Below are 72,089 nucleotides of genomic sequence, written 5' to 3'. Positions count from 1 at the left end.
TATCTATAGAGATATTTTAGCACTACTACTCCTGCCACTTCCCAAGACCAGGAGCACATACGGGTCTTATTGTTTGCTGAAAGCCTGAAAAAGGTTGAGCCTTTTCTGAATCAGCAGTATGGTTTGACAATCCATACTCCTTGGAATTTAGCAGACAGATAAATTATATACATTTGTATTGATTTGCACTTTGCTTAGCCTTTATTCCAGCTTGACCATAAGTTGCACAATTCTCTAGCCTTCCTGTTTCCAGTTCAACCATTAGAGGTCAATTGCTGGTATTCAATAACTCTTGGGAAACCCGACATACTGTGAATTGCAACAGACAAAATACAAAGGACCACTAAACTAAACCAGTACAGAGTGAAAGACGCAACTATCTCAGTTGGAGCCGCATGTGGATCACTACATTTCACCAGTGGTGGGTGCTGCACAGCTTTGGACCCCAGAAATGGATAATGCCAGTTACTATTGACCACAAGAACACAGAAATACTTCATCTGCTATCTGGTTTGCTATAAATCTAACAGGATGGTGCATCATACAGGCACCCGACAAATCTCTGATGTTAATAGAGCAGGCTGTTGAGACATGGATCTCCTCCATGTTTCAACCTACTTTACCTCATCACCTTCTAGAGAACAATGGAGGAATACGATTTGTACCCAATCTATTCCACTAGCCATGGTCTAAAATGTCTGACCAAAAACACAGCAATTGTGTTGAACCAGCATGAAGTTTTGAGGACCCCCTATTTCTGCCATTGCCACCACTGTAGATGTAGGTGCCTCAACCTTTGCTTCAACAAATGACACTACACAAGATCAACAATGTTTCTTGTTTTCTGCAATTGCTGTAGCATTTTCTGTGATGAGACCAGAAACACATTCTACGAATACATATCAGCAGGCAAATCATGATTCCATTCAAATTGCCACATCCAACCTACTATTAAGTCGGAGAACCCTTATTAGGCGACCCTAGTTCCAGACTTAAATTTAGCTGATCTCTAAGCACTATCTCTTCTAGACATGGATTACAGTGATGAGTTGAGTCCATTATAGGATCGAGCAGGAAGCTTGTATCTGAAGTTGGTTACTTATGCTATGAAAAACTCTACCCGCACATAGAAGGTACTTCCCTGGTCCAATTGACAAAGTTCTATGTCATGAGAGCTACAAATTTGCCAGTAGAGGACCCCTCTGGTGACCTGTTTTTATCATTTATATGACTAATCAATTACAGCGAAAATAATCATTCTAGCACACAAGCTATATTGATTCACCTTAAACGTGAACAAAGTCATGTGCTTTAATGTGAGGAAGATTCATCATTTTGAGTAAGATTGCTTGTTTGGGGGCATCTGTCAACATCCAATATGGCACCCATTTGAAAATATCTCATCTCTTCAAAGTAATCAACAAAAAATGTGGCAACACAAGCCGGGGACTGGTATGGACTGCAGTGTTCAATGGAGGCAACTTCCAACACAGCCTCATGGGCAAACTCCACATTGGTGAAATGCACATCAGAGCAGGGTGTTGCACAGAAAGTCACTAAAAGAGACAATACTGCAACTGTAAAGGAAATAAAACACAGATTATAGTCAGGAACACCACGTCACAGAATGCTATGCTCTAGATTAAAGGCCCACGCTAAAGACATAAGACCTAGGTAAAAGACCAGAAGGACTTGCCATAAAAATGGGTTCAGTACAATTCATACTGAGATTGTAGAATTCTTTATAAACAAAGGGTTGTCAAACAAGCATCTGCAATGCAGTAGGTCTCGGATTTAAGTGAGTTTGAGCTATTGGCATTGTAAATGACAATGCCTTTTATTTAGGTTTTGGTTTTTAAAACATAAATAAAAGGCAAAGGCATTGTCCTTTACAATGCCAATAGCTTAAAGTCTTGCAAATGCGAGAACTATTGCAATCCAAGTGCTTGTTTAAAAGTGTGTGTGTTGGGGGGCGAGGGGGGGGGAGATTGCAAACAGAAGGAACACAGATGGGGAGGGTGTTGGGAAGGAAAACTGAGGATGCGGGTGTGGGGAAGCAAAAATGATGGCGCGGTGGGGGAAGTGGCACGGAGGGCATAGAGAAGCAAACAATAGAGCAATGTGGCGGGCAGGGGAAGAATAGCAAATGAGCGAGAGCAATTTTAAGCTGGGGGTGAGAACACTCCCTTTACAAGTCATCTGATCCGAGAATCAAAGCGCAGTGAGCTGCCACTTTGAAACTGGAGAACTGCTCAGTAAAGCGCTCCAATACCTGCAGCCAAAGAGTTTTTTTCTTTTTTGGATCCATTTCACAGAGGAAGAAATGGAGAAAAGAGAGAAAGAGCCCTTTGAAGTCATGGTTTTTAGCAAGTGAGCGGAGGAGCAAACCTAAAGCATAGTCATGTTTAACATAGATGTTCGTTCAAAAAATAAACGTGCCAATTCTAGCGTAATTATTATCATGCACCGTTGAACTCCGTAAAGGCATTGCTGAGTCCCCACCCCCCTCCCCCCAAGAGCTCTCTGTTTGCTACGAGTTAAACAAGCTGGTGGTCACAACTGCGCACGAGACCCTCCGGCCGTAAGAAAAACTCATTAAAGAAAATAGTGCTCACAGACTAAAGAAGAAGTACTGTGTAACAACCAAAGTAAAAGGGCAAGTCCTCATGAGAGGTTACAAACGAAGACAAGGCGGTACTAAGGAGGGACTACCAAGCCTAATAAATCAGAAACCAGGATTTACGAAGGACAATGACACAAGCCAATGACAAATATGGGCAGAGAGTGGGCAGGGCTTTAAGTACATACTCCAATACAGCATGGCGCTGCCAAGGCGCGACCTAAAAAGGGAAGTCAAAAATGAATTCTTAATCTGAACGTGTCACCAACCATGATGTATTAAGAAAATGAAGGTGCACACCTGATTTATCAGAATTGCATATTATCCTATAATTATAAATTAATGGTGCTATGTTGCTGCACTCGCTGTCTAACCAAGTGCCTTTGATTCTACGATGGACAACTAGCAAGAAAACTTGCTGGCCCCGTGCACTGTTCACTGGGTTTACAACCGAACCCTACTTATTATTTCAATGTTAACAGCATAAATCTACTCTATTGTAGATTAAATGCAACCAATATTTATTTTATGTACATTGTATTCATCCGTTTTACAACCACAATGTAGCCAATGAATTTGATTAATTCAAAAGTATTTTACATAGGTCTTTGCATGTTTATGCATAATGCGAGTCAAAACAATTATACAACAAAACATAAGTGATCCATATGCTTGTCGAGAAGGCCCGATGCATTTCGGGACTGTATTGTCCCTTCCTCAGGGGGAAACCTATGAAAAAAACATTCTAAGGTTACATAATGTGGTATTTATAATGAGTATATACAGAACACATGAGATAGATTGCATTACCCAATTGTAAATGTCACACTCGTATGTGCAGTTTACGCCTCCACATAAGTGGAATACCATAAGGCTAAACGCATACCACGGGGTTTACGTTTGGCAATCAAACCTATGTTATTTCGGTTCCATCTCAATTCAGTTTTTATGGCTTAATGGTATGCCATCTTAAACAAGTGTTCCTTGGACCTGATTTTACTTATCATAGAGGAATTCTCTAAAACCATAAGAGAACTGGAAGAAGAGATTTTCAATTTGAAAAGTGAACTAGAACTGCGTAATGAAGACAATGCTTGGAAATTACAACTGGAGGTCCTTAAACAAAACTGAGAGAAATATGAGAAAGAGCGGCAAGAAGGCAAATTGCATAAATACAAAAGGGACACCATAGACTATAAACTTAATGAGGTCTACACGTGGGCCAATATTTACGCCAGGAGAAGATTTGATCACAAAAAAACCACAGCATCATCGGATGAAAGTTCGGTCTCAGACCAAGAAACCACAACAAACAGAGTACCAGCCAAGGTGATCATTTCTCAGTCACAAACAGTGGGACCATCGACTGAACTGGGTCAAACCACACAGACAACTCCTCAATCTTCTTTTTTGTCTTAGGCCCCGGACCAGGGCCATCCACCGTCAACAACAGAGCAGTATTATCACCAGAAAAACTAGGAGAGGACAGAGAAAAAAAGCAGGAAGTCACTGCGTATTGGCAAGACTGTAATTTAGTAATCAATATTTCATCTAAACAACTCACTTCACAACAAAAAAACATCTTCGGACGTGGGATGTCATTTGTCCCCACTGGCACAACAACACCTCTACAGGTTGAAGCTGACTTATATAGATTCATGAGGTTACTAAGATTACGAGATTTTTTCACCAATGTAGTTCCCCAAGAACAAAATCAAGTGAAAACATCTACCAGTTTGCTTAAACCCAGGAGTACGTTTATTCCACCTGCCTCACACAAAGTCCTGGATACCTTTGAAATTCTTGTTCAAAAAGACCTCAAGCAATTGAATTGTCAGTCTAGGAGTAGAGATAACCTCACAAGACAGGATAACATAATGATCAAAACCCTAGCTAATAACTTGGAAATTACAATGCAGCCGGCGGATAAGGGAGGAGCAATCGTAATTATGGATACATCTTACTACATCACAAAGGTGAATGCACATGTGAATGATGATAATACATACATGCAACTTACGAATGATCCAACGGCACACCTTCAAAAAATCTTGGCTGATATATTAGACCATGCCATTGAACAGGATTGGATCACTGATCAAATTCGTGCTTATCTTACTATTACCAATCCTCGGAGACCGAAACTATATATGATCCTCAAGATCCACAAAGGTGCCATGGATCCACCGTTTCGGCCAATAGTATCAGGGTGTGGATCTATTTTTGACCCCATAGGGAAATTCCTGGATCATTACCTTCAACAATTCGTACAGGGTTGGAGCTCATACCTAAAGGATACTACACATTTCCTTCAAAAACTGGAGTCAATTGAAGGAGTAAATGTTGAAACAATAGTACTGTGCACCATTGATGTTACAGCACTTTATACATCTTTACTGCATGCTGCTGGCCTTGAGGCAGTAGAATGGGCATTATTACGCATGGAAAAAATTGACATGGATAAAAATGTTATCCTGCAACTACTGAAATTCTGTCTTAATCACAGCTATTTTGAATGTCGGGGACAATTTTATGCACAACTTACGGGGACCTCCATGGGATTTTTGCGGGCCCCATCGTATGTAAATACATTTATGGCCCTATTTGAATATGAGAACATTATGGGTAATCAAGAATGGTGCCAACATATCAAGATGTATTGCAGGTACATTGATGACATCTTTATTTTATGTTACAACAAACAAATGATGGACGGAATGCTGACAATGCAAACATTCTCCCCCAGTCAAGAGATCTGGGTTAAATCCATCGTTCTTTTGCCCATTACACCACCCCAGTTTAGACATGGCCATATGCAAATCAGTCTTGACCCTGTGCCTCATGGGAACAGTCCAGCCCGAACTGCCAAGCCATGTCTTCCCTGGACCGGAATCAAGCATCCTAGGACCGGTTTCTGGCTATCAGCCGTCATCAGCCAGGATAGCTTGACTCCAGTGGCGTAGTGAGCACGGGTCCCACGTCTGGGAATACCCATCCCACTTAGGGCGAAAAGCGTTACAACAAACAAATGATGGACGGAATGCTGACAATGCATACATTCTCCCCCAGTCAAGAGATCTGGGTTAAATCCATCGTTCTTTTGCCCATTACACCACCCCAGTTTAGACATGGCCATATGCAAATCAGTCTTGACCCTGTGCCTCATGGGAACAGTCCAGCCCGAACTGCCAAGCCATGTCTTCCCTGGACCGGAATCAAGCATCCTAGGACCGGTTTCTGGCTATCAGCCATCATCAGCCAGGATAGCTTGACTCCAGTGGCGTAGTGAGCACGGGTCCCACGTCTGGGAATACCCATCCCACTTAGGGCGAAAAGCGTTACAACAAACAAATGATGGACGGAATGCTGACAATGCATACATTCTCCCCCAGTCAAGAGATCTGGGTTAAATCCATCGTTCTTTTGCCCATTACACCACCCCAGTTTAGACATGGCCATATGCAAATCAGTCTTGACCCTGTCCCTCATGGGAACAGTCCAGCCCGAACTGCCAAGCCATGTCTTCACTGGACCGGAATCAAGCATCCTAGGACCGGTTTCTGGCTATCAGCCGTCATCAGCCAGGATAGCTTGACTCCAGTGGCGTAGTGAGCACGGGTCCCACGTCTGGGAATACCCATCCCACTTAGGGCGAAAAGCGTTACAACAAACAAATGATGGACGGAATGCTGACAATGCATACATTCTCCCCCAGTCAAGAGATCTGGGTTAAATCCATCGTTCTTTTGCCCATTACACCACCCCAGTTTAGACATGGCCATATGCAAATCAGTCTTGACCCTGTGCCTCATGGGAACAGTCCAGCCCGAACTGCCAAGCCATGTCTTCCCTGGACCGGAATCAAGCATCCTAGGACCGGTTTCTGGCTATCAGCCGTCATCAGCCAGGATAGCTTGACTCCAGTGGCGTAGTGAGCACGGGTCCCACGTCTGGGAATACCCATCCCACTTAGGGCGAAAAGCGTTACAACAAACAAATGATGGACGGAATGCTGACAATGCATACATTCTCCCCCAGTCAAGAGATCTGGGTTAAATCCATCGTTCTTTTGCCCATTACACCACCCCAGTTTAGACATGGCCATATGCAAATCAGTCTTGACCCTGTGCCTCATGGGAACAGTCCAGCCCGAACTGCCAAGCCATGTCTTCCCTGGACCGGAATCAAGCATCCTAGGACCGGTTTCTGGCTATCAGCCGTCATCAGCCAGGATAGCTTGACTCCAGTGGCGTAGTGAGCACGGGTCCCACGTCTGGGAATACCCATCCCACTTAGGGCGAAAAGCGTTACAACAAACAAATGATGGACGGAATGCTGACAATGCATACATTCTCCCCCAGTGGGATGGGTATTCCCAGACGTGGGACCCGTGCTCACTACGCCACTGGAGTCAAGCTATCCTGGCTGATGACGGCTGATAGCCAGAAACTGGTCCTAGGATGCTTGATTCCGGTCCAGGGAAGACATGGCTTGGCAGTTCAGTCTGGACTGTTCCCATGAGGCACAGGGTCAAGACTGATTTGCATATGGCCATGTCTAAACTGGGGTGGTGTAGTGGGCAAAAGAACGATGGATTTAACCCAGATCTCTTGACTGGGGGAGAATGTCTGCATTGTCAGCATTCCGTCCATCATTTGTTTGTTGTAAATCTTTATTTTATGGTCGGACACTAAAGTAAGACTTATATCTATGATTGAGAAGCTAAATACCATAGACCCGAGAATTCAGTTTACATATCACATAGAGAACCAAAGCATTCATTTTTCGGATGTGTTAATCAGCAAATCTGTAGAGAGGAACAAATTTGAAACAGAAGTTTATCAAAAACCGACCGATCGGAACAATGCACTTGCATACACTAGTTTTCACCCCAAGAGTCTCATAAAAAACTTACCATATTCTCAATTTATTCGCTTAAGGAGAATATGTTCAGATCCCAACACAAGAGCACAGAAGGAACTTGAATGCAAACAACGATACACAGCACGAGGATATCCTGAAACTATTCTATAAGATTGTTTGAGTCACGCACAGAGGAAAGAACGGAAAGATCTGTTACTACCACAGAAAAGAGAAAAAAAGAGGACAGATTGATATATGTGTCTACATTTTCTACAATCTCACACACAGTGAAAAAAAATCAAACTCAAGATGGGAATTGTTGGAAAATGAGACAGAATTCAATGGTATTTTTTTTTAAAAACCCTCTTTTTGCAAACACAAGGGGCAAAAATCTTCGCGCTTTATTATCAACCCCTGAACAGAATAAGGACACTATCGTCTTCAGAGGCACGTCTAAATGTAACAATTGCATACACTGCAATAATGTAATAATTGGCAATGTGCTAACCCATCCATCCACAGGCAAGAAAATAAAACTTCAACACACTAGTGATTGCAATACCAAAAATGTGATACATAGCATTAAATGCCTGTGTGGCAAAGCCTATATTGGTAAGATGGAGCGCAAATTAAAAATTAGGATAACGGAACATAAAAGCAAAATCAGAACCTGTAGTACAACGTCAACCCTAGCAACACATTGGGAAGAGGCAAGACACACTATTCCACAGCTGAGGTTTCAAATTATTGAGACAATGTCTGTACGTTCGGGGGAGATATCACTAGGAAACTTCTGCAAAGAGAAATTCACTGGATTAAATGTCTAAACACCATGATTCCATTTGGATTAAATGATCGTCTAGACATGAGTTGTTTCTTGTAAATAAGATATGTTTTGCAGTTACCCACATGAACGTATCATTGAGGTGGCAGGTGGTTATCAACACCATATACACTTTATTTTTATGGATGGTTGAGTCACATATTTGGTGGTGGTGCACTTTGTGAAGACACTGGATCTGTAGTGTTAAATAGGAAATCATAGTCTTCTCCATAGATCTTTCAACAACAATTTTTTAATAGATCGTTTCCACAAGAGGGTTCAGTATGTTCTTTTAAGTAATTATCTATTTTGGTTTATCACATTCCATCAGTCCAACCTCCATCAGACGTTCTCTAGATCCATTATATTCTTTATTTCTTCTCTGCGTCGCCAGTCTTTATATATTAACATGTGATGTAGGTTTTGGATATGGCATTATTGCGTTATTTCTATTTAATCAGCCGGAAAAAATATGGATTGCTCTTATTATCAACTATCTAGAACCCTTCAGGGAGGGTTGTGTTCTTTTCCAGACATATATCAATGAGTAGCTTCTCACTGTAAGCAAATACTTTTCATCTTTTCAGTAAGCTTATTTTCATGTCCATTCACTCAGTATGTCACACCACTGTAGTCTATTTGTTCGTTCATGACATCTTGTCCATTTTCTTTTTTTACTATTAGTAAGCCGCACATCATCGGTCTTTCATCAGTTATTTACTGATCATACAGTATTCCTGATAGATGGTATTAAGTTTTTTTTAGGTTGTTATTTATCATTCAAGACACTGTGGAACTACACATTGTCCGTCGTTGACTATTATTGTTTCAGCGTTTCCTACCGTTACGAATGTCATTTCACCGGGTTAGTCTTGTTTCTATGCAAAGTTCTCCTTTATGTACAAGCCGTCGACTATGCGAGCTTGAAAACATTTTCTTTTGATGGCCGAACAATAGACGGTTTCTAAACTTGGTAAGGCACGACGCTGTTAGCTCACATAGTTTCTTCCCAGACGAAAATATTAGATTTGGTCTAATCGTTTTACAACTATGTTTTTTATGCAGGAAACCTTGTATTCTTACATTAACATGCGGCGATCGAACTAAGGCTATTAGAGGTGAGACAGTGACTTCTTAGTGGATTAAGTTGAGCACTTGCATATTTTGGATTTTTTTCAGTTCATAACTGGTTGTTTGCTATTTTCAGCACATCTTACATCGAAACGAGAACACATTTTAGTGTATTGCTACAATCATAGGGATGTGAGTCATTGTAAAACAGGAGTTAGTTTTACATTACATCAGTTGTTGGCACCAATATTAATTTGGCTTGGGTTTTGGAATTTATCTTTCTTCAGGCATCTTGTTACTCTCAGTTGGATTTGAGGTATTGGAGTTTGTGACTCATTATTTAAATATTGGCTTTGTTTATGGGAGCACCACGGGTGAAGTCACATGGACACATATTCAAGCCAGGCGATAAAATTATCGCCGCTTTAGCGGCAGGAAACTGCCGCTAAAACGGTGATAATGGGTTTGATAATATGCTCTATGGAATTCCAATTGAAGCTCAGGTTAGATGTCCTTCACATCTAACATGGGCTTCAATTGGAATTCCATAGAGCATATTATCAAGCCCATTATCGCCGTTTTAGTGGCAGTTTTCTGCCGCTAAAGCGGCGAGAATTTTATCGCCTGGCTTGATAATATGCCCCTTGGAGTGTTATGTTTTATCATCACTTATATATTTCATATAACACATTGTACCACCTACAATGATACACCCCTGAACTGCACAAACGAGTGTGAAATTTGCATTGGGTAATGCTATCTATCTCATGTGTTCTGTATATACTCATTATAAATACCATATTATGTAACCTTAGGATGTTTTTTTCATAGGTCTGCCCTTGAGGAAGGGACAATACAGTCCCGAAATGAATCGGGCCTTCTCGACAATTATATGGATCACTTATGTTTTGTTGTATAATTGTTTTGACTCGCATTATGCATAAACATGCAAAGACCTATGTAAAATACTTTTGAATTAATCAATTTCATTGGCTACATTGTGGTTGTAAAACGGATGAATACAATGTACATAAAATAAATATTGGTTGTATTTAATCCACAATAGAGTAGACTTATGCTGTTAACATTGAAATAATAAGTAGGGTTCGGTTGTAAACCCAGTCAACAGTGCACGGGGCCAGCAAGTTTTCTTGCTAGTTGTCCATTGACCAACCATGATGTTCAAAAAATATGTTTTAACCTCTGCACTGTTTTGAGTTTTTCCCATTAGTGCTAGGCCCTTTTTTCACTTTTGGGAATGTTTGCATTTATGGCTGCATAAACTTTTTTTTATATACAAATGATATTCATGGCAAATTTGTATCTTCTCCACCTCCCACTCACTCCCTACAAGATGGTGACTGTAAACGTACCCAGGGTTTTTGATATACTTTGGAATTCCTGAGAAATTAGCAAAAAAATAGAGCAAATGATTGTGGTTTTGAAAAATAGAAAAACAAACATGTGCAGCTTGTTTTTGTTTTGAAAACTGCAAACAACAAAAGTTTTGCTATTCTAAGATTTCCTTCTTCACAGCTTCAAAAATTGTCTATTTCGCCTATGCTCAAGCACTTCTCTACGTGCTGATCAATATTTCCGATTTTTTGGCTTTCTACCCATGTGCAATTTTAGGGGTACAGGTGTGAAAAACACATGGGTGAACCGAGAAGCTATACATTCATGAAAACTCAATTAAAAACCGAATACAGGAAGGCAGCATTTGGGCAGATTGTTCAAGAGTTTATTAAATACACAGTTGAAATAGAAAATAATAATTGCAAATGGGAAAATAACATCTTGGCAATGAAGTTTTCATCTGTAATATTTTGCCCTGAATGGTATTCTATGAAACAATTGGACCATCACATATGCAAGGCTGTTTAGTCGCAAAGAATTTGCTGTTTGTAATTTTTCCTCAAAATGCACAATACTCTGAGACAATCACTAAACCATCTCTTCTGAGTTTTTCTTCGTGTGACAACCACGTATGAAATGATCATGAAAAAACGAAAAACACTCAGCACCGATACACTTCTCACTCTAATAATGTTACTCCATCTTTTTGTGGTGCGCTTACCTCTAAGGAGAGGGAAGGCCCAAAATCCAAATAGGCAATGGGCATAAAAATTTGCTTTGAAAAGTGTTGATTTGGAGATGTGGAAAGTGCCATATGTAGGCTTGTAGTTAGCCAGTACCCAGGTTTTCCAACCATTCAGGCCTCAGGCAAATAAACCAGCCGTGGCTAGAAACCTGGGGTAGTTTAGGGTGGTGAGGTTTGTATGGACCCCACCACATTTTCCTACCTAGATCACTGCGCAAAATTTGGGTAAAACAGAATTTAAACAGTTCTGTGACTAGCAGCTTAATATGACAGGAACTGGTGAAAGTAACACCACTCAGCATTCCACTACTTCTCCCCATAAACTGTTTACCCCTCGTGTAGATGGACATATCGCCTTGCGAAGTCATGTGCTGTGCATGAATCTTGCTCCAATCTGTTAACAAAAATACTTTGCATATACCAAGCAACGGGTAAAAAAAAAAACTGCTATTTCTATAACAGAAAATTGTAGAACTGGTGGCCAAGAACAGTGTTGTTTGCTACTATGCTACGTTTCCACACATCCTCCAATACAAATGGTACTGGACGTGTGGGTGGGCTTAGTGCATGAGGAAAAGCATCAAATTGATACCCTGTAAATTAAATGATCATCATGCTTAGAATAAGTCAAACCCAATTGGAGGGGGAGAGCAGCAGCAATTCTGTTCCCCGACTGAGTGTGGGCATAAGAGGGAAAGCCTTCCAATGCATGCCCTGAGGGTTTTCCTGCAGTCGGTGCATGGTTGTGATCGCAGTTCAATAGCACCTGATAAGTTCCGCTATGGAGGTGGAGGGTCACATCAATAGCATCGGAGTGTTTATCCGAAACATGCAACAGTACCAGCAGCCCATTCCTATGACTAATTCCAGTAACCCCATAGGAAAGCAAAGTAAGCAGAGAGCAGAGCAAGAAGGAAGAGTGCAGAGGACATAAAGTGGTTAAAATCAATCCTGCTCCAAAATCTCTTCATGGGCTCCTGGCAAATGCAAGGATTAAATTCAAGGTCTGGTGACTCCACCACAATGTGCAATGGGACAAATGTCCCACTTAGCTGTAGAAGCGTACACATCACTACATCCCCTCCAGAGATCTTCGATCTCTATCATCCCACTGGATCAACCTTAAATCCGTCAAACGAGTGAAACACTGGGACAGATCTCTGGGTGTACACAGATTCTGGAATGACCTGGACTTAAACCTATAAATGGAACCAACCCACATGAATTGAACGTTTTAGGTTCACCTTCAATTGAGATTGCCTAGGAACAAGGACCTGGTTACTCGCGCTGCTCGATTGGATGCCAAATACCCATTCCAATAATCAAGCTGCACCTACTACATGCAAGTGCGCTGAAGTGACCATAAGGTAACACATAGCGCTATATAACATTCCACAAGTAATAAATATATAAATAACACCAGCGGCACAAAGCATTCAGGAGCAATGAGTTGTATGGGGTTGGCATTTAGAGTATTCTGTGGCTTGTTTCTTGTTATACTTTCCACTTGCTTATGGGTGGCTGGGAGTTGTGAATGCTAGTGGGGGAGGGGGGGTGAGGGGGCCTTATGAAGAAGACAGACATGATTCCAAACCTGTCCTCTGGCAGATACCCCTACAATGAGCAAAGTGTCACAAAAACCCATAATAACGGTTGTGTGAGAATTATGCCTGAGGATTAGAGTCTCTTCCTTGTCCAAGAAAACATGAGGGAGCTTCATATATTAGATGAGTAATTCCTAAATGTGACTGAATCTATGGTTTGTCAAAAAATCTGGATGCTTTAAGGCATCAGTGCACAATGAACACAAACACACATTCTCCGTCAGGAGTAGTCGCACCTCTTTCTTGCAGTTTGTGCATTGTATCGAGAAAAGGCTGTTGAAGACAAAGATTTTTACCAACATTTGGTGTTACCACAGTTGTACAGTGTGGTATTCATGATCAGAATGTTATAAAAATTTTTACGAAGCCTTATAATGTGGCCCGCTGCTAAATTTAGTTCTACAACTAAACTAGGAGTGTGCATGACATACAGCCTGAAATACTAGCCACGCCATCCGCGGTTTATTCTAGCTATCTGGTTGCATTGAGATTAAAGAAAAACTCACCTACGTTTAATATTGACCCAAGGCTGCCTGATGGAGTCTCCATTACGGCACGTTGAATCCTCTAGTTAACAGGAGATGGCAGAAGAAAATAAACTGGACACCAGATGTAGCAACAAACCACTAAGTGTAGATCTTAAAACAAGCTGACCATTGAGTAAAGGACATACCTACTTCAAATCAAGAGATTTTTCAAAATAACAGCCAAGACCCAGACCGATAAATGAGTTGAGGAATGAAAGAGGTAATGGTGGGACAGCTGCCGCATTTTTGGCAGATATCCCATTATCTCCCACCTCTAAAACATCCCCTATATCTTTTAATGACTCCTCTTCAAGCCAGATTGCAGTTCAAGACTATTATATGTTGTCTCTCACTCTACATCGTTTTCTTTTCATGCAATTGAGTTATTACAATTGTTACCTTCCCCCACCTCATTTCTCCGATATCTTTGTTTTTTATATAAATAAATAAAAAAGACCAGAAGCTGAACACTATAAGGCAGGTATCATGAAACATTTATTTTTCATTCTCCCATGTGCTCTGCAGCACTGATTCTTACAAAAACACAACAAACCAACAGCACAAATGTTGAGTATGGTATTGATGGAAAATTATAAAAACAGATGATCGGGGAATATTTTTTGTACCAAAAATACACGTATTTCTCTAAAAATATAGTGTGGGTGTTTAGGTTTAGCTTGCATAGGGGCATATCAACAACAACCGGCGATAATTATTGCCAAGCGCACTTAGCGCTAGGATAATTATCACCGGCTAATGTGGATTTTTATTGCTGAGATAGCGTGCTATTAGAAACGCTGATCTCAAAAGCGATAAAAATCCTAGCGCTAACTGCCTAACGTGAGATTATCGCTGGAAACCCGGCGATAATCTCACAAAGTTTGGTGATAGCTTGCTGATAGGGCCTCACAAACTTAGCCATGATATCCTATGGAAGGTGGATATCATGGCTAAGTCAGTCCTGAAGCAGGCGTAAGGAAAGTAGCGATAACAGGGGTTCTCGCTACTTTTCTTGCCGCTATGCTTCATAGCGTGGGGCTTGATGCTTAGCGACATTTCTCCTGTCATGTCAGGTCAGGAACGCCCTCTTTACATCTCATTAGAGATGCAAAGCTGGGCGTTAGGAATCCCGACGCTAAAGCAAGGTTTCACGCGTTAGCGTGGCCTTGCTAATCAAGCGAAAACGTCCGCAAAAGCGGCAATCATTTTCTATTGCCTCGTTGTTGATATGCCCCTTAGTGTTTAAAAAGTAAACAGTGGCACGTTATGCCGAGACGCAGTTTTTAGCTTTCATTCCAGTGCGAGGTTCCTTTTTTCTCCAACGTGCTCCAGGTTTTAAAAGTTGCAGACCAGACTTCAAAACATCCGACGTATTTTCTTCAGCATGTTGATGTCAAGGTACTTGTCAAGAAAGCCATTAGTAATCCCAGCTGAGGCCATGATATTTAGACAGAACAACGCTGCCAAACTCATGTAGAAGCCGGAAATCCTAAAAAAAAGGGAAATGGAAGCAATGTATCAGCCGCGTCAAAGATAACACATGCAACCGGGACTTCACAACAACTGGTCACTGTGGCATGCTTCTCGTTTTGTATGATTACCTAAATATCCCTCTACCAATCATACATTTCACCACTTGCATCTTAGATACTCAAATACTTAATAACTTCAACAAACTCTGGCCACCAGAGTTACCCACAGCCCCCCTTCACAGGATTAACTCTACCTTAGATCTAGGTAAGTCTAAATATTTTAGGATTTGATTCACCTTTGCCAACTTTTCATGACCCAGCAATGAGTGGTCTTATTAAGTGGTCCTCTGCGGATTTTACTTTCATAGCTGAACTACGGATGTGCAAGCCATACAGCCTGAAATGGCATACCTCTCCAAAATTCCTTCCTTTCTCTCCGACTATGGCTTTGCCTACTTGTAATCTAATAAAGTGGAAACCATAAACCTATTCCTTGCATTCCATTCCATGCTTCCTCCGCCCAAAACGTCACCATCCCTCCCCTTAGACAACCCAGAACCACTCTAACGACCAAACCATCAACACCCACATACCATTGATGATTCGCAGGTGGTCCCATAAATCCAAGACATGAAACCTTGGGTTAGAATGAATTTTCAAACTTAAAAGACAAATTGCTCGATTCACAAAGAATACTTTTAAATCTACACCCATATACATACTCATATGCACCTGTAGATTTACATGTTTTGGGACTTCACAAATACCCACTTCACAAATTCCCACTAATATGTGTGGAAAACTACGGCAGTCGCAGGTTTTCAGGCATACTAATGGGAATGTCATGTGATACTTTCTTTAGATGTTATTTCCCTAATGCAAAGTTGTATGCACAAAAGACATCCATATTCGTAAAAGGCAGTCCGCTGTGGAAAGGCACTTTTTTTTTTTAGCTGGACGGTTTCCTTGGATGGTGGCTGAGTGTGATTGTTCACAAACACTGACATTGAATTGTGTTGTGTGCAGAATTTGACTAGAGGTTAATTTTCCGACCAAGCTGTAATGGACTTGCATTTCCAATGTATACCAAAATTGATGGCTCTTAATCTAGGAATACAGTCCACTTAAGATGTTTGTTTTTCATAAACAAATGCTTTAAATGTTGTTTTGCCACCATTAATAGTGTGAAAAAGTGTCTAGGTCTTTCATTAAAAAAATATGTCGGGTTAGCGCCGCTTCTGTATACGTCTGGCCTTACGTTTTGAACTTTGGTTGCTTTGGCGATGACATCCACACCTTATAAATGTCCTTGTTACATATAATTTGTTGATTGCACTGTATTTCAGCTATATACCACGGGCAGGTGGCCAGATATCAAAAGTTGTTTTTAAACCACTGGGAAACTCAACCATCTTAAAGCATGTATTTATCTCACACCAGTGGTATATTTTAAATCGAGGGAAGGGGACATGTACTGCACACAATATTGCATCCACTTTGACAATGGTTAGTGTTTCCAACTAGATATAAATATACACTCTGCTACGTAGCTCATGTCTGCACATGTTTCAATAAACTTTAATTTGCATTAAGTCAGAGTAAGTTTCTGTTATGAACTAATATTCAATACAGGACTCCTACGGGTGTTCTTAATACCCAATAACCAGCTTCGGGTTCTAGGATTCTAACTCGGTCCCATTGCGCATATAATGGCATTCGGCACATGTATGACCAGTGCTAGATTGCCGACAGCCCCTAACCATTATTGAGCACTGAGATTTTTTTATTGTAATAGTGGTTCCCACAACCCATGGTTGATGTGTTCTCATTATACCAAGAATACTTTCTTCTCTCAGGGTTTTTTTTAGACAGCTCACAATCCTCAGCAGTGTTGCTCTCGCAAGGAGTCTATTGCCATTTGGAAACATTCTGACATTCCATAATTGAGGTCTAGATTTGTCCTTGTTCTTTGAGACAGGTTACTGACCATAAGCCTGAATCTCAGGAGTTGGCTGGAAGAACACACTTAATAACTCTAACCCAACCACTCTCCTTCAGAGTTGTCTACCCACAATATCTGATCCCTCTGTGCCTTACGCCTCTTCTTCCCCCAATTCTGTGTCCCCATCTATACCTAGTCACCGCACCGTTCTCTCCAACCACACGGTGGATGTGTATATATAACCCACACCCTTAATTAGGACAACCCTGTTATTCCTCACGTGGGATAAGGTATGTCCGACTTGAGTTCTGCTCCTCCTATCTCACTCCTTCCGTCAAATCTCACGTCAGCTTTGTCACCCACTGCATGCTCCAACATCAGGGGGGCTGGGCACTACACCAGCACAAACAACCAAGATGACATTGCTATTCTACCCCTAAACTCAGGTTCTACCGACTACCCCTAGACACGGGTTCTACCAGCTCGAGGGCTTTGGATTTAGCTGCTGTCTCCAGTCCCTCAACCCGTAACCCACACACACCTTATTCCTCCTATTGTGCTTCCCCTATTGCCTCTGTTAAATCCACCTTACTCGCTTCTAATCCCAGTCCAGCATCTGCTCAGCTCCCCCTTGCACCTAATCTTAAACTCCGTCATGCTAACCCTCGTGCCTTGGGGGACGGCGAGACAATTCTCAAGCAGGTCTCTATCTCTCCTTGTAACTATGGTAAGGGACTTAATCTACCCTCTAATACCCCTCTCACATTTGGGTTAGACCCATCGGCTCATTCTGGATCAACGGAAGAGGGCATTACCCTGCCCTGCCTTGAGAAGATTGCTGACCTCAAGCAGGATCTCCTTGCTGTCAAAGATCATGCAGACTCTACTATAGTTCTCCATGAAGATGGAGAAGCTCTGGAATACACCCCCCTCCCAGTAGACCGATAAATACAATCAATAGAAAATGTTCTACGCTGTTAACGATCAATCCTCTTTCCACTCCCTTCTTAGCTCCAGCTGGCGTTCTAGGCCTCTACCTAGCTATCATTCTAGAACCTGTAGACTCCAGCCTCGGCTATCGGATGAGGACATTCTCGCACAGTGGCTCGAGGAATTTCTCCTCCTCTTACTCTACTCTCAACATCTCTACCATCTCCTCGGACCCTGACAGGGAACCGAGTGTCAACCACAGATCGGTTAACATGGAAAACCTACTTCAAATAACTACCTCTCATCATGAAGTGATCACTACCAACCATCACATCAAATCGATGCTTCTCAACTGTAGATCGGCTGTAAAACATGCAGCTGATATTTCAGAACTCATCATTTCGCAAGACTTGCACTTACTGATTCTCATTGAAACCTGGCTCAATGTTGCCTCCTCCCCGGTTCTCGACATTTTAATCCCCCCTGATTACGCCATTATCAGACGCAATCAACTTATTAAAACAGGGGGGGGGGGGCATTGCATGCATTCATCGCTCCAACCTCACCGTAAACCAATCGCAATGCGCTGTGGTGTCGTCCTGTGAGCAACTGGTCTCCGAAATTTGGAATAAGGGCAAGAAGACCTGTGTGCTTCACTCGATTTATCATCCACCGGGTAATAATCTGATCTTCATGGAGCAAATCATGGAGGTTATTAGCTCGAACTCAGACCAACTCTGCCATATTTTCCTTGGAGACTTTAACCTACACTGGAATTACACAGATGATCCTTTAGTCTGCTCCTTTAAGGATTTCCTCTCGGATCTTAACTACTCACAGGTCTGTAAGGGTCCTACCCACAACAAAGGAGCCACTCTCAACCTTATCATTGCCAAAGACAATAGCATACAACTGGGCGACATCCTACCCTGTGACTTGTCGGATCATCATCAAATTTCCTTCTACATCTTAGAACATTCTTGTGTAGACAGGGCCAACCTCTTAAAGCTAAACAACTGACTCGCAATATGAGAGGCCTCAACATCAATATTTTAACATCAATCATCAATAGATTTCAGCCCGCTCCCAACATGACCACCCTGACGATCTCTCTGATCACTACATTAACACTATGGCTAACATTCTTGATACTATTGCACGAAGCAACTCAAAAGGATTGCAGTCAAACAATGCAAACCTTGGTTTAATGGTGCCCTAAATGATGAGCGATGCAATCTTAGACTCTCGGAGAGGCTTTGGAGAAATACGCCCTCCACCACTAGTCTCACTAAGCTAAGGAAGGTGAGACGTACCTATAACAAATATATCCGCATTGCTAAAACAGACCACTTCAGGGCTCAGCTTGATGGCACTAAAAATAGACCCAAGAAGTTCTTTGAAATCATCAAGCAACAAGCTAAACACTCTCCCAATCCGATCTCGACTCACATCTCCTTGCTCCCTAGTGGGGAGGATTTCACATTTCACTGGAATGACTACCTTCCACCCCTATTTTGAGGCCTCTGAACCTCACCGCATCATCAGCTGAGTTGGCTGAACCCTCAGCAATATCCTCGCCCATTGGTTGTTCTCTCAAAAATGAGGCATCTTGGAATACTTTTCTCCTTCCAGATGTCTCGGAGCTTCTACACAACATGGCGTCCCTTAAACCCTCTAACCATTTCTGGAATCCTCTACCTGCTAAGTATTTCAAAGATCTCAATTGAACCATTCTCCCTCTGTGGTCCAGGGTCATTCATGAATCTCTCATACAGGGAAGGATCCCTGATTGCCTAAAGGCGAGGCAAGTTACTCCCAGTCCCAAGAAGTCCAACTCGGATTTATCTGATCCTAACAGTTTCCGACCTATCACCAGCATCATGACTCTAGCTAAATGCACGAAAAATGCATCCACCCGTAGCTATGCAACCACATGGAGAAATATCAACTCCTTGACCCTTACCAGTCGGGTTTCAGAATAGGGCACAGTGCTGAAATGGCACTAACTCACATTGTGGATGATGCTTTGAGATCCATTGATCATAATGTCCCTTGACTCCTGATCCTTTTTGTCCTGTCCTCCGCATTTGATACCATCAAACATGAAAACCGGATTGCTCTTCTTCAACATAGGATGGGTCTTACTGGCACGCACCTAAATTGGCTTGCCTTCTTTCCTCCATAACCGCACACAAAGAATTAAAGTTAACCACTCCCTTGCAACCAGTACCTCAGTTACGATCGGAGTTCCGCCAGGATCCACACTCTCACCCACTCTTTTAAACTATTTTATGGAAACACTTACCATCATTCTGAACCATGCTAACATTCAGTACCACATGTATGAGGATGAAACGCAACTGTACTTGAATATCTCCTCTCAAGAGGACATAAAATCTCTAAATGCTGCACTTGCACAAACCCAACAATGGTTAGCCCAGAACCATCTTCTGTTAAACACTCTCAAAACTGAATTCCTATTGATTGCCCCATCCCCACCCAACCACTCTGCTCCTACCCTGGACTGGCTTAAATAACTCACTGCTCTTAAGTGCACCCCTCATGTGGTAAACTCTGCTAAATCTTTAGGCATCACCATGGACAAACACCTACATATGCAAGCGCACATCAGTGCAACTATTAGGGGAGCCAACTTTTAACTCAACACCCTTAAAAAAATCAAGCCTTTCCTCCCCCCCGAAGGCATCAGGCCAGCTGTACAATCCCTGGTTATCTCAAGACTGGAATATGGATTGGTGAACCTTGCTGGACTTCCCAAAGTTAGCTTGGCCCCGTTTAGAGCTACTTTAAACGCATCAGCCAGGCTCATGTCGGGCTCCAGAAAGCATGACCACATCTCCCCCGACCTTTTGCAACTAAATTGGCTATCTATCGAAGCTAGGATACGTTTCAAGATAGCCTGCTTGACGCATAAAGCCATACATTACAACACCCCGGTCTACTTGGCAAATAAGCGTGAACTTTCAGGCTCAGGCTGGAACTTAAGAAGTACATCCTCCCTACTTTTGAAACCTCCCACATTCAAAAAGAAAAGATCTTACAATCGTACTTTCACCGGTCTTGCTCCAAGAATCTGGAACGCCCTGCCTCCCGAAATCAGATCCAATCCTTCCACTGCATCCTTCAAGAAACTTGTTAAACGACTATTCTTGAATAAATGCTTTGTCTATACATTTGATTGTTATTGTTCTCCGTTGCTGCGATTTATTGTCTGCTTGTCTATTAAATTGTTAACGTGCTCTAGGGCACTTCTGATAAAGTTCTGGTTGAGTCAACTCCCCAACCCCTGACCGGGTTGGTTTCCCCCTTTTGAATGTATGACTTCGCTACACCCTCTGTAACATTGTGTTCTGGTTACTCATGCTTTCGCCACTTCTATACAGCGCTCTGATACCAGTTAGGGTCTTGTTCGCGCTTTTTAAATAAATGCATAAAATACGTTTACACTCATAGTAGGCCTATCAATGAAACTTGTGTAAATTTCCAAATATCACAGAATTTGAAAAGAATTCCAAGACACCTCCTAGGAATTTGCTCCTATTGCAGATTATCTGCAGTAATTATACAATTCCTTGCTATGGAAATGTGATTACATACGTATGTATACATTTACACAGTGTTCATTCATGCAGAATGAAATGCTAAATCGCACCTGCACTTTTGAACTTGTTTTTATAGGAGGAAAATATTTTGTTTTTCAGGGAAAATCCCCTACCCCTTCTGCCTTTCTCTACTTTCCCACTGCATAAATGCATTTCCTCTGGTCTCCGACGTGAATACATTTAAGAGCATATTAGGAGTATGAAATTACCTGCAAGTTTTTGTGCAAACCAACACATTTGGGGGTGTTCAGCTGCAGTGCTTTGGAAGATGTCACCAGAGACCCCTACCTGCATTTGTAACAAGATTTATTCACATCTACTATTAGACTATACGAGTCTAGTACTACCTGTGCGTAAATCCCCTTTACAAGTTTAAAATCCCATGTTGTGAATACCAAACTTGCCTTATCCTTGTAAATCAAGTCAGTTAGGCGTCTACGTTGAACCTAGGTGCATAAATGACGTTGTGACATGGGGTGCATAGTGTAATTCACACTGACAGAACGTAAATAAAAGCAATGCAGGAATGGAGTGCAAAACAGTCATACCATGGTTGTTCTAACTTTATTTATGCTGGGGCAGGGCCAGCCCCATAGAATCATTAAAAAACTACCTCCAGGGACACATGCAGTGGCGCCCGAGCACGTAGCGGCCCAGATTTCCTAAAGGTTTGCGACTGCTTAACACAAAGCATCAACAAATGACACAAATAGCAGAGATGGATCAATTATTACTCATAAAAGCTATTTTGCGCTGAAAGTTGATCCCTGTGCTGGACCCGAGCCATCTCCCTGTCAATGTATGCATAAGGGGCAGGAACGCACCAACTGTAACATGGTACGATGCATTCCTTTCCATGCATTGGCGCACTCTTGGCTGCCTAGCACCAACAGAGGCACCCTTGCAACCCTTTCCATGCATTCCTTTCATCAGCAGGGCTGTCAATTACATTCCTCATGTATACCGGCCAACTTCACTGTTTGTACAAAACTCCACAGAAAGAGTCTGCTTTGCTTGTTGATAAAATAGCTGAAAGTAAGGTTAAATGCCCCAAACCGCAAGCTGTCAGCTGATAGAGCTACTGATGGGGCTTTTAGGGCGTTTGAATTCCTTCAGGTTGCACTTGTACAAGTTCAGTTGTAGTATTCGGTCTCTTGTATATTTTCTGGTAATCTTCCTTTTTAATCTCCTCTCATGTTCCTGCAGAAGCCTTTTCTTTATGCTTTGCTCTTTCCGCTCATTGCCATTGTGATAAATGACGATGCAGGATAGCCAGTAGTAAAGGTGAAACAGGATACAGTTTATTCTCAAGATAAGAGTCTCAAGTTACAAGTAAAGATGGTAATAAGGAAGCAGGACGGCCCCACCGGATGCAGCATCCTTGCTGTTCAGCCCACGCATTCCAACTGTCCCGCTCTCAAAACATGAACACATAAGCATTCTATTACCCCACAGTCACAATGGCTGAGCAGCACAGGACATATAACTAAGAAGAGAATGCATGGCAAAGACATGAAGATACCACACACACATTAACACAGCCACATGAACCCAGTATTCTTTGAATGCTTACCGGGCGGTGACTTTGGGTGGAGAAGCAGAAAGGCCTCAGTCGTTCTTGTGGACTTTGCAGAAGGAAGGGACTGATGAAAGATGCCACCCCTTCCTCTCATTGGCTGACCTGGTCATGGGTAAACCAATGAGAAGAGGACCTTCCCTAACTCTTCACAGAGTGGGATGGGGTGATTGAGATTTGCTGACCCCACCTTATTTTGCAATGCGGTGTCACTGATAAACAGTCCGCTCTGGCCACTTCAGGGTTTAAAATTGAAATGCCCAGGTCTGAGTCTATCAGTGAGGCTCCCTCTCATCATAAGGGCGAGGGTTCCACAAGAATTTGCTTGGCTGATGAGGTAATTCCCTCAAGGCTGTAAAATCTAAAGCCTGGCAAACTTTTGGCTCAGGCTGCCAGGCACCTGCGCATTAGTGCATTTGAAGCGCATGGCTGTCTGACCAAGACATGATGAGTTTCTGTTATTCTGACATATGCTCAGCCTGGTAGATACTCATCATTCTTGGAAAAGGGAACAGGGGGCCTCTCAGCCCTCAATGACGAGCCGTGCCTTCCATAATGAGTTGAATGGCACACAGTATTCTGCCAATGGCTTGTATTGGGTAAAACCACAGCGCGGCATGCTCCAGGATGTTGATTTACTAAGTCATTCTTGTGTTGATAATGTGTCCGAAAACAATGTGATCTTCTAAAATTGTCACCCTTCTCATATTACAAGGAAGCCCTACAGCGAGTGCTTATAACCTGGAAGCTGTCAAAACACTCTTTAGATAGAGCGCTTCAAACAGTGTTCCTTCAGGGAGATGCATATGATTTTGTTACATTAGGAGTTGAAAGCAGTAAATTTATGATGAACTTTAAGAGACACCCAGAACAGAGACAAAATTACCATGGCCAAGCCTTACATTTCGGCTCAAGACATTAAATGCAAACAAAAAGTTCCTCCTCAGCTCACCATTTGTTCAGTTGCCAAAATGGTCTAATTTAGAGCTCTGTGCCTCCGGCTATCACTTTTGGCACCCTGCACTTCTCTGTCGTTGCTATGCATTTCTGAGCAGTAGTCTAAAGATGGTGAGAACCGGAGTGGCTGTTCAGCACCTTTGACATGATGTTGGCGAACGCTTGCAGCATCGCCTAGAGCATCAGCTGTTTAGAATGGCTGTAAACCAACTTAAACACCTCACTTTGGACTTTTTAGCCTTACTGTCATGAGGTCATAGTTTGCACAAGCAAAAAGTAATAAGATCAAATGGTGTTTTTAAAGTTATTTTGTGAAGTGTTCTTATGACGTAGAATTGTAGCTGTAGCTTTTGGACAGCTGCTAGGCGATCAGACGGGAGTATTTCGCCCAGCTGTGATCCAGTAATGTGACTCGGAGGAAGCATTTTGTGTGGAAGGAATAAAACATTTTTCAGCTTGCGAATATTACCCTGTCTTGTATAATACTTAAGAGGATTTCCCAATACTGCTGCAAGTCGATTAACTGCATCGGTCTGAAATACAATTTTAAGCACTTCATTCTCTTTAACATTTGCATATCTTAACTCCGTATTTATCGGATGAAAAGTTTGTCCACCCAAAAGTTTTCATTTATTGATCTTAAGGAGAACAAGGGAGGTCGGCCGGGTTGGCGCGCAGTGCACGCGCGCGCATGGCGGCGTGCTTTCACTTTAAACTGCGTTTAAGGTGAAAGCACACCGTGAAAGCACGCGTGTTTAACAAGATGGCGGCGGACTGTCCACTGTCCTTACATGCACGCGCATGCAGTTAGGTATGGACAAATGGCAAGAGCAGCCATCTTTGTCCATCCCTGCGCGTGCATGTAAGGCTATGGTTTTACCAACCTTATAAGAAGGAAACATTGAATTCAAAATCCAAGAATTCGAATTTCTGTCTTGCAGGTTAAATGCTGCTATTACCACAGTTGGTCTTGTGACCTGTACTCCGGGATCTCTGGAACAAACCTGTTAATCCACTGAGACGTCCCTCACGGTGCAAACTTGTAAGCTACTGGACCCTACAACAGGAACATTCATCCTCTAAACTAGTCTCATCATTCAAACGTGTGACTAGAAATTACACACCATTCCATGGAGCAAATGCCTCAACCACCTGGGCTTTCTTAATTGTATTATACTCGGAGGCTTGCAGAATACAGCTAGAAGTCTACAGCAGGTGTCCTACCTCCCGTAGCTCGTCTAATAGGATTGTTTCTGACAGCTAAGTGAATCCGAGGAGCAGAACCATCTCATTTTCCAGGGTGTCAAGCAGTCTTTGTAAAAAAGGATGCTTAGCTATTCGCCATCTACTCGCGGATAGAAAGAGTGTCTTAGACTCTGCTCCTTATGACATCAACATACATGCCTCCAACCTCTTTGGCCCCACCCCCTCACCTGTGGGTTCCCAGAGTAATTATTTTCCATTTCTACCTCTGAGCAGAAATAAAGAAAATCACTACCACATTGGCATTTCTTCGAGGTCAGTCAATAATTGGGATTTTTTTCCCACCATTTTTCTCGGATATGGAATAGCCACCAGTGACATTTGCGGGAGACTAGGCCTCCCCGATCATATGGACCTTTTTCTGTTTGACGCTTTATGCCATATTCCTGAAAGAAGACAATGGATTTCATAATGAAGATTTTTGGAAGTGAGCTTACCTGCCCTTTGCAGACGCTGCATATCCATAGAAGTATCTGTGACGGGCGAAGATGTAGAACAAGCCAAGAAGAGAGGCCACCTCTGAAACACACAAACAGTGTGGTCTAGGGTAAATCTGTCTATAGTATGTGTGAGTGAACACAGTTACACAGCACACTGAACTTAAAAGATCACGGATTACAAAACATTTGCTGGAGCTATTTGTCTTTGGTGGCAGATTAAGGCAGTGCTTGCTCCAAACATTCTTTGTTTCTGGACTTGGTGATGTGTGACAAGAATGGTTATGCACATTTGACGTGTGGCTTCTGTTATGGTCGTGATGTGTTGTGATTTTATTTTACAACTGCTTAAGTGTTGCATTATTGCACTATGATGGTGTTGTATTGTACTGTATTGGGGTTGTTGAGTTGCGTTCTCACTTTGATTTTTTGGTGTTGTGTCCTGGTATGTTTTAATTGTGGTATTTTGTTTGTGGTTCCGTTCTTTTCTTAACTTTAGATATTTTAATGCATGCTGCTACATTTTAAAGTTCCTGTGATAAGCAACCATTTATCACTGTCGAAGGTAGTACAATAGTGCTGCACAGCTGTTCAATGAATCAAGACACCAGTCAACCCAAAATGGTCGCTTCATGTGATATGGCTCCAGATCTTGGCATTGTTCACGAGTGTCTAGCAGATTCTGACAGGGTTTCAAGGGATTTTGTAAACATTGGACTTTGTATAATGATAGGAGGACCCAAATGCGAGACTGGAACAACCTGGTCTCAAGTATCTTTTACCCTTAAAGGACAGTCTAAAGTGCAGGTTAACAAAATGAAACACACAAAATGTGATGGGAGGCTGCTAAGTCTAACCACTGGCAATAGCTTGGTGTAGCACTCCAACCCATTGTTCTTTTGCACACCATGCCACCTTAGTTTTGACCCAGCCATATGCAAATCAATCCTGACCCTGCTCCAATGGGAACAGTCCAGCTTGAACAGCTAGGCCAGGTCCTACCTAAACTGGAATACAAACATTCTGGGACCTAGTTATGGGCTCATTGGCAGGGTACAGATTGGTTCCAGTGGCACAGTGAGCACGGGACCCATATCTGGTCCAAACTGAGGTGGCATTGTGAGCAAAGGAACAATGGTTTGGAGTGTTACCTTGAGGAATTGCCAGTGGTTAGATTTATTGCAAGCAGCCTCCCGTCACCTTTTGTGTGTTTCCAGACCACAAAAAACAAAAAAAAACCAAAAAAACAGTTGGGGTAACAAACTCACTACGCCACTGGAGTCAAGCTATCCTGGCTGAAGAGAGGTGAAACCCCGAAACCGGTCCTAGGATACTTGATTCCGGTCCAGGGAAGACTTGGCTTGGCAGTTCAGGCTGGACTGTTCCCATGGGGCACAGGGTCAAGACCGATTTGCATAAGACCATGTCTGAACTGGGGTGGCGTGGTGAGCAAAATAATGATGGATTAAACCCAGATCTGTGACTGGGGTGAATGTTTTGCCAATGTGCAACATTCCGTCCATCATCTTATGTGTTTTGCTGTCTGGACCACAAAATCCCATTGCGTTCCTGACCTTTTAACCAAGCATTGGCCAAGCCGATAAGACAGGCTTTGATGTGATGAACAGCATTTGTGCATGCAACACAAGTGAACAGCTTTCATGAATGCCTAATAATTTAGAACATTAAAGACAGACTGATTTACTATGCCAGTGTTTGTTCATTCCCGTTTTCTCCTTTGGTCACTACTTTTTTTCCTTTCTCTCTTGGCTGTCTCTTTCTCACTTTCTCTGTGTCAACGTCTGATGATAAAAATGTGTTTTGGTCCTCAAAAATGAGGGCCAGTGCCTATCGCCTGCAACCACCGGCACAAATTTAAGCTCTAGCTGGAATAAAGTCTCAGCCCAAATGACACCTGATGAATTGAAATCCCAAACATTGACTCTGTTAACTTCCTCAGCCACAGTTTTATTTGCTCCCCTTTCTTCATTTGTTTTTAATTTTATTACATCACACTTTATTTCAGTCTGGGTACTATCACAAAAGTCCAAACATTTTAAACTTGTCTTCTCCCTATCAAGCAGTTGCATCCCTATCAATTGACCTTGTCTGCCTATGCATAATAGTTTGCCTATGCATTATAGTTTGCCTTTACATATCGGACTGTAATTCTGCGTCACCGTGATTGGTCCAACATGTCTACGCCGCAGTGGTGAGTGCTATATTTCCGTTGTGACATGAAACAGCATGTAGTGTTACTAAATTCAGTTTTAAAAAGTAGAGTTTTTCACATCATTGAGCAGTCGTTGTATATCTTAAAAATAGTAGTTTGCTCAAAAGCATGTCAGGCCAAGAGATCAGAACAGTCCTCTTAATTTCCACTTTTCCCTATCAATATTTCGTTATTTTTTACATTTGATTGCCTCGTGATAAAAATGTTCTCATTAGCTATTTTTCTGCAGAGTAGTGTCCTTTGCTGCAACCGTGTTTATATAGAAAGAGTCTCCCACATTTTCAGTGACTGTCCTGATATTGATTGGAGTGTGTGCAAGGAAGGGTCATGAGCTTAGGGCTCTTTTACCCAAGGACAAGGTAGAGTGATGCAGCCATTTGCAATATGTCACTAACATGATTGATAGGGTTTACTATTTTGCACTACTTTTATCAAGAGGAGTCCTCTGAACTTCCTCACTGTGATAACAGCTTGCTCATAGAGCTGTATTCTCTTCAAGCAGACCTAAAAAGAAGAGCTTTGGGCAGAGGTCAGATTCGGCGAGAACTACTGAGATTAGCGTTGCCATACTTTTTTTCCATAATGTAAAGCTGTTGCAATAATTTGCACAAAAAAAAAAAGTGGTACCGAAAGATACTGCGTGTGCAGCATGGGGTCTTGGGGAACAGCCGACCATGGGGCACTCTGCCCCCCGGGAGAGACTGGGGATTGGAGCAGTCCAGCGACTGTGGTGGTTTGGCCTACGAATAGCCCCAAGCTATAAAATCCGGCATTTTGTATACCAGCCACCATTTTATATTGGTAACACAGTGGCTGGTATAAGGTCCCGGTAGTTGTTATACAGCCAGGAAAACGGGTGCCAGCACAGAAGATAATGCAATTCCAGAGACATTTCAGCTTCACCGCAGACGTTATCAAAGAAAGGATGGGGCCGGTGGGAGTTGTTATCATAGGGCAGAAGCCCAGGGGTACTCTCATTGTGCTGAGCAATACGGCTTGTTTGCAAGCCCCTTTGTTCTAACTGTTCTAGAGTATTGTAAAAGTTTGACTATTAGTAATTTTTAAGTGTTTACATGGAAATATTGAAGTGCAGATACTCACTTTTTAGAGGGCCTGTTCGCTCATGTCATTACTCCCTCCATTAACTGTATTGAAACAGTGCTGAGAAGTGCTGGAACTCTCCCCTTCAAATTAAAAAAGTGCAGGTACTCCGTACCGAACAGTACCGGACCATTTAAAAACACTGGTATTTTTCATGCTTACAGTTGCACTTGGCAAGCCATCTCCTCCACTTATCTAATCACCTTCTATTTCCTTCAAGAATGTTGTCTCACCTTTTCAAAAAATTTGCCTACTTCACATGCAAAATTAGGCTGCCATGAGGACCCAGGTCATGTGTGACTCTTTAATTCTGGTCTAGATGTTTTTATAGATCATTTTGGACTCTGGAACTTGTAGTTATTGTTTCTTACATTATAAAGATCTGTAGGTAAATACTTGTGCTCAGAGCTCACTCCACCCACCTTAACCCCTCCAAACCCCCAAAGCTTTGCGTCCAACATCAAACTGCACATTTTTGGCACTTAATCGGCTGGCTTTAAAAGCTTTTATGTGTTCTACAAAATGTAGCTTGTTTCTTTACCTTGACTTAAGAACAATCCAGCAGTCCAAAGGGCAACAAGGAACACGGGGTAAAATTCAACACAGTTTTGTCTGCAGAGAAGCACAGTTGGTAAATTAAAATCAAAAGTAAGTCATATATTATACAAAAACCCCATAAACAAGTACAATACAATTAATTAAAATACAAATCCCATTTCCATCCATTCTCTTTCAAACTTTAAAACAGATTTATTGAAAATGGACACTGTAATGATATTTCCCAGTTGTATTGATTCATTAACATCAATGAGGCAGCAGAAGTGACATCATGTGGCAGGATTACATCACAGGAATTGATCTTTTATCAACTTTGGTCCTACACCACCTTATGAAGCAAACACAACCCTTGAATTGCATTGGGCATTCAAGTGTTTTACTGTTCTGATTAAAAAGTTGGACACTCCGTACAGTTCATTGGATAGGACCAGCTTGAATGTTGACAGACAAGAAGCACCTGAGTTCCCAATCGATCATTACTTTGCACCTAAACACTTGCAACTACAGTAAATAAGAACTGGAGATTGTTAGAATATGGTGTTATGGCAGGTAGGCCAATGACAGACTGGTCGGCCTAGTGATCCCCATTGGTCACTAGTATCTACTCAGCGTATTAATATACTTAATCATGAAATGTAAGCCAAAACGCATTTAAATGGTCTACAGCAGGTGGGAGAATTGGCAGACTTGATGGGCCTGTTGTGCTGGTCTGCAACTGTTGAGGTTGCAGATTTCACTCTACATTTAGAGAATTTCTTAGCACATTCCTTGCACAGTCAAAAGTAAAATTAGTAACAAATGTCCTAGAAAAGATGTGATCTAGATTTCCTCTAACACACGCAACAAATTCGGGAGTTATTTTCAATGCCATGTGGCTTGGCAAAGGGAGGCCAAGAGTCCCCAGGGTCTCAAACCTTTCCTCTAGTGAAAGTTACCAGTGATCTATGAAAATTATCCTGAACTACAGCCTAATGTGAGAAATTGGGTTGTTGGTTGACCGGGATGTGAGCCCTTCTCAAGCAAAAGCAACAGCCACAATTCTTGCCAGGATGAATCACAGAAAGTCACTAAATTAACATGTGCTTAACCCTCTGGTAGCTTGGCACAAAAGCAGTCAGGCTTAACTTATAGGCAATGTGTAAAGTACTTATGTAACACTTAAACAGTAATAAAGTGAAAATAAAACAAGAAAAATCCCACACCTATTTAGAAAAATAGAGTACATTGTAATAAATTATTTAACACCAAAACGACAATAATCCAATTAGTAGAACCAGAGTCATGAATAATTTTAAGAGTTTTAAGAGGAAAATAGCGCCTAAAGGATCGAAGCACCTACCGCAGACATCTAGTAGCGCGAAACTGGGGCAGAGTGGAAAGTTATACCCAACCGTGATGCAGCGCGGTTCATATACATGAAGTGGACTAGGCCCAGTCCCTGCAAAAAGAAAAATGCCTGAGAAGGTAAAGTTCAGACAAGCAAGTTAGCCAAAGGTGTCGAAGAAGAAGACATCATCCCTGGGGAGCTGCTGGATGAGGTCGTAGTGGAGATTATTGTTTGGACTTAGTCTCTTTTTTGGAAGCTGAAGATCTCCAGCAGGATGAAGCTTCAGGCTGTAGCCAATGAGGACTCCACGAGGCTGCACAACCCTTCAGTGAGGAGCCGCTGAACAGGATTTGCTGCTGCTAAGAAGAACATAGCGGGAGCTACCGCAAAGTCATGCGGACCAGCGATACACCATGGATGGTTCGGCGAACAGTAGGTCCTGGTCTCCTCTCAGTTCTCTGAGCACTTTTTGGCAGAACTTTTCCTATGTCCAAGTTTTGGATTTGGGCCATCTTGGCACCTTAGGCCCCACTTCCAAGACTCCTGGACTTGAGGGGCACTACTTGGAGGGTGACAATCTGGTTGGAGCCTTTTCTGTCCCTGAGGCTTTGATCAGAAGGCTAGGCAACTAGCCCTTGGAGTAACTCTGGAAGTCTTAGGTTCAAGCAGGAAAGCAGTCCTCCAGCAGCAGGGATGTCCTCATGGTGCAGCAGGGCAGTCCTCTGAAGTATACAGTAGGCCACAGGCAGCAGGGAAGTCCTCAGGGTCGTTCCGCAGTTTCATCAGTAAACTGAAGAGTCGGTCTGAGGGTCCCATTTTTATACCTGATGCGAGCTTTGAAGTGAAAGAAACTTCCGGAATTTTCCTCCCACAGAAGTGTCTGAAATTTCCTGCCTCCCTGCCCTGGTCCTTGTCTGTCTGCAGGCACAATGAGCTAGTGTGAAACTCCTTGTGTGAGAGCTCAGGTAGCTACTTTGAAGTACAAAAAGGGTTGTGCACAGCTCCGCCACCTACATCCTGCCTTGGATGGCCCATCTTGCCAACACCCAGTCCCTCTATTGTGTGGCTGTCTGGGAGGAATACACATAGGGCAACAGCCAACTACACTTAGTTACGTGACCCAGGAAAACAGTCTGTAGACACTTAGTGGAGATGATGTGGCCTAATGGCTATGGTGGCCGAATTTGAAGCTGGGGAACCAGGTTTGAGTCTAGCGGTAGACTCAAGTATCCTATGATTCTGGGCAAATCACTTAATCTCCCTGTGCTTAAAACAAAAAATTAATGTGTCCGTCTGTAATGCAACTGGTGCTCATGTAAAAGGCACTCCGATTCCTTCAGGTCAAGTTTGAGCTATATAAGACTGTCCAAAAAAATTGATAAAAGGTTGGACAAGAAAATGTCAACTTTCTAAAAGGGCACTTTCAGAATCGTGATTTTAAATTTGACTTTACCATTAAAGAGGATTTTAAATTGCAATTCACTAGACACCAAAGATGACATTTCTACCTGCTCCCAAGCAAAAGTTATCACTCATTAAATGTAATAAGGTGCCTCAAGGTTATCCTGTGAGAGAGGTAGGCTTCACAGTAATGAAGAACGAATTTAGGAATTTTTCAATACCAAGACATGTAAAACTTAAAGGGACATGTCCAACTTTTAAATGCACCCTGCCCTATGGGCTAACTTTCATGTAATAAAAAGTGAGTTTCAATCCTGGCAATGGGTTTATTTTTTGGGGGCTAGTTAAGTGAGTTGCACAGTAAGTACTGCAGGCCCACTGGAAGCATTTAATTTACAAGCCTGGGTATATGGTATACCATTTTACTGGGGACATTAAAGTAAATACTCCAATCAGGTGTAAGCCAATTTTACCATGCTTTAGAGAGGGAACACAAGCACCTTTTGCACTGGTAAAGTGCACAGAGTCCTCAGGCCAACAAACATAAATTAATCAAAACAGTAGGGGGAGTAGGCAAAACTTTTTTTGAGGGTGGGGAAAGACCACCCTAAGGGTGACAGGTCTAACACCTAAGATGTAGATTACAAAGGGTATCTACAGGCCATATAATGTAAACACTGCACCTGGATTACCCCAGTACTGCTGAAGTGAACACACAGAACTAATAGCACAAGAGGTATGATGGGAAAGACCAGTTTTGTCCCTTTACTCTTGTTTATGAATCACTTCTCTTACTGAGGCTTGCCTTCACTATGTCATGCAATACATGGGATGACATTTCCCCTCATTTTGTGAATGAACTAGAACCAGAAAGACTTCCACTATGTAGCTAATTGCCCTGGTTGATGTCCGCAAATAAGCAAATCATCAAGTTACACATACAATGCCCTCTTGACTGGGACTAATAGCAACGATACGTTTTGCAAGGTGCCGGCAAGCTTCATAGTGGGAAACATCGTTTACACCGCATGCAACGCAACGCATGCCATTACAATGCGGCTATTACAATGACTTGTTACAACGCATGCCATTACAACGCAAGTCAGAACAACGACTTGCTCTAGGGGTCAGAAGGTGTTGGATTTAAAATCCAACACCTTCCTAACTGTTGCACAGACTGAGTTGGAATAGTAAATTATACTATTCCATCATCCAGCGCCCACCCCCCCCAACATGAGCAAGTCGTTGTTCCGACTTGCGTTGTAACGCATGCGTTGTTACAAAGCGGTCGTTGTAATGACCACGTTGTAATGGCATGAGTTAAAGCATGCGATGTAACGTGGCATGTTCTTCATAGCTCTCTGAAGCCATCCCTGTGTCAAGGGGTATACCTGTTAGGCAACCATGAAATGCAAATTAACGCAATAAGAGGTTGCTTTAAGAAACTATGCACTCAAAAAGAAAACAAAATGAAAGAGTGAAACAAAGAACAGGAGGGAGGGAATGAAATGAGAAAAAGCAGAGAACGAAAAATAAAGGAAGATACAGGGAAGGAGAAACGTACGAGAATGGCAGGGAGGGAGAAAAGGGGAGAATGAGAAAGAATGGAGAGAGCAGAATTGAAGAAAAGAGAAAAAGACAGAAGGCAAAGGACAGAAGTAATGAAGAAAAGACAGGAAACACAGATAATGAAAGGAGCAAATGAAGAGGAATAAATAGAGACAAAATTGAGAAGGAAATGAGCAAAGGCTAGAAGGGGAACATAAAAGAGAAGGAAAAGAAAATAGAAAGTGAGAGAGAGGCAAGGAGAACAGGGAGATTAGAAGAATAGGAGACGGAGACAAGAAAAGGGAGAACATTTAGAAAAGTAATGAAAAAAGAGAAGAGGAGCAGTAATGGAGAAGAGAAAAAGAAATGAGAAAGAAAAAGTGAGACGAAAGAGGAAAAGGAGAATAGAGAAAATGAAGGAAAGAAAAAGGAGAAGAGGAGAGAAAAAGGTAAAAAGAAAGAAGAGAAGAGGTGAAAGAATGAAAGGAGAAAAAGTAAAAAGAAGGTAGGAAGGAGAGGAGGGTAGGAGATAGGGGAAAATGAGGGGAAAATGAGTGATGGGAATGAAATCAAGGACAGAAAAAAGGAAAACATGAAGAGGAGAAAAGGAAAGGAAAAAAAGAGTGGCTAGGAGAAAATCAAGGAGGAAAGAATGACAAGAGAAAAACAAGAGAAGGTTAGGAGAGAAGGAAAGGAGAAAACTTGGAGACGACTACGAAAAGGAGAACATTAGAAGAGATTTAAAAGAGTAAACACTGAAAAGGACAGTAGGAGAGAAGAAAAGGAGAAAACAAAGAGGAGACAACAAGAGGACAACAACTGAGAGGCAAACTACCGAAAGAAATGAGAAAAGGAGAGAATGAGATAAGGAAATAAAAATGAAAAAGGAGAGTAGGACCAGAAAATGTGGAAGAAGAGAATGTGAAACACAGAGGAGACTCACGTGTCCCCACAGGTCCCTAAAGCTGCTACCAATGCTACTATCAAGCAGCAGCTTGGGGGAGTGAAAGAGCTCAGTTATGCCGAACCAACTGAGTTATGCCTTGGATGCCAATAGACCCATCTCTGTGAGTGCAGATGAAAAGTGATGTACTTCAAGGTATTAATCATCACTGCACCCAACCAATCTTCGCAAAGTCTGGTGAAAAAGGTGTATCCTCCTCGCGTCTATATTATGGTTACACAGTGTGGGTGACCCTCACCTAACGGAGCCTAATTCACTTTTGGAGAGCAACATGAACAAAGATGGCCTGACAGTACTCTTCGGAATATGAGGAAACTATGAAACACCTCAGATTGACTCAGACACGACTACAAAGAGGCAGGATGCCACTGTTGACTCCACTATGTGCACAAACTCATCCTTACAGTAGGTAAATAATGACCTCTTTGTGTCAAACTTCTGCTTTTTCTGCAAGTGTTTTTGTAATGTGGACAGCTCTTCTGATCCAGGTCCTATATGAAGGAGATGATAATATTCCATCCACTGAGAGTAGAATGTTCCAAATTAAAAAGAAATACATTGAAAAACATAGTTGGAAAGCGCAGCAAAAGGCCTGCACAAGCAACAACTGGCCATGAGCCACTGCATGGTCTACAATCGAGCTCTCAACTTTCAAATGTTCTAATAAAAATAAAATCTGTGGTGTGCTGCAACATTGCTTTTGGCTTGTACCTTGTAGTGCGTAATAGAAGACAGGAGACCTCAGACTTGTTGAAAGGTACATTTATTGCAGAGAAAGCTCAGAGTCCGAGCTGCTGGTGGCACACAGGTTAAAGTCTAACTCACAGTTTCCCACCGGTTTCAAAACCGCACTCCAGAGGGAACATTAGAATACAATGCGAACCTTCCACATGGCAAGCATGCAGATACTATAAGACTGTAACCTTTTATAAACTTAACCAGAATAACACAAAACATAATAAAACGTAGCAAATTTAAGAAATATGAAACACTAAAATCTTAAGGTGCTACAAATATGCAGACAAATTTATCATGAAAATAAAAACTGACTGATTAAGAAACTAAGGTGCAAAATGTTCACATAGAAAAAAAAAAAAAATCCACTGAAACAATAACTATCCTAATCACTGAACCCACGAGGTAATCTCCTCATCCTTCCACTGCGTCTCAACAATATCTCTGGATGAGGTTCACCAGACATGGGTGCTTTCACATTGGTCTTTATTGCTCCATCTTGACGTTCAATAAACACAGGTGCTTCCACACTGGACTTCACAGCGCCATCTTCACACCAAGGTCTAGCCATAAACCCCTCCGCAGTAATTTACTTGCACTCAGCTTTCCCCACACGTTCAATATTCGATTACAGTCCTCCCCAAAATAGGACACCATTACCTTTCACCTCCATGACCTTAGCAGGTGGGACAAACTTGGAACCCCCTTTCCTAACATGAACAGGTTTGCTCACTCCAACAACATCACTCATTTTAAATATCTTAGCTTTCACTCCTTTCCTATCATCATATTATTTTTTCTGTTTCTCCTGCACATTCTTCACTTGTAACCTGAAACTCTCACTTGTCCAACCAGGCTTCTTCTCTTTAACTCACTTGTTCATCCATGCTGGACAAAAACAAGTGGTAGCTCTCCTTCCACGTAATAACTCATACAGTGAAACACTGGTGGTAGAAAGTGGGGTAAAACTTAAAACATTAATTTGATCACATTTCCTACAACATATCCATTGGCTATAGCCCATTTGATACACTCTCCCAACACCCTGTTCATCCTTTCCACCAAACCACTGGTGTGAGGATGATAGAGAGCACCTTTTATATGTTTAATCCCACTGGCTTGCAAGAACAACTCCACCTCTCTGGATACAAATTGGACACCATTGTCTGACAGCAATGTAGCTGGAAACACTTCTTTGAGAAATACATCTTTAAGAAATCCACCACGATCTTTTATTTGACCTCATTCACGAACTTAATCTCTGGTCATTCACTATAGTAATCAGTCAGGAGCAAGGCGAAATGAGAATTTTCCGTAAAGGAAATAAATGGGCCCACAATGTCTATACCTACTTTTTCCCCGCAGAGAAGTGAGTAACTCAATAGTACACAATGGTGTAACCCTGACAAACTTTAGCAAAATGGCCTGGCTTATTACATAGTCTACATTTGGTATTTTTATCTGGACATTCCTTTCCTTCTTTAGGATGCATCTGATTGCCACATCAAAAATAAATATTCTGATGTGAAAAAACCGGTTTAGGTTTGTCCACGCTGAATCTCTCCACCCTTAGATTGTCACCTGAACTGAACTTTACTACCAAGACCACATCAGAACTTTTACTGTCCAATTCTTTAGCAGACAACTGAGAAGTCTATATACTCCTTTGTATTAATCATTACCTCTAACAATGGATTCCTCATAGACAACAACTTTTGACAGATTTGTCAACGTAATGACTAATAAATTGATCCCTAACCAAGTGATCTGAAAGAGTTTCCAATTGACAATCAGCTACTAATCTTCTGAACGCTGTTATGTATGAGCCCAAATCTTCACTCAGACTTTGAACGCTTGAAAAGCATATGCCCAAGTACTACTAAACTCGGCTGTACATCAAATCTGGCTTTAAGTCTTTTCACAGTTTATTGATATTTATCCGGTTTCTCACCTTCCTCCACCAATAGTTCAGGCAAGTGTTTCAGAATGGCCCTGCCTTCAAATCCCAACGAGTGAAGTAACAAAAACTTTTTCCTTTCAGCATGGCAACAAAGTGCTCCAATTGCCCCCAAGTACATCTCGGAGGCATCAAACCATTGTTTCCATTGAAAAGGAGGATCATCAGGAGTTTGTAAGAACTGAGGAGGAGGAGGAGGAGTCAAAGACTGCATAGTAATATGTCAAATTACACAACTAATAGGTGATCACAGTATAGCGAATCAAAACTTCTCAACCTATAAGAGAACTGAAGAACCTGCATTTACACTTTAACCATAAAAACTTCACCAATCTTCAAAATAACTCAGTTATAGCTAAACCAACCCCTCTATACATGGGTCTTCTTAGTTAGAGGTGTGCACGTCACCGGTGATGAATACGTGGAAATGTCGCAATAGAATAGTACCCTGTGGTACCTCACTGTCATTTCCAAGATCATACACTCCGTCAGAGCCCACTTTAAGTGCAGACTACAACAGCGAACTCTACCTGTCTAATCACTTCAGCTTGTAGCACATGCACTCAAGGCTCCTTTACCTCCACATGGTACTGCAGTTACTGATGCTCTCCTTACAGACGTCATTGTCACACTGCACCTGTGAGGAATGCCCGTAAACCACGCCTCTGTCTATTCGCAACAGGAGAAGGCCACTCAGAAGAAGGAGGCTGGTGACACAACTCCTGCCTTCGTGCCACCACTCTGAGAGCGAAATAGTGCTGGAAAAGTACAAATCTTCCTTGGGACGACAGCATGGAAACCTGTGTCCCTCCATGACTTTTCAATTGGTAGTCCTCCATGGCATCGTCACTGTTACTGCAGAAAGATAATTTCCATGCTCCACATGTCTAGGATTCACCCGCGTGCACGTGTGGGTATGTGTCAGCAGCTCACTTGTTGCCACACTCATGTGGTGACGTACCTGGAGACAGGATACCTCAGGTTTGTAGAAAGGTAAGTTTATTGCGGAGAAAAAAGCCAAGCTGCTGGTGGCACACAGGTAAAACACCAACTCCCACCAGTTTCAAAACCACGTTCCGAAGGGAACATTAGAACACAATGTAAACATTTAACATGACAAGGAGCATGAAGATACTACACAACTACTGACATTGTGTTTTCGACTATACCATCCAGAATACACAGAAACAGCCCTTGAAATGCAAAAAAATGGAAGTGCAGGTACTCAACCAGAGTGCCTGCTTGTTGTTTCTGAGAAGTGCCAGTACTCGCCCTCTCAAAATAAAAAAGTTCCGGTACTCCGTACCGGGCAGTACCGGCCCATTTAAAGCACTGCACAGAACATATACAAAACAGTTTTTTTTAAATCGTGAAAAGAAAACAGCTTCTCCAACCATAAAAAAAAAAAAAAAAACTTACTGTGCACGGAACATTCGCTCAAATTCAGGTGGGCCATTGACAGCAGGCGGCATTATCTTATGCTTCATTCTGGAGTTACCCACCATCTTAGCAAAGTAACCTGCAATGTGAAGAAGATTAATTTACTCATAAAGTGAGTTTTTTCATCCGGATGCTTTTAATGTAGCATAAAAGCCTGAAGCCCAGGGCCATACTGGTTCTTAAATGTCCTGAACCTTTGTTATAGATCTTAGCTGCGGATGAGAAGGATACCTTATACAGACCTGCCAACTCACATGATGCCACTGTGTGTCACATGGTGCCAGGCAAGGCGAGCTGAAACCACTGCATATAGTGAATTTCTAGCTTCCTTTTGCAGCTGTAAACAGCTGATGTCCATTAAGAGGTGTGAAAACACCGCAGAACATGGGCGGCAGCCTCAGCGAATGTTTTTTTTGGGGGGGATGGAGAGGTGGGGTTGGGCCTGGTGGAGAGCAGAGTGTCTCTTATGAAGCTTCTAGCAGTAGGCCCCATCCCTCCAAGGCTCCGTCCTCTCCTCACATGGTGACATTTATTTACAGGTTGGCAGGTCTGCTTATACCAACTTTCTTGTGTAACAATACACTCCCAAAAAAAAAAAAAAGTGATGCAGCGTATGCATGATTCCAAAATGTATTTTTATATTTTCTACTTACTTAATCTACGCTCATATTACTCCTCTGACCATACTCGGCCCGTTACAATTAGTCAATCAATTCAAATTTATTCACCACAGAGGCAATAATCCTCTGATGAATCTTTCTCCACCGCTATGAGGGGTGGAAATCAGGATGACTAAAACTTGCTGTTAGGTGTCCAATGAGGACCATTAATTGACAGCCAACAAATAGGTTAGATATCAAATTTAGATACGCTACTTTCAAGACCATACTGTAAATATAAAGAAAAGCACAGGAAGTCCCAACCTCCTAAAGAAGTTAAGACGAGTAAGGATTATACAAAACAAAATTTTTTTAGTCGCTATACAGCATAAAAGAAGCAACACCTGATGTTCTGTCAGAACTTGCCGATTCTTCCTTAACTGCATTTAAACCATTAATCACAATCAAGCAACAAATCAACAAGACTCAATAGAATAGCCTTAGTCAACTCTGAATAAATTGGTTATTGTATCAGAGATGCAAAATTCATCATCATCAGCAATTGCTTAAGAAACTCCGTTAGCCATGTAGCAGTTTTAATACTAGTGCCAAGCATTTAAGCAGGCATTCAAATCAGCATAGCCACAGAATTACAGAGTCCAGCCACCAAATGGGCAGATGGATAGTTTGTAGACCAACAGCTCAAATTCTAAGGGGATAGAAAGGTTCAATTAGATTCTATTAAGGACGGGTCTCTTAGCATAGTCAGAATTTAAGGAAATAAGTAAAGTTCGGCAAAGAGGCTCCGTCCGTATCCCACCGACTGTAGCATACACCAGGCAGTCCACAGTTGGTAAACAGTTCAAAAATCGAATAGCATCCAAGTCTGCATTGCAATGTAGTGCGCTTCAAAAAGCATCTCAAAGTAGAAAAAGTCTGTGAGCTGTGTGCGTTGAGTGTGTGTAACAAGTTACATTACATTTTGCAACAAACAATGCATTGCATTAAAATCAGAGGAAAGGTCAACACCAGAGAAAATGCACCTCAAAAAGAAGGCCTTTAAGTTAGCATTGCACAGTTAAATGAAATAACCATTTTAACTCCACCTCAATTATAATTAAATGTAATTGTTTGACATAAAAATACATAAACTTCACAATAACTAATGTTAGAAATATCCTACTACCACAAATGTTTGCATTATTCATATAAATGCATGTTTTTCAAAAAACATTTCTAATATCGTTTGAAGGTTTTCATAAACTATCATATCTCTAATATTCTTTAAAATATCAAATTTATACTTCATTGTTTACACATTTTTCCACTGTCTTTTCCAACGGGTGCATATTAGCAAAACAGCATCAAAACACTAGGCCACTTTATTTAGCATAAACTCCATTAATAAGCATAAGTATCAATAGTGAAACTTAGTTTATGTATCAATATTATCCTACGTATGTTTTTTTCATCTCACATTTTAAAGCACACTTTTACTGTGCTTCTACTCCACTGGTCTCTGTTTCCTGTATAACTGTATCTGTCATGTGCAATGTATACTTTCAACTTTTTGTGTTCTCTATGTATAAATGTGTTGTGTATTATGATTTTCAAAATCTCACTGGATCACAAGTGAAGGAGGTATCATATAGAAGGGGCCCATGTCTGTGCGAACACCTCAACCTGATCCTGCATACCGTAGATAACGCGTTCATGGGACGATGTCTGGATCATCGCCAGATGTTTTATATTATCGCTGACACAACATACCATATCCCGCTTTAGCTTTAAATTATTTGTTCTAGATTTGTGGTAGGAGTTCCTTTTTAAGTTTCAGGTCTAGGATCCTGCTTCTACCTGTATGTACAGCGCTCTGATTCTCCCCGGTCATGTTCGCGCTTTATAAAACGCTTCAAATAATAATTGAAATACTGCGACCAGTGCTAACGGTACTATTTGTATATTAGTAGTATACAAAACAGTGGTATAATGATTGCTTTCTAGAGCATAGCCGCCCTAGTAGTGCTGCTAGTAGCAGTACTTGTAGCAACAAGCAACTATTAGAAACATTACTACGAACTGGAATACTACTATTAACTATACCAGCCAACGTTGCAGCAATATCACCAGTAAAAGTTTTAGATCCAATACCTGTGGTATTCACAATATCACCAGCACTAAAAGTAGCAGTTCTGATGTAGTGGTACTACTAACATTACACGTAATAAAACAAGTAGTGATAAAATTAGCATTAGTAGCGCTTGCGTTATTTAGTAGCAGTATTAATTGTCATGGCACTAGTAATACATGTAGATCTGGTCTGGGGTATTAACAATAGAGGTTGAACACAGAAGTGCTAATGAAGTAGTATTAATATCATTAGTAATAACCAGATTAATAATAAAATTAGTAGAGGGTACTTTATAACAAGAAATATTCGCAGTATTCTTTATTGTGGTAGTGTCGTACTAATACGAGCAGGGCTAATTGCGGCACTATTACAGGTAAAGGTGAGCGGAGAGTATTACCATTTTATTTTTAGTAGTACTGTCAATGGTAGGAGTACTTGCGTGAGTATTCGTGCGAGTAGTAGGGGTGGGCAGAATTTGCGAAAGCGACTTTCGCAAATTATCGCGAAAATGTTAAAAATCTCCGCAAACAAGTGGAAATATCGCGAAGATGCGGAAGTTTTTTCCCGCCCGTTCGCGATATTTTTTGCATGGTTGCGGGTCGCTAACTTACCCCTGCGGTTGCTCGCGGGCGCGGCCATCTTGTTTTCAGTTGTCTCGCGGTGCATGATCGCGAGAAGAAAGACGTGATCGCGCGACGCATGACGTCACTGCGGACGCGAACTGTCGCGAGACAGCGCAAATGGCTAAAACAATACAACATCTCATGGAGAACGCGACCGGATCGGGAAAACTTGTCGGCGAACGCGGGGATTCAGGTAAGGCGATCGCGCGCGAGAATGTATTATTTTACAGCGCGAGCAAGAACCAAATTATCGCAAAGCTGCGGAATGCGGAAATTTTGACATTTCCGCGCTCTCCGCGGAACGCGGAAATGCCAAATTATCGCAAATTCCGCGAACGGAACGGAAATTTTGCCCAGGCCTAGCGAGTAGGCCGCAGTCATGCACTTGTCAGCCGCGGCCCATGCAGGTAAGAGCGGTGAGGCCGGGGTGGGGGGATTCGACAGACGACCACGAGGGGAAATTAAATAAATAATTTTCCCTCGTGGTCGTCTGTTGAATGCCCCCCCCCCCCTCCCTCCCTCCCTCTTAGCTTCATTCCTACTTCACTCAGCGGGGGGGGCAGGCACGCGCACAAGGACACCGCACATCTTAAAGCTGTACTCTGGCGTGGCCTTCTGATTCCAGAGTCGACAGTTTTAGAAGACGTCTCTGCTAATATTTATAAAAGGAAACGTTACATTGCAAGTGTCGGAATACAAGGGGCTGTTGGGTGAAAATGGAGCACTGGTTCGTAGCGTGCGGCATGACTCGGCAAAACTGTAAGCCGTTTCCATTTCTGCAACAATGCTGTGCCCAAGGGAGGAAACATCCTTACACTCCTCATGGGTGGGGCCGGATCACCTGCTCTTTCCCACGAGTAGAGGCACGGCTTTGTGTGCAGTGGTTTCTTCTGTCAGAAAATGTCACAGCAAACCGCTGCAACCTAATGTGGGATTGCTTCTACCAACACAACACAAGAGTTGGATACTTCCTGCAGGTTTCACAATGCCAGAAATACGGAAATTACATTGCAAATTAGCAACAGCACTGTCATTTTTTTTTTTACTGGCGTACAGTTCACTAAGGCAGTAGCCTAAGGTAAAATGATAGGACCCCGGGGCTTAAAGTGGGCCGGGTCTCCCCGGTGCTCAGCACTGGCCGTTCTTAAAAGCAGGTGCTGAAACGGGTCCCCGTCGAGCTCTCCAGTTTTACCTTCAGGGTGTAAAATAATATATTTACATGCTTAACTCTGCGATAGTATCATTCCTCACTTCTTTTGATGTACCTTAAATAAGACTAATTTTATCAGTATTATATGGTGCAAACTTGAGCACCAGTTACATAACACAAGCCCACATTCATGTTCTGAATCACAGGATGTTAAGCTGAGAGGAGGCTCGAATCTGCTTTCTTAGCTCGAAGGTCGGTAGCTCTAGCCTTATGCCACAACTTCGCCAACAAGAACGAAGCATTTTCAATATTCTATACAACGAAGTATTAGTTGTTGCTTATTTATCTAATGCAATTTACAACCATTGAAAATATTCCTGGCTTGCTGTAGCTGTAGTGTTACTTGTGTTATATAGCTGGATAAATGGACAGAATCATCGAAATACCAATGGCTCGGCACATTATGCTAAGTACAGATTTTTAGCTTAAGTGTTTTAGGCCACCCCCTTAACTACATCTGCTACGCCACTATGAGAGACCCCTCCAGTTTTTTTCATCCCACTTAAAGCCCTGTGAGTCCACCTCCACCAGAATGTGAAGAGGGGCCCCTGAGCGGGCCATATCTCCCAGATCATTGGCTTGGGCAGAATGGAGTCCCTCCCAAGGGTGCCTCCTCCCACACGCCCCGCAGGGGATGCTGGAGTCAACCTTAGGCGCTTTTATTCCAGAATTCAACGATACTCCTTACATCCTGCTTTGAAGAAGGACGGCCATATTTGAGCCAAAACACCGCATATTCGAAATTCTTGCCTCCTTGTTGTCGCGTTGAAATAGCAGACGGACACCATATGCCTACTTCAATTTCTTTATTCTCGTTATCTCCCCCGTCTTTCTCTCTTGTATCCCTCGATTCCCTTTTCTCCTTACTCCTCCTCCTGACCCTTGTACCTCGCATGGCGACACTACACTTGTCACAAGCAGTCGATTGAGCGACGTTCACAAAAGTATTATTTGGGCCCCGGTGAGAGGTCCCAAATTTGAATGGACATGTGAAAACCTCCCAAATTTGAATGGACATGTGAAAACCTTGCTGGTGGTGCTGGACTAGGGAGGCATATCTACTTGTGAACGGTGTGCAATCTGATGCTAGTAGGATCGGAGAATGCGGTAAGAAGAAGGTGGAGAAGTGTGGTTCAATGATTGGAGCGGCAGACCCTGATGCAGAGGTCTAGCCCGGGACCAGGGTTCAATTCCCCGCCTCGGCGGGTCTTGGGCTCAAAAATTCCATGGACCTGATAATTCTCGCCTCAGTGCCATTCCAATCATGGAGTCCCACTCTGCAACTCTGGGCAATAGCTTGCTTAATCTCCACAACGGCCCCACAACGCTAAGGATGCCTGGCCTCCACCTTGGGGGTGCCCAGGAGTGGACGCCTCACAGGGAAAGCCAGGATGGGTTCCACAGCGGTATTCATACAAGCGCCTTGAGACCCTTGCGGGTGAGTAGTGCGCTATACAAGTATCATTTTAAATGTCACTGTAAAATGATGTTTCCTGATTTAATAAATGCTTACATACGACCCCCTCTAAATACACATAGCCTTGTTCTCCTGCCCCTTATGCTCACACACTGCCCCTCGACTTGTCCCCGGTACTCACTCACTGCCCTCTCTGCCCCTGGCGCATGTTCTCATTCACAGCTCCCTCTGCAGCCGACTGCCTGCCTTCCAACACTGCCCCTTCTACTCACACACAGCTAGGCTTGGGCTAAAGTTCCATTCCGCTCGTGGAAATTGCGATAATTTGACATTTTCGCGTTTCGCGGAGAGCGCGAAAATGTCAAAATTTCCGCAATTTACCGGAATTTTTTTGCTTGCTCGCGCTGTAAAATAATACATTCTCGCGTGCGCGCGATCGCCTTACCTGAATCCCCGCGTTCACCAACAAGTTTTCCCGATCCGGTCGCGTTCTCCACGAGATGTTGGATTGTTGGTAGCCATTTGCGCTGTCTCGCGACAGTTCGCGCCCGCAGTAATGTCATTCATCGCGCGATCACGTCTATCTTCTCGCGATCATGCACCGCGAGACAAGTGAAAACAAGATGGCCGCGCCCGTGAGCAACCGCATGGGTAAGTTGGCGAGCCGCGATCACGCAGAAAATACTGCGAACGGGCGGGAAAACAACTTCCGCATCTTCGCGATATTTCCACGTGTTTGTGGAGATTTTTAAGATTTTCGCGATAATTTGCGAAAGTGAATGTCGCAAATTCCGCCCACCCCTACACACAGCCCCCTCTGTTGCCAGCGCCTTCGGGTCATGCTATACCATCTCTGCTCCCTGCCCTCTTTGCATACTCACTGCCCACTCTGCTCCTTTACCCTTCCAACAAATGTTACCCTTTCTTCTCTGCTCCCAGCCCCTTCTCTTCAAACATTGTACTTCCTGCTAATTGCCCCGCCTGCATACACACTGTCCTCTCTGCAAGTGTGGGCACTGCCCTCTCTGCACCCTGCCACCTGAGTGTGTCCACTGTCCTCTCTGCACCCTGCCACCTCTGTGTGTCCACTGCCCTCTCTGCACCCTGCCACCTCTGTGTGTCCACTGCCCTCTCTGCACCCTGCCACCTGTGTGTGTGCATTGCCCTCTCAGATCTGTGTCCCTTCTGCTAGCACAGTGCCCTTTGCAGGAAACTTTACCCACGTGGGGACGCACTGCTTTCCTGGAAATAATGCATGCGCGGAACGAGTGTGCGATGCCATGCAGCGTCGGCTCCCCTGCAATGGCGGAGGAGCATCGCCCTACTGAGAATGAAATAAAAAACGATAATAAAACAATGTTATTGCCATTTTATTGTTAACTGGCAGCCGATGCTTCCGAGGGTGGGGCACGGCCAGGCAATCCTCACAACACTAGCCAGGGGCTGGAAGGAGTGGAGGGCACTTGTAAGTGCACGTCAGTTTGGCCAGCAGTCTAAGGTCGGACAAACAGGCATGCACACTTAGAATTTCTCCACCCAGCTGCATTGTACAGCTGGGTGGAGAAATGATACAGGTTCCCAGTTCCCTCGTGAGCGCCTACCTAGGCCGGTCAGACCAATCCAGGCACTGCTCTCACAGCATTGGAGTAGCATCTGCTTTCGGTGGGGAGTCCGGGAGCCTGTGCTGGCCTCGGACTGAGACGAGGAGCACCGAGGCGTCCGACAGACGGAGCGGGAGAAGCAGGTGAGTGCCTTTTAAAAAAAATATTATTTGCCCCCGTGCTGCCCCACTATTTTATTTTGACAGCATCCGTTGCTGGGTGGGTGGTGAGATGAAGTATTTCAAGTGCAATTGGTATGCATAGTATACTTGAGTACTGATCTCTTGACCACCTCCTGGATTATACCTCGACTGCTCGCTGTTGAAACTTTTGAGAGACAAGTTTAGGAAAAGATCAACTCTAGTATCCAAATGTAATGAAATAGTCTGGCTTTGAAACACAATGGTAACCATCAGCATCAACAGCGCAAACTTCCCAGTAACCACCATCGGTCACAGGACCGGGCCAGTGGGTATGGTTTGGTCATGGAGCTAGCACCCCTGGCATCTAATCTCAGCTCTACCACTTCACCCATGTATGATGGCAATAAACTTTATATTTGAAAGTGACATTTCTCTGTGACGGTCAGCCCCTTGGCCTGGACATCAGAATCACTGCCACCACAGCTGTGCCTAGTTTGAAAGGTGAAACCAGAGACAGTGTTTTTGATCCCAGCTTCCAATTTAGCCAAATTGTGTGCCCTTGGGAAATCCCTTTTTGAAATTATTCTTCAGCTCCTTTGTGGCAAGGGTGGAAGTGTATAGAGTCAATGTAAAAGCTGCTTGTAGTGTGTGGTTAAAAAACATGGACTGGATACTTATCTGTGGGATTGGAGAAGTATAGTACAAACTACGAAATAAGAAGCATCATGTGTCGTAACCAATGATTCAAACAGATTACTAGCAAGAAAAGACATATGCAGTTGAATTATGTGTTTCTCCCCTGTTATGGTTCAATTCATGTATGTGTTAGTTTTAAAACCAACCTGCATGGTTTTTAGAAACAAATATTTTTAAGTGCTTGCTGCTGATGTTTTTAATTGTTTTAGTTAACATTGTTAAATCTACCATCCAATATAAAGATGAGTTACGGTATGTAACCTTATGGTCTTGCAGAATTATATGTATTTTTATATGAGACATTAAAGCTCTTTGTAATCGAATACTTCTGGGGTACCACATTATATTTGACTAGAAACGACATCAGTGTGCTGGCTGTAAGTGGTGCATGACTGCTTTTTGTGCATCCGGTAGTGTGTATGATCAATTCTCCAAAGAGAAATTGTTTGGCTTCTACAAGAAGAGGAGAAGTGACAGGTCTCATGGTATATTCACCAAAATGCAATATGGTGGTGACTAAGTTTTTATAGCAAATGGCAGTGAAATGCCTTCTCGGGTCCACTACTTTAACAAAATGTTTGATCTTGTGCACATCATAGCCCCTCCGTTTGGCCCCTTCTCTTGTGCAGAACACTGACAGGGGTTTGCCCGTTTATCCGGAGCTGGGACATCTCAGGCCATAGGGCCCGATGGACGGCGATCGATGAGGGGTTGCTGCGGGCACACTGACTGGGGGGGGGGTGGGGGTAGAGGGGGCGGTGAGTGGGGGATATAGGGTAGGTGCGTAGCAGAATGGGTTTCTCCTGATGTTTATTTTGCTGGGGGATTCCTAGTATGATGCTACCGTGTGTAATGTTGGTCCACAGGACTTTGGGTGTGAAAAAAATCAATAAAAATCTTTTAACAAAAAAAATCATAGCCCCCTCCGTTCACTGTTCTGACCGCAGGTCAGCGCCTTGAAACAGGCTTAGTGGAAGAAATAAACACCAGGACCAATATACCCAGAGCGGGTCCCAGGCATGGTTTCCAGCCACATTCAGGGCCTTTTCTGAGTGTGGCTGGATTTGCATCTCAGTAGGTGAACCTGGTCGTGAGCTGCATTGTGCAGGGACCCCTCTCTGCTGCTGCTCCTCTGTCACACTGTTACCCCTTTTCCATCTTATAAAGCACCGATAGTTGCTTGTCCTCTGAGAAGTTTACATTTGCTACAGAACCAAAATGAAGACCAAGGGACGCCCACAGTGCTTCTGTGCAGGCGGTGGGACAAAAGCCACCATTGTAGGGCAAACCTGGAAAATGTGGCGCGGTTGGCAACATATTTCCCACTGTGCACCCTGCAGACTTCGCTCCAAGCCCACCCTGCCTGCTCCCTAACTCCCTGCTCACGCACTGCCTTAGCAGCTCCAAGCCCATTCTGCTCTCACATTGTGCACTTTGCACCCTGCCCCCTCTGCATATACCTTGCCCTGCATTTTGCCCTCTGTACTGCCTGCAACCTTTGCACACTCACTGCCCTCTAGTCTCGCTGGTCCTTCTGCACGAACGACTGCCCCTTTGCACACGCCCACGTCCACTCGGCTGCTACAGAGCCCTCCACTTCTCTGCTCCCTGCCCCTTTAGCTCACACACACTCCCTACAAATGTAGGGCCCCTCCGCTGAAATACTCCATTTTCCTTATAAAGCCACACAAGGCCACCTTGTGTGGCCCCGAGTGGCTTCATAAGTCTCGAGTAAAGCAACGCATCACAATTCACTGATTTGCCTTACTCTGCACTAGGAAGGCATTCCATGGGCGTTGCATAGGTGTTCCCACACAGCTCCCACGGTTTTCGATGCATTTCCAGATTTACTAGAACTGGTAAACCTGGGAACGTGCCATAAAGATACGCCTTTCCAGTAGGGGCAAAACAAGCAGAAATATCTTTATTTCTTTTTGTTACTTCCTCTTTCTATGTGTGCTGCATTGTGCAGCACACATAGAGGAATATGCTTTTCATGATTGTTTTTGTGCAGGAGGGCGCCCCTTCCTGCTCAAAAACAATCCGGTATGCAACACAGGCACCCATGCACCATGGTGCAAGGGTGCCTGCATTGGCACTAGGTAGCAAAAACAGCACCAGAGCAGGAGAAAAGGCAGGAATGCGCCGTATTCTTTTAAATATGGTGCGTCCTTGCCCTTTCTCTGTCACAGTGTAGCTCAGCATTGCCACTCGCTGCGCTGCACTGCATGACAATGTCATAAAGATGCCCCTCGTCCAATAACATATATTTCACAGTGAAACCGTTCAGATTTGCTACTAGGCAATGAGAATGGCCAAGACACCGGGCAGTAGTATGGCAATCTAGTGCATAAATACTTTATTTCCAGACCACAAACAAAATGATGAAACAGGAAGATTTTGGCACATTTGCAGCGCAGACCTGATTATGACTACAATTAAGATAGCAGGTAAATCAATGACAATTGATTCTTCCCAGATTTGAATAATCTGTGACAATATATGGTCATGTCTGCAGATGTTCTGGGAACATCAGCTCCCTGATTTGGACCAAGCCTTACTGCTTCCATTACGTAAATCAGTGTTGAAAATTCTCTTAATCTACTAATTCTTAACAGAACTTTGGTGGCTGTTTGATAGTTTTGCTAGAGAAGCTATAATGTTTTAGTCATTGAGGAAAAGGGCCATATGTAAATGGCAGATGACTAAAAGGTTAACCCGCTCCATTTAATAGACGCAAACTAAAAACCTTCTCAAGTTAAATCTCTCATCCTAGATTAGCCTGGAGGGCAGACTTGTTAATTGGTCAGTTTAGCATGCTTTGCAGTAGGCACATGATTTCCTTATTGTGCATTGCTATTTTTAAATCTGTATCATAGAAGCTGTAACAATCAGTCAGAAAGATCATATGCCTTGGCTAGGTAAGAAGAATTTTAAGACTTTGACACTTCTAACGAATCTTTGATGGAGTCTAACTCGTCAAATAAGCAGTTCTTTCCAGCAAACATTTGAAAAAGACAACCTCTTGTGAAGGGTTTGTAGGAGTGCACTTCATCTAAGGGATTTATTTAGAGTTTGGTGGACAGTCTGGAAGGTAGGTTTTTGCATTTGTCACCCCGAGTGCAACGGGAGTGCCCAGATGTGGGTCCCATGCTCTCCATGCCACTCGAGTTAAGCTAGCCTGGCTGATGAGGTGTGAAACCCCGAAACTGGTCCCAGGATGCTTGTTTCCAGTCAAGGGAGGACCTGGCTGGCAGTTCGGGCTGGACTGTTCCCATGGGGAGCAGGGTCAAGACTTATTTGCATATGGCTGGGTTTAAACTGAAATGGCATGGGGAGCAAAGAAAATGATGACCGGATGTAACAGCCTCTGTTTGAGAACGCTTCTTTAATAACGGCCCAGCTAGAAGTGCCTGGCTATTTACCTCAAAGTACACGAGACTGGGCACCTGCTGCGTTCTAGTAAAGGCAGTGGCAGATGGTGGCTGGTTTTCCGTGTCGGAGGGGAGCACATCGCTCCACATCAGCTCCGGAGCCCCGAGACTGCCGAACACCGCCAGCACAAGGCTGGAGAACCGTGACATACCCAATGCGGTTCAGCAAAGTTGCGTGAGGCGGAGGATTGCCAGGAGGCGCCCGTTTAATGTAGCAGTTGTGATCGGGAGCGGAGTCCGCAGCGCGGCCGTGAGCAAAGGGCAGTGACAAGATGGCGCCATGGACCACGGCCGAGAAAGACCAAGAGACTACCTGATTGAGCGCAGGCACAGTGGGTCCCAGGCAGACAGCGATGGAGCCGGAGACAACGTGACAAGAGCCGCAGAGGGACGAGGGAGAGCCGGACGAGGCTCCCCACCCCTGTGATTCAGCTCCCGGAGTCAGGCGGAGTCCTGCGGCCGCTTAGCGGCCGGGTGAGAGACTGAGGCACCCCGGCGGCGGCGGAGTCTTGTGGAGGTGAGCGGGCGACGAGTTGGGGGCAGCATTGAGTCAGCTCAAGGGGATCATCCCACACCGATCTGTGCACTTGCTGGGCATTGGTGAGGAGCCAATGGTGGGAGGCTGCGCCTGATTTTAAGATGGCGCCCAACCAGAGGCTTCCCTGGTGAAACGAGCTTAGCACCCTGGTTGGGGGAGCTGCAACTGAAAAACCCTGCTGGTGAGGCGTTTGTCCCCTGACATTGGAGGAGAAGTTTGAGGAGCAACTCGCTGGCATTCATGAAGATACCCTCAGTGTCTGACCCTAAGAAATAGAAAATGGCGGCTGCGGTGGGCGTCACAGCCTGACTGGGCTGCGAAAGGAGAGTGGCTGTGAACTGTGGGCTGTCTGGCTCCGAAGTAATCAAGGAGAGAGAGCTGGCGCTATGACCCCCGAGTTGGTGCCGGGGAAAGGAGGCCACCGATAGTAACGCGTCGAGTACCCTAGGGGCCCCTAAGAATACATAAGGGAAAGATAAAAATGGGGAAAGATAAAATGGGGCCCGGCTGAATATAACACCAGGGGCAGAATCCCTTGCCTGACATCGTTTGAAGGCCGCAAAATAGATTGAAACAGCAATCGTTGGTTTCAGACCTACATGGAAGGTCCTACTTGGTCATCGACCAGACCTTGATCTTAGCCCTCAACCGACCTGTATCCTGCACACCCTTTCAGGACATTTACCCTGTGAACTTTCCCTCGACCGCTGAGACCTTGCTACCTGACCGTTGCCCGGTGGAGCTACCACGATAGCTATAGGGGAGATGGACTGTGGATTCCCTCCTCGGCCGTCACCTACCCAGCCGGACATTGGACAGACCTTCCTTCGTCTCTCCTGCCGTTATCTTCCCCCTTCCCTCTTCCCCCTATCCTATCTGGATCCTGCACACCCTTCAGGACATTTACCCTGTGAACTTTCCCGCGACCGCTGAGACCTTGCTACCTGACCGTTGCTCGGTGGAGCTACCCTGATAGCTATAGGGGAGATAGGCTGTGAATTCCCTCCTCGGCCGTCACCTACCCAGCCGGACATTGGGCAGACCTTCCTTCGTCTCTCCTACCGTTATCTCCCTCCTTCCACCTACACCCTTCCCCCTTACCCCTATCCGCCCTATTTATCCTTCCTCCATACTATTTAAATGTGTTTCGTAAAACCGATGTAACCTGTAAACTGTTTTTAACTGTGTAATAATGTGATTCCTAATTGTAAAGCGCTCTGATACCCACGGGTCTAGCCAGCGCTTCTAGTAACCGATGTAACATGTAACTGATGTAATTTTGTAATTTCTGTGGAACCTTATGTAAAGCGCTCTGATACCTCCGGGTCTAGCCAGCGCTATATAAAACTCTCAAAATAAAATAAAAAAATAAAAGTTCTCAGTTGCAGGAACGTTTACCTACTGGGTTGTCTCACAGCATGGTTGCAACATCACACGAGGCTGGGCACAGAGTACAAAGGTGATTTCCGATTGTTTGCTCTAGAGGTAGAACATTCTTTTCTTTAATTGGCAGGTTTATCGTCCAGTCACAATGCTCTTTTCGGTTTATAATCATTTTACCGTAATTTTAGATTGTTTGAAAGAAATCAACCAGTTCGGTAAACATATAAAAAGAACCTCGTTTATATAAAATGCTTGAACTTAAGCATGATTCAAACGTTGCTCGATGTAGAGAAAAGGGTTAAAAATCGAAATGCGGTGTACACGACGCGAACTGCCTGCAGCTTACAATGGCTGGAGACAAACCAGGTTTCATAACAGGTTAGATGACTGCAGTCGCCACTCCCCAGCATTGAGCATTCTATAGCGCCGTGAAGCCGCATGACTAAGACATTTACCCTAACTACGTAACTATTATTCATACAACTATTACTGTTGTCAACATACTCCTTAGTATCCAAAAATCCGCAAGACAGCAGACACAGAGTCAACATTAGAAACTTAAAAAGAGAATGAGATTTTTCTCATAAAAACGGGCAGGTTGCCACCTCCCTTTGCAAGGAACTGGGCACGGGTTTTTCCGGGAGAGTTGGAACACAGAGAAGTTTACCATAGACAATTCTGGGTCTCAAAGACGGGGGTTTCCCTTCCTTAAAGAAGAACAGTTGTTGGGAAGCTGTGACAAGCACATCAGGAAACGAGCAGAGTCTAAACCCAGCCAGGCGCCCTACCTTGTTGGAAGGCTGAAAGAAGGGAGACCGCAGCGAGGAGGATGGAATCGCCCGCCATGTTGCCCTCTGTGAGATGGACTGTGAGCGAGTCGAGCAGTCCGAAGAAGAGCGAGAGAGGAGGGGCGAGCCGAAGAGGAGGAGAGAGGGAGTTTTGAAAGATTAGCTGCTGACAAGCAGGTGAGGGGGACAGACGCCCTCTAATGCTGCAGGCAAACAGCGTCCTATTAGGGTTGCAACCTGGCCGGTTTTAAACCGGCAAGACCTGTATAAATGTCCCTGGCCAGGTCCGGTTCTGGAGGGGGGAGGGGCAGTGGGACAGCCCTCCCTAGATTGCCCCCTGGTCCTCCCAAGGCCCATGTACAGGTAGAGCAAGTATTTGGAAGGCAATAGGTCTGCATTTGCGCCAGTTTAAGCTATTAGCATGGTCAATTACAATGCCTTTTACTTATGTTTTAAAAGCCAAAACACAAATATAAGGCATTGCCATTTACAATGGCAATAGCTGAAACTCGCGTAAATGCGAGACCTACTGCATTGCAAATGCTTGTTGTTTTTGCGATAGCGTCTCCAGTGGGCGTCCATGAAGAAAGTCACATACCCATTAGGGCCACACTGTCCCTTTAATAAGGAAGGCTCCTTCCCAGCAGTCCCTTCCCTGCAGCAGATCACACAGAAAGTCCTCTACCCATAGCCCTTGTATGTGGCACTTGAGGGGTTCATGAAAAGCACATATCGCGCAATAACCACACTCCACGCTGGAAATTTCAAGCGTAAAAGGCATTTTATTAGGGCAAGGTTGCAACATTAAACCTTATTAACAATACATAACTGCAAATATATAACTTTTATCATAACCATACAGCTCATTCTCCCCATCCATTCTCAAACCAATTCACCTGTTTCCATCACCCCTTTCACATTGCGACCTCCTTCATCTCCCCATTCTCACCTTCACTTGCCCTCACAAACATCCTCTCTTGAATTTCTTCCATACTCCTTGCACCCTGCGCGCCGCCATCAGTCACCTGTGTACCCTTCCCCCTCCCCCGAAGGATGGATCCGCCCGTATGTGACTCACCACCCCTCCAAAGTACTGCCAACCAAGGAACCCCCGTAGTGTGGTTACCTGCCCCACCCCAAAAGTTCTAGCGCACCTTTCGCCCCTTCTCAGTATTCACTGCGACACCAAATAGACTCATTCCACAACTTACTGATATTATCCCGCATTTCTATCATATAGTATGCATACCCCATGTGCTAAAGGTGCCCCCCATCGTCCCTGAACAGTACTGGCTCTTCCAACTTAAGCCCCACATGTGCAATCAACTTTATGTTCCTCACCTGGCAGAAAACCTTCATTGCCTTATTCAATTTCCTGCGGGCCCTTTCAAGGGCTGCGTGCTTAACAGCCCCCTTCCATACCTTGTGAGGCACAAACTCCGTCCATATTAAGGATGTTCCAGCCAAATTCCTCTTTAACTCTTCCAAATCCCTCTACATGTGCTGCAGTAGCGTCAGTCCTGACAAGCGCACAAGATTGTTCTCTCCCAAGTGTATCACCAGCATGTCTGGGCAGCCCCTCTGTGGTACCATTTTCTTCAGCCACAGCAATTAAGACTCCTCATTGCATTTCCCCTTTTCCCCACCAACACACTTCATGGTGACTGCTCCTCAAACCCAGGTTGCGTCCATACACCTGTTGGTCTACATATTTGGCTGCCCAGTGGACGAAAGAATGTCCCACGATCCAGGTAACTGTCTTGGTCCCTGGGCCTTTCACGCATCCTATGATATAAAGGAAATGGATTAGCCTTGAAAACAAACCTTCCCCCCTGTGCGCCAGTACCTCCTGCCCTCTATTCTACCCCCAAATCTAGTCCTCTATTTACGCACATATCTCTCACAGCCAGGGCCGGACTGGCTGTAGCGGGCACCGGGCAATTCCCCGGTGCGCCGCACGGGTGGGGGCCGGTTTTGTTAGAAGGCCGTTTTTGCAGCATAGCTACAAAATCTGCCCTGTAATAAAATCGTCCGAAAACCGACCCTGGCAAAGAGCTCGGCTGCACCCACAACCCCCCGGGGGGGCCGACCGAGCACTTTGTCAGGGCCGGTTTTGGTTCCCAGTCCGGCCCTGCTCACAGTACCTGGACTTCCATCTTCCAATCTGGCGAATTTTGCCTCAGGACCACCCTAAGCGCCCTGCCACTGTCGCAGAGCCAATGCAGAAGGAATGCGTCTCAATCTACGATGGTCCCTGCCCACCTTGCGTAGCGCCGAGCGCAAAACAGTTAGCAGGTGGAAGGCCGTCACCCGTCCTCTTGACGCATGGCAAAAATCCCCTGCCAAAGGCCATCTTGGTCTTGATACGTACTCCCGCCGTTCACGCACCGGACCCGCGCCACTGCAACCACTCTCATTCAACCAAACCCATCTCCCCCCGCCCACCTGGTCCATCTTAGAGCCACTCAGCCAGATCCTCAATCTACCCCGGTCCAGTCGCACCTCCCCATATGACGTCCCCACCTGTCTTGTTGTCCCCAACAACTCTGATACTCTAAATGCCCCGAAAAACTTCCATTTCATACATAGTCTAAATACAGACACCTCAAATGGCTCGTAACAACACCCTGGCAAAAACCCCACCAGCTCCTGCAACAAGTCAAACGTGATAGCTGCCCTCGGATCCCCCCCTCTCTCACGTCCCCAACCTTTCAACATTCTGCTCAACATCTCATCTATGGCGGTATCGAAACATAGATATAACTTGCTTTAGAAAGATATCCCAGCTAGCTTTCCCGCTATTGTCCTCTGTGATAAGCCCTTATCTATGCAACTTACAACAAAACTCAAAACTCTCTGCTTACTGTCCTGTTGTGAATGGCACAGTGCAGCTATGGATTGACCCGTAGCTCCGTCTAGTGGATTCCGTCAAAGACCTCTCGACCAGGCCTATCACTCTCACTCCCCCCAGGCCCAGATGTCGTCCAGAAGCTACGAGGCAGAAATGTCACTTGTACAATTGAAATGGTTTTCTACTGGACCCGGGAGCGGGGCCATTGGCTTTCAGCATATTGTGAGGCAAAAATATTTGATTTGCAGTAAATGGTTGGTTATGCTATATTCAAGAACCATTGCAAGACCTCTTGCTTTTATTTTTTTGTTAAGCACCATAATGCAAACCGAAATGGAATTCGAACATGATGCCTCCCATTGCATTCTAACCTGGAGTTTTTGCGTGAAACAAGAGAAGAGAGGGTCCATTAGACGCACCTGTTCTTTCATTTGGCGCCCTGCGGCGGCTGTCAGAGTGAAGCGCCGCTGCCTAACGGGCCTCATAAATCATCGTACAGGTGAGGGGGTGGGGGCGGGCACATGGGGGGCAGCCGGCGCCCAGAAAGGCAGGTAGCTATCTGAGGATGATCCACTCCTGAAAAATGGATTTACAAAGGTTCATTTCACCATCAGGAGCCGTTATGGCTGGGGAACTCAAGGTGTGAAAATATCGTTGCCTGCTGGGTCAAGCATTGGCAAAGTCAAAAGGTCTGGCTTGCATTTTAAGTCATGACTAAACCATTAAACAAGCGGGGAGGGGGAGCACAGAACAGAACAGGTGCCCTCCGAAGGCTCTGATGAGCAGAAAAGCAAAGACGGGGGGGGGGGGCTTTTTATCCTGGGGACCCGGGTTCGAGCCTTGGCATAGGCTTTATAAAAACATGCTGGTATTATTAAATAAATGGAACAAATGTAATTTGTTTACAGCTTTGTGGGACTCTTGTGCTAATTGTTTATTTAGGTGCATTGTTGTAAAAGGCATGTGGCCGTAGGACAGTTACAGGATTGGTTGCAGGAACAAAACAAGCGGGGAGGGAGGAGGTTGCACAGAACAGAACAGCACCCTGCGTAGGCTCTGATGAGCAGGAAACAAAGATGGGAGGGGGCAAGTGCATCGAACATGCGCCCTTCCTTGCAACAAGAATAACACAAGTTAGGGATGTGGCTCAATAAACAGAGCTGCCGACTTTGGTCCTGGGGACCCGTGTTCGAGCCTTGGTGCGGGCTCTCTAAAAAAAATTCGGATGGTATTAAATAAATATAACAAATATAATTAAACAATGGTTGAACCTAGACAGTTACAGGATCAGTGAAAATGTTGCCGGATCATCAAAAGAAAAGCGGTGAACGTGATGAGAGGGGGAAGTGCATGGGCAGGAAATGAATACTCTGTGTGCTAGCTGGGAAGCGAAACCCCTGCCTACAACTGCTGATAGGAGAAAGGCGATTAAGAAGGTAGTGCTCACAGAATGTAAATAAAGCCCACTGAGTAACAACACAGTGAAAGGTCCAATCATCATGGGAGGTTACAAATGCAGACAAGGCGGTACTAAGGAGGGACTACTAAGCCTATTCACGAGTCAAAAGCAACCATTTAGAAAGGACAGTAACAGGAGGCAATTGAAAAGATGGACGGGAAATGGGTGGGGCTTCTATTCCATACCTCAATACAGCATGTCTCGAAGAGACAGCGCAATAGCTGCCTAGGCGGGACCTAAAAACATATACATTTTTTTCTAATGATTCACATGGGCCTGCAACTTCACTTTCCGAGCCTAATTGTTTAACTTTCATGACAAACACCAATGCAGTGGGTTACTTGAAGTGCCTTTCCTTGGGACAGGTGTAAAGTCCGTGTGGATGGTGGTTGTTAGCACGTACACGTGAAAAGCAGGGGTACCTGTGACACATCGATTGTATCAAAAAAGGCCCACGAGCTCCCATTACTCAGTACTTAAGAGAAGACATATGGGCAGAGCCTCTGGCATTTTGTGATTCTGGCAGTTTCCACATAATTATGGATTGGCAGCACTTGCCACATAGTCCAACATCTTCTAAGGAATTAGCCGATTTTAACAAAAACATTTTCTAGCTCAGACAGATTAAAGGTTATTTTAAAAATGAATTTTATTGGCATTTAGGAATTACGCAGGTATCATTTCAGAGGAATACACAGGAGTGAAATCATACTTCCCATGCACCCCTCTCCCCCCACCCTTGGCAGAGAGAAGGGAAGGATAACAATCCATCAATTACATATACAGAGGCACTCCGTTTCTCAGATGAGGATATGAAAGAGGAAGAAACAATGTTACATACTATATCTTACAATGGTGATACATAGGCATACATAATCTGCCTCTGCACTCTGTCTACGGGGACCATGCCAACGTCCAACCTATAAACTCCCACCCCCTCCCTCCCCCTCTGTGTCAGGTCATAAAGCCAGAAAAAAGGTAATAAACTATACATGGTTGCATTGAGCCACTCATTGTGAACTTTAGCCATCTCCGGACTGTCCCCTCCCTGAACTCTCCGGCGCTAGTTGTATTTACCCATCACCTGTAGTCTCTTGAGTCCCCGAAGTTGGTGTGTCGCTTAGCTCTCATAACATATAAGACCATGCCTGGAGATCATCAGCTAGCCTTTCATCTTTGCGGACAAATTTCATTCGTACCGTTTCCTCAGTCGCCCACTCACACGTCTCTTACCCAGTCCTCTATCTGTGGGGGCCTAGGTCGGAGCCATCCTATAGCAATGCGTCTCTTTGCCAGTACTAACCCCAGGAGAACAAAACATCTACTTAGCTTCTTGTGCTTAGGTGTGGGCAGCAAACTCAACAATACTTGTTGGATCTCCTTAGGGATCACCCATCCCGTGACCCTCAGAAGGAGTGCAAGTACACTGTCCCAATAGGAGAGTAGTGTTCGACAAGTCCAAATCATATGAAGATAACCTGCTGCCCGTGATCTACACCTTGGGAATTCATCTGTGCGAGCCGGATATATTATGTGTAATGTACGTGGGGAAGGGATACCTGGTGATCAAGGTTATATTGAAGGAGCTTGAACCGTGCATTGGAGCTCACCTTCTGAACCCCTTAATGAACTCTCAATCATTCTCCCTCCAACAGAGGCTCCTGAGCTAGCACATCCCATTTTAACTGTACAGGCAGAGCCCTGTATGGTACATCATCCTGTAAGGCTCGATAAAGATGGGACACCAATCGCCTACCCTGTACCATATACAGCATTACTTTTAGTGTATTAGTACTGAGGGGCTCCTGCTGGAACAATGGCCAAAAACGTCCGTGCCACTCTCGAAATCTTTTCGTATTGTAGGAATTGTCCTTCTCCCAGTTATCTTCCCTATCCAGCCAATGTATTGCATGTTGTAACTGGGAGGCCATGTAGTCAAATTTCTAAGGAAGGAACCTCTAGCCCTCCTTTACCCCATGTTCTCTGTAATGTTGCCAGGCGTACTCTCCTGCGCTTGTTGCCCAACAGGAGATCCGCCAGTAAGCCCTCTAGTGTCTGGAAGTAATGCTGTGGGATTATATAAAGCGAGTGTTGTAATGCATACAGACACCGGGGTGGTATAATCATTTTTACAATGGCAATCCGGCCCATAAGGGACAATGGTAGGTTGTGCCAAAATAGTGTGGAGCTGTGTATTCTGTCAATCACTCTTCCACTGTTAAGATCTAAATAGGGAGAGGGTGTGTTTGCTAGTCGGATCCCTAGGTATCTCGTTCCCTCGGTCACCCATGGTAACTCCCCCTGTGGTAACTCGGAGTGTGGTACTCCAGCCAATCTGCCTATGGGGATCAGTTTGGATTTCCCTGGATTAATAAGGAGAACTGAAACATCTCCAAATCTCCGTAGCTCCGCAAGAAGGAGAGGCAACTAAATTGCCGACCCCCGGAGGTAAACCAGCGTAACATCGGCATAAAGGGAGACCACATGATTGGTCTCCCCCAACTTGATCCCCCAGGGTCTCTTTCGGTCTAGCAGGGCGACTGCCAAAAGTTCCATAGCCACCGCAAACTAGAGTGGTGGAAGTGGGCAACCCTGATGGGTGCTCCGGCAAAAAGAAAATGGTTTAGATACCAAGCTTCCAACTCTTATTCTGGCCATAGGGACTGTATAGAGCAGTTGGGCCCATTTAAGGAACCCCCCTTTTACTCCGACCCTCTAGAAAACCTGCCACATATAGAGCCAGTCTACCAAACCAAAGGCCTGTACGTGTCTAACTGTGCCAATGCATAATCGTCCTCCATTAGATGCGGGGCATGCCATACATATGCCAAACGCTGTAGGTTATAAGTAGTACTATGCTTAGGTATAAACCCTGCTTGGTTGGGATGGATAAGGTGGTACACCATCGGAAGAAGGCACACCGCCAAAATATCACGAAGTATTTTCACGTCTACATTTAGAAGCGAAATCGGTCTGTAGGAGTTGGCTAATAGAGGGTCCCTGTCAGGTTTTGGTATCATAGCCACAACTGCCTCTTGCATGGAGGGCGGTAGAGTGCCAACCATGAGTACTTCGTTATAGACCTCTAGTAGGAGGTCGGCTAGCAGGGGGGAGAACTTTTGATAAAACTCCGCCGGCAGCTTATTGCTTCTTTGGCTTTTGGCAGATTTAAGATGCTGAATAGTCACCATAATCTCTTCTTTTGTTATCGGGGAACTCAGAGCCTCATTTTTCTCCGGATTCAACCGGGGTAGCTCAATAGAGTATAGAAAGGCTTGGACTGTCTCCTGCAGGAGGGAGGGTCGGTTTGCATATACATCACTGAGATACTTTGCCAGAGCCTCAGTAATCGTGCGCTGTGTATATACCATGTTCTCACTACTATCCTGGAGCTGCAGGATAGGGGTTGTGGGTGACTCCCATTTAATCAGTTGAGCTAACAAAGCTCCTGATCTGTCTCCCTCCATATGTTGACGTTGTCGGTATGCGGTGTGTGTGTGTTTCTCTAATCTACGCAGATCCGTTAATAATGTTTCCCAGGTAGCACACCTCTCTGTCATCCTGTGGGGAGCCCCAGAGAGTACTGCTTCCTTTTTATCTACCTTTGGGCCATATGTATGCACACATTTTCCTATAGACACAGAATGGGTAAAACCCTTTGATACATCTGTCCCTTTGCCTCTTGTGTAGCTATGTCTTTTTCCAATTATTGGTGGATCCCATAGGATGTAATAATACTCCCCCCCCCCCCGAGGACTACCTCCATGGCCTCCCATTTGAGCGCTCAGATCGAGGCAGACCTCCAATTCTCCTCAAAATAACGCCCCAGGGCACCCGAGAGTGTAGCCACAAATGGGGCATCTGTCAAGGCCTTGCTACCAAGGTGCAAAGGGTATCGCAGAATGAACCTTGGCCTCCCACAAGGCTTAGCAACACAGGCGGGTGGTCAGAGAGGTATCTAGGTAGATAGGTTGTCCCTTAAACCCCAGGCCTGAGTTTACTTGAGAGGAACCAGTAGTCTAAATGATTAAAAGGTACAGACACTGGACAATAACCGGACAACTGTCTGTTTGTTGGGTACCTCACCCACCATATGTCACACAAGTGCATGCCGTCTAGAATGTCTCGCAGTGTCCCAGTCAATCGGGGCTTAGTATGGGTACGGGGGGGCTCACGGTCCAGTGTGTCGTCAAAGACACAATTAACATCTCCTGCCATTAATATTGGTGCACCAAGGTATGGAGATGCCACGTCCATCAGAGTGGGAAAGAAAGAGGAACAATCCGCATTAGAGACATGCATGTTGCAAATGCATATTCCTCTGCCTTCTAGTTTCCCATGTAGAATAACAAACCTCCCCTCTGGGTATAAGTGTTAAAAGGGAACCCCCGGAACCACCCAAAAGAGTACCCCTCTGGCAAATCCAGAGTATAAGTTGGCATATAGTTGCCCCCTCCACTGTTTCTTTAAGCATGGCAAATGTGTGTTTTTCTTGCAGGCATGCCACTGCAACTTTGTACAGGTTCAGGTAGGTAAACACCCTTCTGCGTTTTTCATAGGCAGTTATGCAGCGGGCCTTCCATGTGATCAACTGTGTCGTGGGGGCTGCAATAGAGCACATAATACATTCTCACTGCCGCTTCTCGGCCATGCTACCCCAGGCATCTCTTGCTGCCATTGAAACCCTTGCATCACTTCAGACTCTTCCACCAGACACGAAAGTGGGGGCATCAACCCCAGCCAAACCATAACATAGACAGTCCCCCCTCCCCTTGGGCAGTATCGCCACCCTTCCAGTCTTGAAAGCGACAAGGTGAGGATGTGCAGATCCGCCCCATTACCAGCAAAACCCAAAACACAGAATAACAAGGAACCATAAACCCATTATACCATTTCAATTTGCCAAGTTTCCATAGTTTCAATATTGCTCATTTTATAACTGCCTACAAATACTATGCAGCGCTAGTGGCTGGTCAGCTGGTGGGGTGCAGAATCAAGCCTCGAGCTACCCAACGAGGTGCCCGCCTCTGGGGGGTAGGCCCCCGTTGATTTCACTTAGCCTGGATCTAGAGGTACACCATCCCCATACAACACATTGGATGATGACATTTTAAAAATGCTGGACCAAAACGAGCCCTGCCTCCTGATCCCCCTTGACCTTGCCTCTGCATTCGGCACGGTTAATCATGACAACCTCCTTGACATTCTGAAAAACAGTATGGGTTTTTCTGGTCAGGTGCTTCAATGGTTTTCGTCCTTCCTCCACTACAGATCTCAAAGGGTCAAGGCAAACCTCTCTTTCTCCCAGCCCTCTCCAGTCCTCATGGGGGTTCCACAAGGGTCCACCATATCACCTATCCTCTTCAACCTGTTCTTGGAACCATTAGCTAACTTTTAAAACTCCACAGACACTCTCTTCTATATGTATGCGGACGATACGCAGATCTATGTGAAAATCTCTTCCCCGGAAAATCTCATCTCTCTCAACACGACCCTATCTCCTACTCAAAGCTGGTTAACTGGGAACCATCTCCTTCTCAACACCGCCAAAACGGAATTCATGGCCATCTCCCCTCCAAACCACACCCCCAAACTTGACCTTTGGTTGAATCTCCTCACGACATTCAACTGCACTCCTCTCATCATAGACTCAGCCAAATTGCTCGGAGTCACCTTGGACAAGCACCTGAATATGAAAAATCACATCAGTAAGGGAGCAAATCACCGGCTGAGTACACTCAGGAATATCAAACCTTTTCTTCCACAAAACGATTTCAAACAGGTGGTCCAAGTGCTTGTCCTTCCGCGGCTTGACTACGGCAGTGCGACCCTCTGTGGCCTTCCTAAATACACCCTGGCTCCCCTAAGAGTATCACTGAACTCCGCGGCCAGGCTGGTTACAGGCTCCAAGCGAAATGAGCACATATCCCCTGTCCTAAAATCTCTCAAATGGTTGCCGTATGATGCACGTATTCAGTAAAAGATTGCTGTTCTGGCGCACAAAGCTCTTCACTTAAATACTCCCAGGTACCTTGCGCCAAAACTTGAGCTATCTTGTGGGGTAAGAGACTCAAGGAGTGCCAATAACCAATACTTTCCTCTTGAAACCACCCATCCTTAGGAAAAAGAGAACCTGTCACAGAGCCTTCTCAGGTGCCGTCCTAAAGATTTGGAACTCTCTTCCTTCAGAAGTAGGCAGAATCTCTTCAACATCGACGTTCAAAGTGGAAGCCAAAAGATTCTTTATGAACAAATTCTTACCCTAATTGGGCTTGGCCCACCTGCTCGAAGTCACTGCTCTTACCTCTTGTGATACTTCTCCTCTTTTCCTATACAATGACCCCTTCAGGGCCAGCTTTTACTTGTTTACTGTATTACCCTCCTTGGACATTGCTCTTACTTCCACTGTACCTTCTTTTGTTACTACTCCTCTTTTCCTTTTACAATGACCCCATCTGTGCTCGCTTTTATTTGCCTAATGTGCACCTTCCATGGTGCAACTGTCCCTGAATCAGTGATCATTCCTGTTTGTTTTTCATGACTACTAGTTAGCGATTTTGCATGTATGTCCTCCTCCCATCCTAATGTAAAGCGCTCTGATATCCCTTGGAATCTTGTGCGCGCTATATAAAACGTTATAAATAAAAATAAAATAAATAACACCTTTTGCAAGCACTCCCCCTATATGATAGTCATCTCTCTCAAATAAATAACATTAAAATTATCTGGGCCTGGTGTGTATGTCCAGTCCCTCTCAGGTGGTTTGCACTTTAACTGCCAGTATCTTCGTTTGGGCCCCAGTTCATCAGCTGGGCAGGGACGAATCCCCCGAGTCAGGCACAGTGTCTAAAGGTCTGCAGCATTCTATCAAGGCATACTCTGATTCGCCCAGGACTACAAGTCTTATTGCTAGACTGCCAGGGATTCTGCTTCCTCTGATTCCGGGTGGCCTACCCGATCCAGTTGGCCAGAGTGAATCCGTTGAGGGTACTAAGCACGCCCCTAGGTGGCCCCGGGAATCCAACCAGTCACTTGATTCTGCTGCTGACAAGAAGAACAATGCTTTCCCATTGCTTTCAGTCCTCAGTTTGGTCGGGAAGGGGAGGCTGTATTTAAGATTTAGGTCCCGGAGTAGCCGCTTTACCATTAGGAAAGTTATTTATCTAATCTTGCACATGTTGTGTGTAGTCTGGGTAGATTCAGATCTGGTGTCCCTTAAACAACAAAGGACCGTGTGTGCAGGTAATCTGAAAGATGGCATCCCGGTCATGGAAGTTAAAAAGTCGGGCTATAATGGCTCTCGGCGGTGCTCCAGGTTTGGGTGGAGTAACAAGAGCTCTATGCGCCTGCTCAACAGTAAAGAATTTAGAAAGCTTATTAGGAGCCAGTGTAGAGGTGATCCAATCCTCAAAGAATAGTTCAGCACACGGTTCTTCCGCTTTCTTGGAAAATCCTACAAAGTTCCGGTTGTTCCTGCGTGATTTCCCTTCAGAGTCTTCTGCTTGGTCATCCAGTCACACCACATTCTTTTGGTGGTCAAGCACAGTGTCTCATAAAGTATGGACCTCTGTTTGCAAGGTATCCACCATTTGTTCAGTGGTGGTCACTCTGTCCGAGACTTTGCGAGGATCACAGCGGAGCAGGTAAACCTCAATGGCAATGGACTCTATTTTGTGTATCATCTCATCTCATCTCGTTTGTTGTGGATCACCACCAGCACATCAGCTATAGAGGGTGCCTGGTCTGTAGTAAGCTGCAAAGCCTCAGTTTGTTCAGTCAGGGTCGTCTCCTGTGCTCCAATATCAGTAGGAATGAGATGTGCATAATTTTGGACTTTGCTGGCTTGAGCCGCACAATTCTCTTTCACCATTTCTACTGGCCCTCTAGCTATCAGGTATCCTAGGGGTGCACCGGATGTAATCCGGATGAATGATTTGTACACTAGGGCTCTCTAAATGCCCAGTATATTAGTTTCCTCAGTCTCACACTGTGCCTACCGTACTCCAGTGCTTAAGTGTTCCTTCCTCTCTCAGCGCAATTTCCCGCCAGATTGCGACCACAAATATGCACTTAGCAGGTTCTTTGCTCAGCTCCTAGAGCATTCACCGAATTCAGGCTGGGGTTTTCTCGCATTATGAGGCAGCTTGGGGCAGGGCTGAAGACACCATCCCCAAAGTTCATCTGCCTGCAGTGTCGGATTACCAGGCTGCCCTCGCCAGATCATGCCGCTCACCTTTTGTCACAAGCTCAGGCCCTCTGCGTCACATTGCCGGTGGCTCCCAGATCTGCTTCCCCAATATGGTAGGTATCAGCCTTGCGCCGCCACCAGCTTCCCAGCGTGAGCCTCTGCTCACCAAAACTGCAGTATTCAATCCTGTACCGCCATTGGCATCCAGGTTTCGAGATCTCCAACCAAACTGTAGTATTCAATACTGCACCGCCATTGACATCCAGGTTTCGAGATCCTCCGGGCTGATTTCTGGTGGCGCTCACTGGAGCCCACCACTCACAATGTGGCTGCCCGCGGGCCACGCAAGGGACCCCCATAAGAGGGCGGCTGCCTCAGTGCCATATGAGGGCACACGGTGACAGCCTAGTGCTGAGGGACCCCCTCTGGGTCCGTGCGCCCCATGTCATTTTCGGGCACTGGTGAGTGGGGAGAGAGGTATAAGGCCCTCTCCTGCCTACCTGGCGCCCTCTTTGTGCCTTTCCTTCATGCTGTTTACGTGTGATCCCCCAGGAGCTGGAACTTGTCTCCATCGCGGTGGGTGCAATCCTCCCCCTCTCCCAGTAGGCCCTTAGATAAGGCGGGTCGCCTGGCCACTGCCGAGGCTGCGGTCTGCTGTGGGGGGGTTAGATCACCTTCCGGGGACACAGAGCTGCAGTCTGTCCCTGTCAGGCCACTGGGCGTTGACTGGGACCCTGTCCTGCACGGGCTCTGGTTGCACCTGGGGGGAGCCAGTGAACGTCAGCGGGTCTCCCCTTTAGGCCAGCGGGTGGGGGGATTCAGCCGGGCTCCCCTGCGCATTGTGAGCCCGGTCCCGAGGTCTAGGCCCAAACCAGTTACAGCACAAAGGCCCATGTTATGGGACACCCGGCATCCAATGTAGGTATTGAAGGGGGGAGGCAGCGGGCCCCGGCTAACCATCCATGCCACGCGGGGCCTGGTCTTGCAGGATGGGCCTGTGGGGAGGCGGCCACTAGCCAGCAGCTACTCTGGAGCAACGCGTGGGCTAGTTGTGGCCCGGTGGGGAGGGTCAGGAGCCTCGCAGGGCTCCCCTCCACTGCTGTTCACCTTACCGGGAGCGCCTGGCGTACGGTGGGGGAAAGGGGCTTTGCCGGGCTCCCTCCTCCGTTGTTCCTTTCTGGCAGCGCCGGATACCGGCCCTGTAGTTGCCCGATGGGGCTTGATGTTACGCTGGGGAAGGGCGGAGAGCAGCATGTGGCTCCCCTCCCCCGCCCGCTGCTCACAGACCCAGGGTGTGCAGACTGGTTATGCATGCCCTGGAGCGTGTGGGCTTGTTGCGACAGGGTGGGGGGGGGGTCAGGAGTCTCGTGGGGCTCCCCTCCACTGCCTTTCACATTCCCGGGAGCGCCCTTTGGCCCACGGGGGCCGGTCGCTATGGACGGGGGGGGGAGGCAGAGGGCCTCGCCGGGCTCCCTCCTCGGTTCTTTGTTTCTGGCAGCGCTGGTTACAGGCCCTGTAGTCGCCCGGTGGGGCTTACTGCTACGCTGGGGGAGGGCGGCTAGCGTTGCGGTGCTCCCCCTCCCCCATTCGCTGATGAAGGCCAGCACAGCTGTTTTCTGGGGCTTTGGCCCGCGGGGGTCTAGATTGAAGGGGGGGCAGCGAGCCCTGTGTGCTCCCCCCTTCGCTGTCACCATCAAGGGCCTGTGGCTATGTGGGGGAGTTCGGCGAGCGTCGCATGGCTCCCCCTCCCCCATTCGCTGCGTGCAGGCCGGCACAGCCGTTTCTGGGGCCGTGGCCAGAGGGGGTCAGGGTTGCGGGGGGCAGCGATGCCTCGCCTGGCTCCCCCCCTCCACTATTACGTACCGGCAGCGCCGGTTTCAGGGCATGTGGTTGCCCGATGGGGCTTGTGGCTATGCCGGAGGTTGGCGGTGAGCGTCACGTGGCTCTCCCTCCGACCATTCGCTACATGCAGGCCAGAGTAGGTGTTTCTGGGACCTCGGCCCGTGGGGGTTGCGGGGGCAACGAGCATCGCCGCTCCCCCCTCTGCTGCTACTTACCGGCAGCGCCGGTTACAGGGCCTCTGGTGGCCCGATGGGGCCTGATACGCTGGGGGAGGCTGGCGAGGGTCACGTGGCTCCCTCCTCCCCCCTTTTGCGCTGCTTCTGGGCAGGCTGAGCCGTTCCGGGAGGCCTCGGCCTGTTGCTGATTACATGCCGGTGAGCTGGGCTGCTGCAGGCCCATGGCGGAGCAGCTTTACCCTTTGCTCTGGGGGCAAGGAGGGTTTTACCAGCTGGGAATGGCGACACGGTGGGGGACAGCCAGGGCTATCCCACAGTGGGGGAGGCTCAGGCCATGGCGCCTAAACATCCAGTATGGGATGAGGCTTGTATTTAGTGGGCGCCGGGGGTAAATTGCAATCAACGGACTGTCGCTGAACAAGAAACTGCGGGGTGAGTGGATCGCATGGTTCTCTTCCCACTGGTACAGGTAAAGGAGTTTCCCTAAGTGCAATACACGTGGAGGAGTGGTATAGGAGGTCGCTTACTGCCTGCGCAGGCTTATCAAATTTGCCTGTTCTCTCCTGGGCCCCGCAGGTGCGTGGACCTGACCGGCAGCAGAGAGATTAACGGGGTGAGGGCCATAGTGGTTATGAGTGACCATTGGAGAGGACACTGGGCAAGGGGTCACAAGGTTGAATTAAGGTGTACCTAAGGGTAGTGTTTGTGCAGTAACGCCTGTTTTGTGTTCCCAGCTATCGGCACTGAGACTAGCCATTCGCCATCCACAACTGTGAACCTGGCACGCTGCGTACGGATCGCCAGCAGGTACTGGGTACAAGGGGACCCACTCAGTGGCGTTAGCTGCAGCGTAAATAGGGTCTTCAGGGTGCGGGGCAATGTCCTGGAGAGGATGGTAATGATTTATCTATTTTCAGGAGCAGCCCATGCTTAATTGGACCAATCGGGACTAGGCAGCAACCGCACAGGAGAGTGGATTACAGGGAATGGGAACATGACTGGTTTATGGCTCCTGTGAACAGGGAGGAGGCAAGGGAGCCCATCTCCTGTTCTCTAGGAGGGGTAGGCAAGAGAACGAGGTGCGGGGCTGTTCAGGGGAAGTGACACACGCAAAGCCAAAGGACTAAAGGGTATGACACTTGTGGTGCCGCAGCTAAAGTTTCCCCTTTTCATCTACGCTTGCAGAGTATTCATCGAACTGTCAGTAGGGTGAACGTCAGCTTCAGGTCGACAAATTCAATCCACCTAATAAGTAAGTACAAGGGAAGGGTGGTGGTGCAGAGCGACTGGTGATCACAAGGGACACAGAGGATACAACAGAGGATCAAGTGCAGTGATTTTCTGACACGTAATTTTTCTCCTCAGATTGGTTTCTGTGGCCTGCGTTTGCCAAAGAGTGTCATGAATAACCAGGGCTCTCCACCCGCCCCTCCCCTATTTTCGCAGATGTCCCAGGTGGAGGATCCACAGCCAGACACCTCCCAGGACGCGCAATGGACGGCGTTTATCCAGATGGCCAAGTCCAAGGGGTTGGCATGGGCGACAGGACTCATGAAGTCAAATGAAACAGAGGACTCCGGTATCGTTGTCAAGGCCCCTACTCCGGAGCAACAGCCCAGTGCGGAGGCAGGGCCCTCAAGGCCAAAGCGGGTTCGCAGGCCTAACTTTCCCGCAGATTCTCCGGCCCCCAGAGGTACAATGCAATCGGCCCCCAGTGAAGCCGCTCCCCTGCTTGCCACTCTCACGTGCCCGGCGATGGGACCGGTAGCCACTACAGACAGTAATACGGCCCAGGGAACTACGCCACCAGGGAGGAGTTGGGTAAGCTTTTGGACACAATGAGGATTTTCATGGCAGAGTTTAAAGCAGGGTCGCAGGGACTGGCTCCTCGCCGCTGCGCAGTAGCCCAAGTACGACGGGAGGGAGGGCTGCTAATGGCTGCTAGTGTGTGGGCAAACCAGGGGAGCGAGCCGCAAGCACAATGTGTGGTCCCAGCTGCTGCAGCCATGGAAATTTCCAAGGAGGTGGTGAGGGTTCCAGGGCCAGGTACAACAATAGCCACAGGGGGGGGAACGCATTCCACCAGCACTCGCCAGCCCTCCCACCACGACCCACAGTCCATTGCCAGCAGATTATCTTGTGGGCACGCCGGCCTCCCCTCTAGTGGCACCTCTCGCTACCCTCGCCATGGGTGTTGTTACCCCGGTCACCCCATGGGACTTCCAGACGGGACTGCCGCTGCCTCCAGGCACCCTTCAGCCCATAAGTGCATCCCCCTGCATCTGAGCACGCCTCCAGTTCCCCCCAGGCACGTCACCGCTGCTCCCTTGCTGTCGGGTTGCTGCTCCTTAGCGTGGCAGGTTCCTCAAGCGGCCAAGGAAGGGATCTGACGGTGCGACTTTATAGACATTTTCACCCTTCCAATGCTAGAACAGGAGGGACTTGACGCAAGAAAAATAGGAGGGAAAGAGGACGACAAGAAGGTCAAATACCAGGCATGACCGGACAAGACCATTGAAAAAGGGCTTGAGGCCTTTTCTATCCTGTCAGCAGTTACAATGGAGAAGAACCCAGAGTTGGGCCCGGGGCTGGTGCAATACTCCAGGACAATTCATAATGAGGCAATCAAGTGGGGAGGAGTGGGCTGGTAGAACTATGACTGGGAGTTCCGCAAAAAGATGTCCATGTGCCCGGAGATGGAGTGGGACCAGAAGGAGGTTCAATTATGGATGGAGCACATGGGCTCCCACACCCAGCAGAGCAAAGGTTCCCAGACCAAATTCCAGGGTGGGCAGTCAGCGGGTAGGGGCTCCTTTCAGGTGGGAAAATGCGTCTTTAAACAGTCCTTTCGAGGAGCGCACAGGGGAGGTAGCCAGAGGGGGGGCTTCAGACGGTCGCCCCTGGGACCTGCAGGTTGTTTAACGCTGGATAATGGTCCTGGGGCAAAGCATGCAAGTTCTTACACTCCTGCAATAAATGTAGGGGGCTCCACCCTGCTGCATCCTGATATTGAAAGCAGGAGCAGCAGCCTGCCGGCAAAGGCAGGCAAGACAGCTGAGGGTGTCCAGGGCATATCAAAACCACCCCCGGCGCCTTTACACAGCTCTCCCCCTGTTCTCTCAGCCACACTAGATCTGGTCAGGCTCCACCTCTCTGTGGACAGCGTCCCAGCACCCATGTGTGCAGTCAAGGGCCTGTCTCTGGTAGCCCTGGTCAACCTCACATCTCTTCTCAGGCGGTATCCCAACAAACAGGATAGTCTGATGCTACTGGCTGGTTTTACTGAAGGATTCAGGATCCCCTTCATGAGCCACCGGGTAAGCTGGGAGGCCGACAACCTAAAATCTGTTAGGGAACAACCGGCAGTGGTGCAGGCCAAGGTAGAGAAAGAACGGGCCCGAGGGAGGGTGGCTGGCCCCTTTCACCTGCCCCCGCTAGACAACTTTGTGGTATTCCCCCCTGGGGGTGGTCCCAAGAAGTAACCAGGTTCATTCTTGTTAATTCACCTCCTGTCCTACCCGGAGGGGGAATCTGTTAACAATGGGCTGGAGGAGGGCACCTGCTCTGTGACGTATTGTACCCTGGACGTGGCATTAGACTTAGTCAGGAGGGCGGGCAAGGGGGCTTGGCTAGCCAAAGCAGACATCGAATCTGCTTTCTGCTTGCTACCAGTCCACCCGAGCAGCCAGCACCTGCTAGGTTTTAAGATGGAGGGCAGGTACTATTACGATAGATGCATGCCCATAGGATGCGCGGTTTCCTGCGCGTATTTTGAGGCATTCAGTTGCTTCCTGCAGTGGGCTCTCCAGGAGACCTACAATGTGAAAGGGATGACCCATTACATGGACGACTTTCTTTTCATTGGGGGTGATGGCACGCAGGATTGCATGAACGCCCTCACAGACTTTGAGAAACTGGCCAGTCACCTGGGTGTCCC

At 45.4% G+C, this 72,089-nt stretch overlaps 1 protein-coding gene across 1 annotated transcript; it reads right to left on the bottom strand.

Annotated features, from left to right (window-relative positions):
- Nucleotides 1-14,086: 14,086 nt before the first annotated feature.
- Nucleotides 14,087-53,900, bottom strand: MGST2 (microsomal glutathione S-transferase 2). The gene is made up of 5 exons (XM_085641360.1): nt 53,637-53,900; nt 39,053-39,152; nt 29,685-29,755; nt 25,810-25,891; nt 14,087-15,098 (listed from the first exon to the last, which is right to left on the bottom strand). Exons 1-5 carry the CDS (start codon nt 53,692-53,694, stop codon nt 14,966-14,968), a joined length of 444 nt encoding a protein of 147 aa, XP_085497486.1. The 5' UTR covers nt 53,695-53,900; the 3' UTR covers nt 14,087-14,965.
- Nucleotides 53,901-72,089: the final 18,189 nt, after the last annotated feature.

Source organism: Triturus cristatus, chromosome 2_2 (genome assembly GCF_964204655.1).
Source record: "Triturus cristatus chromosome 2_2, aTriCri1.1, whole genome shotgun sequence".
In the NCBI taxonomy this organism is placed as follows: Eukaryota; Metazoa; Chordata; class Amphibia; order Caudata; family Salamandridae; genus Triturus; species Triturus cristatus.
This window is presented reverse-complemented; position numbering and strand designations above follow the sequence as displayed.

Coding starts and splice junctions, on each gene's coding strand:
- MGST2 (XM_085641360.1), bottom strand. CDS start 53,694: ATGGCGGGCGATTCCATCCTCCTCGCTGCGGTCTCCCTTCTTTCAGCC. Junction 29,756..39,052: donor GAGCGAATGTTCCGTGCACA/GTAAGTTTTTTT, acceptor GCTTCTCTGCAG/ACAAAACTGTGTTGAATTTT. Junction 25,892..29,684: donor TGGATTGTTCTTAAGTCAAG/GTAAAGAAACAA, acceptor TGTGTGTTTCAG/AGGTGGCCTCTCTTCTTGGC.